General features: G+C 36.1%; 1 protein-coding gene across 1 annotated transcript; it reads left to right on the forward strand.

The window, feature by feature from the left end:
- The first annotated feature begins 12,230 nt into the window (after positions 1-12,230).
- On the forward strand, positions 12,231-28,585 carry LOC128247622 (uncharacterized). The gene is made up of 2 exons (XM_052967374.2): positions 12,231-12,519; positions 28,279-28,585. Exons 1-2 carry the CDS (start codon positions 12,246-12,248, stop codon positions 28,356-28,358), a joined length of 354 nt encoding a protein of 117 aa, XP_052823334.2. The 5' UTR covers positions 12,231-12,245; the 3' UTR covers positions 28,359-28,585.
- The last annotated feature ends 33,915 nt before the right edge of the window (positions 28,586-62,500 follow it).

Here is a 62,500-nt window from a genome sequence, read left to right on the forward strand (position 1 = left end):
TTTTGCATATATTTTCTAATGTTAGACTTAACTCATCACCCAATTTAATACCTCCATCATGGCTCTTGGCTGCCTTTAGTTGTGTCCACTTTGTAGCAAGCATCAAGACTAGATTTCCGGTTTCATGATAACCCATGTGTTACGCTTGGTTTTTTTTTCGCTCTTTCAGCAGCAAATATAGCTGTTTTGTATGATTTAATTTTTTATCAAATTTCATTATGGTTTTATAAAATGATGAAATAAATACTAATTCTCAAATGAAAAATATTTATTACTTCCAAATAAAATAAAATAAAATAAATTTCTCATTTCGATAATGCCCACACCCCGTAACTACTCTCCCATTTACCTCCTCCTCTCTTTATGATGATTTCTCTCTCCCTGTGTGCGTTGTAGCGTTCCTTTACTCAATGTCTGCCACTATACCTAGTATGTGCATTCATCGTGCGCCTGTTATCATAAATGTCTCTGTATCTCTCTTTTACTGTATCACCCCTCTCTCTATACGATGTAAATCACCCAACCAGTCAACATATATATCGGTTATCATTGTGTAGGTGTGGAGGCGCGTGGCTTAGTGGTTAGGATATCAGCATCATGATCGTAAGATTGTGGTTTCGATTCCTGGACCGGGCGACGCGTTGTGTTCTTGAGCAAAACACTTCATTTCAGGTTGCTCCAGTCCACTCAACTGGCAAAAATGAGTAACGCTGCGATGGACTGGCGTCCCGTCCAGCTGGGGCACACATACGCCATTGAAACCGGGAAACCGGGCCCATGAGCCTGGCTAGGCTTTAAAAGGGCGCATTTATTTTATTTTTTATCGTTATGTAGAGATGGCGACAGAATTGTCAGAAATTGTTCCGGCTCTTTATGTTCACATTTTGAGTTAAAAAATGTTTATGTCAATATGTCAATTTTGTCTTTAATCCTTTCAGGATCGATAACATAAAGTATCAATTAGGTAAAGGGGTAGTTGGCATGACTAACGCCCTCCCCTAAAATTTGCTTCTCTTGCGCCTAAAGCAGAAGGTTTATCTTATTAGCGTTAGAAAAATGAAGGGAAAATTGGAAAATTAGTGGAATCAGAAAAGGAAACCGTGAACCTCAAGCCAAATATTCGAATATAATTAGTTATTTTTTACTGGAATAGTCTTGCCATTACCCTCAGATAATTCCCAAGATTAGCACATAGTTACATATTTTAGCTACGCAAGGTGGTGATATAAATGATTATATCAACCTCAATATTTGATTGATATTTTTCTATCTTTTACTTGTTTTGGTCATTGCACTGAAGGGTTTGGTGGAACAAATCGACCCCAGTGCTTATTTACAAGTCTGATACTTACTGTATCGTGATATTTTGCCGAACCGTTGGTTTCCCACCACAGTTTGACCGGTTGTCAAAAGATGGTGGGACACAAACACAAACACACACACACACACACACACACACACACACAGACATTTATACACGACTGGCTTCTTTCAATTTCCATCTACCAAATCCACTCCCAAGGCTTTGGTCAGCCCGAGACTATAGTAGAAAACACCCAAGGTGCTACGCTGTGGGGCTGAATCTAAGACAACATGGTTGGGAAGCAAGCTTCTTAACCAAACATGCAAGTTTCAACTTCTAAAAGGAAGGATCGGTGACAAAGTCAATATCAGCGAGAGCTGAACTCAGAACATAAGGTGGAATAACTAAATCTAAGACATTTTGTTCGACGTACCATCAATACCGCCATGCACCACCCTTGCCATCTTATTCATGCCGCCATTTTGATATATATTCTTATAACACTTGTTTATGTTGTTGGTGAAGGTTTTGGTGATAGTCATTACAATTACTGGATTTATCTTGAATAGTGAGGACATTAATATTTTATTAGAAAAATCTGATTTATAACAATTTTTGCTTTTTGAAAAGAAAAAAAATGTTTGTTGCCCAGAATAAATTGATAAGTTGATGAAACAAGCACAAACAAATATAAAAAAAACCTAACTTATTGGCAACTGCTGAAAGTTAAACTATAAAATGTTTCAGTTTCATTTTTTGTTTCGTTTGATGCTTCCTCTATGTGTGTGTGTGTCTGTGTGTGTGTGTGTGTGTGATTGAATGTGTGTGTGTGTGTGTGAGAGAGATTGTATGTGTATGTGCATGTGTGTGCGCTGTGTATATATGTATGTTTATATAAATAATCGTCTAGAAGTGTGTGCATGTGTGCAGATGCTTCTTGGTATACCAGTATGTGTGTGCGCGCGCATGCATCTGTGTGTGTGTGCGCATGCATCTGTGTGAGTGCGTGCGTGCGTGCGTGTGCTTTATGTAAGTAATCATTTATGTGTGCGTTTATATGCGCGCATGTATTGCCCTAAATGTTTTTGTACATGTGTCTGTATAAATTTAAAAACCAGAACACAGGTGGGCACGACTTTTCGACAGTTAATCTGTCACCTTAATAATTCGGACAGGTGTTAATTTTATCGCAGGTGATTCTTTAGATCAGTGCTTTTCAAAGGAGGAGCTCAGTTAGGATTGTGAAAATGGAGGAGCACAAACGGAGATAATTTTTTCCTAGTTACCCCTGACTAGAAGGATCGATCTCAAGGTCACCAGTTTTAAGGGACCACAAAACCCAAGTACACAAGTACCTTGTCTGTACACCTGTGTATCTATGTCTGCGCGCGTATACCTGTCAGTATACTAGAGTGTATGTATGTATATATGTATGTATATTTGTATGTATGTATGTATGTATTTATGAGTGTATGTATGTATGTATGCTTGCATGTATGTATGTATTATGTATGCATGTATGTATGTGTGCGTGCGTATGTATGTATGTATTTATGTAGTATGTGTGTTTATGTATGCAATCATTATTATGTGTGTATGTGTATGAATGCATGTGTATATATTTGTGTGTGATTATGCACGCGTGTGCATACCTGATTATGTATGTCTGTGTGTATGTATATGTTCGTATTCCTGTGCATGTGCTTTTGTGCATATATTCCTCTGAGTGTGTTTGAGCATGTGTGTATACCCGAGTGCGTATGTGTGTGCATGCCTGTTTTTTGTGTATGTAATTGTTTATGTGTATGTATGTGCATTTTTCTCTGTGTGTTCGTGCTATATTCCTCTATATGTGTTTGTACATGTACTCCATTATGTGTTTGTGCATGTTTGAGTACACCTGAGTCTGTATGCATATGTTTGAGTGTATTCTAGTGTGTGTGTACGTACATGCATTTACGTATGTAACTGTCTATGAGTGTATATGTATGTATACGTGTGTATATGTATTCTGTATTTCTGTTTGTGCATGTATTCTTCTGTGCGCTTGTGCACGTATGGATATACCTGTATGTATATCTGTGTCCATATATCTATGAGTATATCTGTGTGTTTGTCTATGCATTCCTCTATGTGTATGTGTGGGGGAGGGGGATGGTTTCTGTCTTATTGGAAGCATTGAAACAATTCGTTTGTTATTTGCGACTGTTCAATAAACTGAAGGAAAATATAAAAAAGAAGAGAGAAAACATGAAGGTATTAACATTATATTTAACTCAATCACCACGAAACTTTCTATAGCCACATAAATTGAAAGCGAGAGAAAATACATAGGCAGGCATGGAGATGTTAATGATTTCGCTCTTAACATGTCGAGAGAAGTTTTATTCGTTTTGCTGCTAGTCTACTAAATTTATGAAACATATGAAGAGATTCGATAAGAGAAATAGCAAACATTAAATAAATAATTTTAAAATAAATGAATAAATGTATCCAGGTGACACAAATAGAATCAAATAAAAATTGCAATAATTTCTGATATTATTACGGGTCTTCTAAGGCGAGCTGGCAGAATCGTTAGCACGCCGGGCGAAATGCTTAGCGGTATTTCGTCTGCTTTTACGTTCTGAGTTCAAATGCCACAGAGCTCGACTTTGCCTTTCATCCTTTCGAGGGTCGATGAAATAAGTACCAGTTAAGCACTGGAGCCCATATACTCGACTTACTCCCTTTCTCGAAATTACTGGCCCTGTACCAAAATTTATAATCATTATTATTACGGTTTTCTTAAGCGGTGGACTGGCAGAATCGATAGCAAGCCGGGTAAAATGCTTAGCGGCATTTCTTCCGGCCTTACATTTTGAGTTCAAATGCCTCCAAATTCGACTTTACCTTTCATCCTTTCGGGGTCGATGAAATAAGTACTAGTTGAGCACTGGGGCTGATGTAATCGACTAACCACCTCCCTCCACCAAAATTTCAGTATTCGTGCTTATTGTAGAAGGAATTATTACGGTTTTTTCACGTACTGAGCTCATAGTCTGATGATGCCAAATTTGTCTTACCTCGTTAATAAAATAAAGTACAAGTCAAACGCTGGGGTCGATATAATCGACTTTCTCCCACCCCTAAAATTGCGGACCTTGTGTTAGGATTTGAAACTATTATGATTAACGTTCTGAGTTCAGATTCTGTTGATTTTGCCTGTCATCATTCGGAGTCAATAAAATCGTATCAGTATAGCACTGGGGTCAATGTAATCGACTAGCTCCCCGCCCCCGCAAATTTCAGGCCTTGTGCTTATAATAGTAAAGATTATTATTACTATTTTAGCAGCATTTCTTCCGGCTCTTTTCTGAATTTAAATCCTACAAGGGTCGACTTTAGCTTCCATCCTTTTAGGATGTCAATAAAAGAGGTACCAGTTCAACATTGGAGTGGGATTTTCGTAATTAACTAGCGTTCCTCTCAAAATTGCCGGCCTTGTACTAAAATTTAAATAGATTAGGGCGGCGAGCTGGCAGAAAGTTAACATGCTGGACAAAATGATTAGCGGCATTTCGTCTGTTTCTACGTTCTGAGTTGTAATTCCGTAGAGGTCGGCTTTGCCTTTCATGGTCGATGAAATAAGTACCAATTGAACTCTCGAGTTGATATAATTGATTTACCCTCTCCCACGAAATTGTTGACCTTGTGCCAAATTTTGAAACAATTATTATTATTATTATTATTATTATTATTATTATTATTATTATTCAGTAGTTTTATTTTTATAACGTGCTTTCACTTCACTACCGAGCGCAGCTCTGTGCGCCTTGGGTATGTGCTGTAGTTTGCTGTGATGCTCTTATGGTTACTGTATTGAAAGTGTTTTGCGTAGGATGTGTGCAGTGCCCAGTAGTGCAATTTTCTGTATGTTATATATATTTGTAAGTCCTGGTGTTTTTGTTATGTATTTGTCTGAATATTTTTTTTTATTATACCTAAGGCACCTACTATGATAGGAATTGTTTCTGTTTCTGTTATTATTATTATTATTATTATTGTTATTATTATAGACGTCGCACAGCATACAGTATCGTAAGGTTGTTGATTGAAGATATTGTGTCTACCGGGAGGTTGCACTGTTTGTCAAATCAGAACAAGGACCTATCGCTATCATCATCATCATTATTATTATTATTCATTACTCTTATTTTTATCACGTGCTTTCACTAGCTCTATGTACCTTGGGTATGTGCTGTGGTTTGTTGTGGTGCTCTTATTTTCACTGTATTGAAAGTGCTTTACGTAAGATGTGTGTGGTGCCTAGTAGTGCTATTTTCTGTGTGTTATATACATTTGTAAGTCCTGGTGTTTTTGTTATGTATTTGTCTGAATGCTTTCTTTTTTATCATACCTAATACACCTACTATTATAGGAATTGTTTCTATTTTTAGGCTCCACATTCGAATTACCTCTATTTCCAAATCTTTGTATTTTGAGAGTTTCTCTGTTTCTTTTAGGGACACATTGTCATCTGTTGGCATTCATATATCGATTTGAAGGAATTTTTTCTTAGCGACCTCTGACAACTATATCCGGTCTATTAGCCTAGATTTCTCTATCTGTGTGTATTGTCATATCCCAGAGTATGGTTGCTTTCTCGTTACCGGAGAATAACGCTCTGTCAGTGTACCAACGTACAACTAACCAGAACAACATGCCAAGAAGATCTCAGTATATCTAGTGGGATATTTTTCTACACTAAGCACCTGAAATTACACAGCCTGCATCAATTGATGCAACGCAACCAGATGCACAACATCCTATGAGACAGATGCAGGATGTCTCGAAATGATCGTCGTGCTGAACAAAGATTCGTACTCAATCCGTCTTCCGCTAAACTTGTGTAAATATGACTGAGACAACATATATATATATATATATATATATATATATATATATATATATATATATATATATATATATATATTTATATATATATATATATATATATATATATATATATTTATATATATATATATATATATATATATATATATATATATATATATATATATATATATATATATTTATATATATATATATATATATATATATATATATATATATATATATATAATTAATGTTTAGATAGGAGATTTAAAGTGTAGTATTCAAACTTTGTTTTGGGTGTGTCCCTAGTAGTATGCCTGCGGAGCACGCTCACCGCTTATGGTTACCAGGCGTCATCCGTGGTATTGCACTTTTGTCGCAGGATCTACGTAAGGAATTCCTCAGTACACGTTTAGTATATTTTAAATGATTGATACGGAACACTGTACTGGAAGTTCTATTAAGCACAACGATCGTTTCGACTAACTTCTGCACAACTCCTTAGTGAGTAGTGAACGGTATAATGGAATCGAATGTACTCCGTAGTGCAGAAGAAACCTCTCCAGGTTAGGTAATAGGTTCAGTGTTATAAGATGTACATTATATATATATATATATATATATCTGCGTAGTATATATATATATATATATATATCTGCGTAGTATATATATATATATATATATATATATATATATATATATATATATTTATTATGACTGACGCCCTATGGAAAAACGTTCCGGCACTGTATATCACAAAAATATACAGAAACAATTGTTTATTCAAACGTAATACAAGAAAAACTAAACACCTACGTGAAAACATTTAACTCCTGTGTAAGTTATAATAATGAGACCTGTTTAAATCAACATGTTCACATAAAAGCTGCAAATCTGTTAATTGAATTTTATAATATACGAATGTTTACTCACAAGACATTTTTCTATGTATTTATAACAGAGAAGCACATTGCCCAGATTGAGACATAGTTAACGATGCACTGTCTATTTCACGGCACCAAAACACAGTCTCTCATAGAATACAGCTGTGTATTTTGTAATTTACAAATAAGTAAATTAATTAACAATTAAGTGAATTAAAAGATCAAAGATTTTTGAATTAACACTTATAAGTATTGCTTTAGAAATCTTTCCTCGTTTAATTATGAACCTTCCACCGTCCGCAGATAACTTTAAGCGAACTGATAGATTGCTTCGTCATGTTGTGACTTGTGACACCTGAAACATAGCGTCTTTAGATGACGTGCTACCCACACTGACGCTCCTAAATATATATAGAAATACGAATACATATACTATATATATATATATATATATATATATATATATATATATATACAAATACGTATATATGCATGTATCTTTTACAAGTGTAAAATACATTAACGATGGCCAGAGGAAAATTTTTTACTCAATATTTTTCCCCTGTCAGCAAATTATATTTAAATAAATTTAAAAAATCACATTAAACTTGTGAGCCAGACATGGTGTCTTTCTAAGTCTTGTATGTGCGAAAGAAAATATTTTATGGAACACACCTTTATACACACACAGATTATATGTATTACATATATATATATATATACACACACGTATATATATATGTATATTTATGTGTGCATATACATAGATATATATATATACGTATATATATGTATATTTATGTGTGCATATACATAGATATTATATATATATATAATACGTATATACAAATATATATATACATATATATAATGTATATAATACGTGTACACACACACACATATATATATAACGGAATATATATGCACCTATTGCATATATGTGATATTAATATACGTATGTATATATATTATATACATACATACATACTGCTCTTTATCTCTCTCTATATCTATCTACCTCCCTCCCTCACCACCTATCAACCTCCCTTCCTCCCTACCTACATACATAACTTTGAATCTCTTTTTCTGTTTGTGTATTTGCGTATCCACCAATCAATTCATCTCTGCCTGTATACATCTATATTTTCATCTTATCAACTCACGTATTTATTTACTTTAATCCGTATGAAATGGTGTGTGCGGCAAATTTGTTAGTTTTCAGTAAAAATAATTAAATTAAGCCTTATTACGAAATTACTAAATCATTTATAAGTCAATCTTCAGTATGGTATCACCTGAACAATATGCATATCGGGGTGTGTGTGTGTGTGTGTGTGTGTGTGTGTGTGTGTGTGTGTGTGTGTGTGTGTGTGTGTGTGTGTGTGTGTGTGTGTGTATTTCGCTCATAGGTAAATTACTCCATAATTCATTGCCCTATTCACACGTACTTACGTATGCGCAAACACGCCAAATACACACACACACACACACACACTTACCTAATTGTGTGTGCACATATGAATGCGTATGTACGCATGAATATATGTATGAATGTATGTGTATACGCTTATGTAAGTATATGCCTGTATGTATGTGCATATGCACGAGTCTCTGTAAATGTAGCGTACTTACAGTAACCAATTACGTAAACCATTACGTTGCTAACCTTCTTCGGAGGTCACTTATTAGGATGAATACGAACGTTTAATATTTTGTGATATATCAGATATTCTTCATTTTTGTCACCAGTATCTTAATTTCAATGACGACATCTAATATATTCGATACATATATCATATATGTGCGCCCGCGCGCGTGTATGTGTGCGTGCGTGCCCACGCGTGTGTAGGCGAGTTGGCAGAATCATTAGCACATCGGAAAAAATGCTTAACGGCATTTTGTTCGGATCTAGGGATCCGTATTAGGGTTCTGTTATAGCATGTATATATTATATGAGAGGGAACGAGATCTCAAATCATTTAGAATAATTTAATTGGAGTAAAGTGAATCTGAAGTCTTACAACTGTTTCTGGGATAACCCAAGTGGTTGGTTAGCATATCGGTGCACTAGGTATTCCGTCATTGTCTCTGATGACAGAATACCCAGTGCACCGACATGCTAACCAACCATTTGGGTTATCCCAGAAACAGCTGTAAGACTTCAAATTCACCTTACCCTAATTAAATTATTCTAAATGACTTGAAATACTCGTTCTGCTTTGGTTTTGATTTTTCCTCTAATATGTGTATGTATGTATGCATGTGGTGCATGTGTGTGTGTATATATATATATTATATATATATATATATATATATATATATATGTGTGTGTGTGTGTGTGTGTACTGTTCCATGATTGTAAGATCAAGCATGCCAGACAATACTTTTTTAACACATCAGGAGTCCTAATGCAATTACTTTATTGTATATGGTGTGACGTTCTATTACTATACCATATACGATGAAATGGAAAATTGTCGAAAAATCCACACCATATGTTAACGGATAAAAAGATGTAAGCTATTCGTAGGTGAAAGAACTCGGATCCTTTTCAGATCTAAGATCACAAATACACTGCTGAATTCTTGATACGAAATTTTCAGCAGTTGTAAGGATATGGCTAAGTTCCTGTTGACGAATTGGAAAGTGCCACCATCTCCGGATTAAACAACTGTACCATAGACTCTAAGCCACTATCTTTCCAGCCTAATATCTTACGGTCTGAGGGGAAACAACTCTAATTCCTTTCTTTTGCTTCTTTCTGTTTTCTCTTTCGTTTTCTGGTTTTTCAACATTCAACCTTTATATTTATTTATTTCTCGCTATTTTTCGTTTTTTCTCTCATCCTATCGGCTCATTTTTAGTTAGTTATGCCATGTGAGCAGTGCCTGATGATTGTGCTAGAACACCAGGCATGTTAAAAAATACTGTCTTATATGCTCTCAACACATGAAACTAATAGTAGCACATAAAAACATGTACTGTATTTATGAAATAAAAATTATTTATATATTTATACAGAGTGCGTAAGATATTTGGGGACAGGTTTATGGTTATAAAAAAACATATATATAATAACTGATAATGACTATTTATCAAAAAATGCTATGAGGATAAACATAAACCTTCTTTTCTATAATGTTATTCAATAAAGCCACCTTCAACTTCAGCACTGATTCTATATAAGATCTAAATCATCTACATGCTCGAATCAAGTGGTCCTGGTTAATTTTGGACATTACTCTGATTATGGCAGCTTTCAAAGAATCTTTGGTGTTATGGACGTGTTCATTGACCTCTCTCTCAACAACACTCCACGTCTAATAGTCCAATGGATTGAGATCTGGAGAATTAGGAGGTCAAATGTTAGGGGTTATGTGATCATGGAAATTTTCAGCCATCCATTCCTGTGTTACTAGAGCCATGTATGATAGTACAGAGTCTTACTGAAATACATATGGCCTTCCATTGCATACACTGTCTATCCAGGCTTAACGGTTATTGCCAGGACCTCAATGTAGGCGACAGAGTTAATTCTAAGGCCTCGTGGAAAGAAGTAAGGAAGCATCACATGTCCTAAATTGCTGATAACCCCTATTTATTGTTGTTGTTGTAGTCCTTGTCGTTATTTTACTTCTCAGAGCGCTCGATCTTGTTTGCTCTGGTAGATTCTGTGAGAGTAGAGAGCAGCCTACGGTCAGAAGTCTCACAGGGTCTCTTTCTGCACATTTTAAGCTTTGGTACTTGGTTGTTAATTACCGTGGGAGACATTCAACATCCAAGTACCATTCTCAAAATCCTAGCTGTTTCCAGCAGCGCAGTCTTTTGGGATTGCTCTACTCTCATGTCAATTCCGATTTCTCTGACATATTTCTCGAACTTGGTTGTTAGTGATCCGATTGCCCTGACAATTACTAGAATGACAGACACTCTTCATAGTCCACATTCTTGCAATTTCGTCTTTTAGTAATCTGTACTTTTTAATCTTTTCCAGTTCTTTGTCATTTATGCGTGCATCCCCAGGTATTGCAATATCTATAAACTTAATATTATTGTTGTTGTTATAGTTGTTATTATTATTATTCGTCTAAGTGCCTACTTATCATTGTCATCTCGTCCGTCAATTCAGTGAAATATTAAAACTTAAATGAGTAATAAACTTCGCATTGTATGTTATATATATATATATATATATATATATATATATATTAAAAAAGATATTATATGTATATATATATATATATATATATATATATGTATATATATATATATATTTACACACATATATACATATATATTTGCTATCCCATCATTTAGTTAATATCAGTTTCTTGTATTGCTATAAGTCACATTTAACTACACCTCATATGTATATATATATATATATATATATATATATATATATATATATATATATATATATATATGTGTGTGTGTGTGTGTGTGTGTGCGTATGTTTTTCTGTCTGTGCACATATATATATATAGAGAGAGAGAGAGAGAAAGAGAGAGAGAGAAAGAGAGAAAGAAAGATAGAGAGAGAGAGAGAGAGAGAAAGTGATTGCTAATTTATTTCTTAAATAATTTAATTCCAGTCACATACATATATCGGTATCTCGTTATCGAGTACTGCACATAAAAGGACATATATATACACAACTAGTTAACCAGTATAAACATAGTTGCAGTCACTAGCACACACTCATAGACATAAATATATATACACATACATGATTTCTTATGTATTATTATCATTATCATCGTCATTGTTTTAACATTCACTTTCCCATGGTTGCGTAGATCAGACAGAATTCGTTGAGGCAGACTTACTTCATCTCTTCCCAAGCAGGCAAATAATCCCCTTGTCTATCGATTTCCTTTGGAATGATTTTACAAATAAGCAACAAAGTTTTGAAATGTATTCAATACACAAATCGAATATTGCTTTCTAAGGTCGACATGTAAGAGACTTTATGCAATGAACGCCTTAAGATTAAGCAAAAACAAAAACATAAAAGCATACAATGATTAAAACAAGATGCAACGCATAAATAACTTCCTTATATATACTAGCTTCTAACCAACCGAAGTTGATTTTTGATTTTGAACCTCTCGGGTCTCCATAAAATAGGCACTCCTCGAAACATTTGGCCGTGTGTCAATATTCATAATTTATATTTAATGCATTTTCTATTTTATTTTGTTTTTGTTTTTTCAGGTCGTTTCCAATATTATATGATTTTAGCATTTTTGCTGCTCTTGCTGAGCCAGCTTAACTATGCCCTCTATTACGCAAATGCCAAACCAAAGGGAAACTTTCCGAGACTGGGGAAACGAAATGAACGATTGTTCAAGGGACATTATAACGCCATTCTTTCCAGTGCGACGTTCAATGATAAGTTGTTACACCCGAAAGATATCTTCAGTAAGAAACAACAAGTATACAGCATTGTGGGTAAGTATGACAAATTTTATATATTTCTGCGATTGTATTGTTTGTTTGTATGTGTGTATATATATATATATATATATATATATATATATATATATATATATATATATATATACATACACATGCGTATACATACAAGCTGCTTTCATTTGTTTATTTGTATCATTATTTCCATATCTTTACCTCCGGACTTAGTCAAGGTTTCGGGGTGTAAGTTCAATTCATTTAACTGCTGCTAAGTGTTTCCTATAGTGTGAATCTCTGGATTCCATCTGTTGACTCTCTCTCTCTCTCTGTCTCTCTCTCTGTCTCTCTCTCTGTTTGTCTCTCTCTCTCGCTCTTAGAGTTTCCTTTTTTGTTCTCATAAAGCATAATGTGCCTTAAATGCTCTTCGGATACTTCCATGTTAGAAAGGGTTTTAATCAAAGAAATTTTAATTCTCTTATTCTGTAAAATAATATTTAATTAGTTTAAATGTACACAAATGCATAAAAATAATTTTTAATACCATTAGACATTCTAAAATACTATTAAATTTCATTCAATTTTAAAAAAGGTAAAATCGAACAGAACTTATGGGATGACCTGATATATATATATATATCATTGTCCTCGTATTCCTCCGAATGTGAAACTGAAATGAGTAACTATGTCCAGGTCGAAGTTTAAAATCTTATCTGTTTAAAATTTTACTTGATGATAGTCGATAATGCAATTACGTTATGACGTAATCTTTTATGACTGCATTAAATTAATTAAATTCTATCGAAACAAGCGTCGTAAATTTTAAACACTATTTGTTTTTATGTTATATATATATATATATATATATATATATATATATATATATCGGGGGCGTGCGATGATCTTTCTGGCTGGGGAAGCAATGACCAAAGTTTTCTGTCACATAGATATTTGCTCTTATATTATATTTTGTCTTTTGAAATTTATTAAAGGAAAAAAATTCATCTAACAAAATTAAGTTGCAAAGATCGTACGTCCTTGAACGTTCAGTAAGTATACTTAAACACAGTCTACTTCAAAACAAAGACAGAGCTAAGTCATGCCGGTACAAATTCATGAACATATAAGTTAACAAAATGTAGTAAGACAGGTACAAATTGTATTATAGGGTGAATTTGAAGGAACAGAACAAGATAAAAGAAAAATAGGGACAAAAAGCAGCAAACATGTTCTAACCTGTTCTAGAATACCGAAATATTAGAATATACTAAAATATTCACAATAAGGCGGTTCACAAAGATGGTTGGGGATCAGCAGGTAACGTCTGCAGGTGGGCTAGTATGCATCTATATGAGGACATCTTGTTAATATAATATTTCTACAGTTGAGTCAGGCGTAGACAAGGATATGTTATTTAAAATTTCACTTTGCAAACCTTGTAGTTTCGAGTTCGCACCATTGCACCCCACTTTGACCAAGTATCTTCCGGACCACCCAATGTATTGTGAATGAACTTGCAAAACAGAAACTATGTGGAAGTTTTTGTCGCATGTTTATACGTATGTGTGTGTACGTTTTTATGTTTGTGTTAGTCTTTTACCTCTAAACGATATTTTAGCTTGATTATGTTCCTAATACATAAAGCGATAAGATAGATACCAGTTATAAAATAAGTAGTGGTGTTCATATAATTGATTAAATATTTCAAGGTGGTACCCCAGTAAGATCAGTCTAATGACGGAAACAACTAAAATAAATAAAAGAAAAAAGGTGCTTGGATCTTTAAATCTTTGTGGAATTTGTGTTGTCTCAGAATCTGCATTTTCTGGCCTTTCGATTATTCTCTATTTGGTGTCATAGTTTTAATCTGTCTGTCCTTTATACAGATTATATATGGAGTGGCAATATTGTGGTTGTGTTTTTATCCCAATATTGGAAAGATGACAAATTATTATAAAATCTTTGCTTAAATCATCCTAGCGGCATACAAGTATAAAGGGGTTTTTTTTGTTCATTAAACTACCCAACCGCAGCTCTTTGGCCAAACCACTAAATTATGCGAACGTAAGCAAACGCCAGTTGTCAGTCGGTGGGAGACAAATACATAGATATGCACAACACAAGGATACACGCACACATATCATGCATAATACTCACATGTTCGCTTACGTATACGAACGTATATATATATATATATATATATATATATATACATATACATACAGACACACATATATAATATTATACATACATATATATATATAATAATATATATATATATCAATTGATATATATATACATACATATACATACAGACACACATATATAATATTATACATACATATATATATATAATAATATATATATATATCAATTGATATATATATACATACATATATATACAGACACACATATATAATATTATACATACATATATATATATATAATAATATATATATATATCAATTGATATATATATACATACATATATATACAGACACACATATATAATATTATACATACATATATATATATATAATATATATATATATATCAATTGATATATATATACATACATATATATACAGACACACATATATAATATTATACATACATATATATATATAATAATATATATATATATCAATTGATATATATATACATACATATATATACAGACACACATATATAATATTATACATACATATATATATATAATAATATATATATATATCAATTGATATATATATACATACATATATATATATATATATATACATATATATATATATATATATATTTATCAATTGATCCATAGCCTTTGTGACGTCTTTATGGATGGGCGTATCTATCTTATACACAACACTTGAATGGGATTATTACCACTGGGTAAAGCAAATACGTCAATGTATATTCAACTCCTGTACATAACAATCGCTGTGTTAAAGCACGATTTTTCCTGCTCTGTGTTTGTCTATTACGCACGTATGTTTCAAAAGCTCCTATATAAATCTTATAACACGTTACAGGACTAAGGTGTTATTTATGAACTAAATATTGACACGTTACTAGGTATGAGAGTTGCGTGTTTGTGGCTCTAGGAATATTTCTTATATCATTTAACTTTCCAAAACGGACAGAAAAGAAATGATATTCTTTCTAATAGTATGCTATTCGTGAATATTTATTTTACGTATTTATTAATTTTTTTTTTTTTACTATGTCTTGCGGTTTAAATAGTTTTATTTTCAGTGTTGTCCATTACAATGGTATTGCGTGTTCAAGTAAATGAATTAATCGTCAGGTTTCTAAAAAATACATTATTAAATTAAGCCCACATTTTAAACTAAATACTCTGAGTTTTTTTTTCTTGTACGTATATGTGTCCGTGTGTATATATATGTATACACGCACACACTTATTAATCCCATTAATGTATGTGGTAAAGAACCATTATGAATATTTCTTCTGTAACTTTCAGTGTCCTGTTCATGACTTCCGGTATGTTTGAAATAAATTCGTGGCCATTTTGAGAGTTCAGAAATAATTTGTCATTGTTAGTGCAACTGTTTTTGTCGATGTTGTTAAATTCCAGATAAGACTTAATTGAGCTGAACTATGGTCCTTGTTATTTCAACGTGACTATCTCATTTTATGTGTGTGTGTGTGTTATCCGAATATATACCCGATGTTATCTAAGATACCCTTTTCTTCTTTTAAAGTCATATATATAAATATATGCGTGTGTGTGAGAGAGAGAGAGAGAGAGAGAGAGAGAGAGAGAGAAAGAGAAAGAGAGAAAGAGAGAGAGAGACTTGTTGTTGACCTAACAGCTATGTTGAGTTCCTGCTCTTCAGGTGAAAATCACTGAGTCACTTTCTGAATGCTAGTCGCTACTTTATTTGATATTTCATTCTTCCGAGATCATTTCCTTTTCCCTTTAGGTCTATAAAATAAATAACAATTATATATTGATTCGAATATAAATATATATGCTGATCATGCCAAAAACCTCAGTTTGCCTCTCCAAAATGGCTTCAACATTATTTGTATCGTCAATATTACAGCTGTTAGTAATGCCCGTTGTTATGCTAGGATAAACGCCAGAAAGAGTTCATAGAGAATCGGATAAAACACATCGATATATCTTGTTATGCTTTCACTGCTAACAGTAGTGGGCTAAACGACCCTGTCCAGTCTACTTGCAGCTGAGAGTTATACATAAATGCAGCTATCACAAAAAATATTAGCTTAACGCAAAAACGCCTTATATTTTTTAAAGAATTTCGGTGATAAATACACCCAGAAACATTTAATTATCGTCTGTGTATGTGTACATGTGCCAAGACCGTTCGTATGTGTGTATGTAAGTGCGGGCACAGCTAGCAGCGTTCGTTTGAACCTCTGTCTGTCTGGCTCTCTATCTCTCCCTCTTTCTTTCCATACACACATTTTTTTTTGTATTTTACTATGGCCCTTTATATCCAGAGTTCAAATTTCTCCCAAACTAGAAACATATATTATTTTTCCTGCATCGGTACAATAAAGTATGAGTTAAGGATTTGTAGCAATTTAATCAATTATAACCTCTTAAAAATTCAAGGTCTTGTGTCTGCGTTAAAAGAATCTCATATGAACGTAACGCTTATGTTTCATTTTCGAGCTGCCAACAGAAATGATAGAGTTGTATAGATCACCGCTGTAAAGAGTGATAGCACTGTAAGACTGGAGAGTTATTTCTTGGCTCGTTCAATATAGATCACGGGAAAATTTTATCCGTGTGTGCAACGAAATAGCGGAAAGCTTCGATAGGCAAAGCTTACGACCCCGATTTCGATCCTCAATAACTCTAAGGAGAAATACATATATCAGAAAATATTCTTACTGTCGATTTTCACGTTATTTTGCCAACAAAATTTCGATGGTTCAATTTGCAAGCCGATTCCAGTTCATAAATGGAACAATTTAGTTCACAGCCGAAATGTTTTTCGATAAGGTATAACCTTACAATTATTCATTTCTTTCATCTTGGTTGGAAATATTGTCTAAAGAGCAAAAATATTTCGATTACAGCATATTAATAGATTATCATTCTACAAACCAACCTGGGAATCGCTACGAAGTTTATCCACAAGTTGGAAATTGCAGCAAAATCTCCTGCAAATGACACGCTACTATAAGTGCCGGATCAAAATTTGCTTATGAAATGAAAATCCAGGTTTTTCAGGAGTATGTTCAAAGCATTTTCCTCGCCCTACATAAATTTTAGAGGGTACGCTTGCACCTCAGTATCCCCTGTTCCCGAGCCTATGTCTTCTACCAACATAAAACAAAACTCGTTCGGTTAATGTAGTCAAGATACACTATGGCTAAATAAAGCTGAGGGTAATCACATCAATGTTTTTTGACTGCAGCTCAACTCAGTGAGGAACGAACTAAGGTTACAATAATCAGCAACGACAACATAGCATAAAACCGAAACGATGCATTTACGAATGAAATAATGTAATCATATATTATGCAGACATAAAAAAAAGACAGAGAAATGACGGTCAGAACAGCTTCAATAAGACGTCTGCTAAATCACGGTTGAACTGTGGCTGAAGAAATAACCATCTACGATCAACTTTCCGGTGTATGTGTGTGTGTGTGTGCATGCATGCATATGTGCGCGTGCGCGTGCGTGCGTGTGCGTGTGTGTGTGGACGTTATGAACTTTCGAGAAAATGTGAAATAATTCTTTTTTTTGGAACAGTGAATCTCCTAGCACATAAGCCTATGAATAATGGCGTGTATCCAAACGGCTTTTAACCCATTATTTAAACGTCATTATTTTTAACATTAGGTGCTTCGAGATCTACTCTCTCAAGAGTAATTTATATATATATATATATATATGTGTTTATTTAGGGCCGGTTTAACTTTTCCAGGCGTCCATCTCGACTCAACATCTCCCCAGCCGAACTCTCGGCCCTTCGATCCCTCCGACGCCGCACGGACATCATCATAAAACCGGCTGATAAGGGTGGAGCCGTGGTAGTATGGCGCGCGGACCTCTACGAGGCCGAAGCTCTCCGTCAACTTCGAGATACCTCATTCTACCGCCCTCTGCCCTCCGACCCCACGCCCAGCTACCAACAGACTGTGTCCTCCACTATCCATGACCTCATCCTCTCCTCCCATCTCCCCGCCACCGCCTCCAACCTTATTGTTCGCACCCCACGCACCCCCACCATTTACTTCCTCCCCAAGATCCATAAACCGAACAACCCTGGCCGCCCCATCGTCTCCGCCTGCAACTGCCCCACCGAGCTTATCTCAAAATACCTAGACCGGGTCCTCGCCCCCCTAGTGGCTTCTCTCCCTTCCCACATTCATGACACTAACCACGCGCTTCGTCTATTCAACTCTTTCTCTTTCCCTCCCGGCCCTTCTAAGCTTCTCTTCACTCTAGACATCCAGAGCCTCTATACAATGATCCCCCACGACGAGGGGCTGTGTGCCCTGAAGTTTTTTCTAGACCAACGCCCCAACCCACAACCCGACACCTCCACACTCATTCGTCTGGCCGAACTTGTCCTATCTCTCAACTGCTTCTCGTTCGCGGGAGATATCTACCAGCAAACCTCGGGAGTGGCCATGGGGACGAGAATGGGCCCCAACTACGCGAACCTCTTCGTTGGTTATGTTGAGGCCCAAATATTCTCCAGTTTCACTGGTCCCACTCCCGAACTATACGGTCGGTATATCGACGACTGTATCGGTGCCACCTCTCTCTCCCGCGAACATCTTGACTCGTTCCTCTCTTTCGTTCAATCTTTCCATCCTGCCCTCCACTTCTCCTGTACTGTCTCTGACACCTCTGTCCCCTTTCTCGACATTTCGGTCAGCATCCTCCACTCCGCCCTTAGCACCTCCATCCACTACAAACACACAGACTCACACTCCTATCTCAACTTCTCCTCCTCCCACCCTAGACACACAAAACTTTCCATCCCCTATTCCCAATTCCTCCGTCTACGCAGACTTTGTAGCGACAGCCATGACTTTGAGACTCAGTCTCAACTCATGGCTCACCACTTTAGCCTGCGTGGATATCCACCCACCACCATCCACACCGCCCTTGCCAGAGCACGTTCTGTGGACCGTGCATCTGCTCTCTCCCCCCGAACCCGCCCTGCCGTTTCCCGCCTCCCTTTTCCCCTCACCTACCATCCCACCACCCTACCCCTCCAACGCTCCATTCTCCGAGCTTTTCGGCGCCTCCAGTCCGACCCCTCCACCTCCCACATCTTCCCTAATCGACCCCTCCCCTCCTTCAAACGAGCCCACAACCTACGGGACCTCTTGGTCCACAGCTTCTTCCCCAACCCAACCTCCCAACCTGGCTCTTTCCCCTGCTCCCGTCCACGCTGCCGCACTTGCCCTTACCTCTCCAACACCACCCTCCTCACCAGCACCCATCACCGACCCTATCGCATCACCGACTCCTTCACCTGCACGTCTACCAACATCATATATTGCCTCTCCTGCTCTCTCTGCCAATCCCTGTACATCGGACAAACGGGGCGGCGCCTGGCCGACCGATTCGCGGAACACCTCCGGGATATCAACGTCGGCAATGACACCCCGGTGTCACGCCACTTCCGTTCTGCCGGCCACTCCTTGCGGCAACACCTGTCTGTGTTTGGATTGTCCATGCACAGGGGCCATCCGGACTCCCGTTTGCGCCGTGAACAGGGATTAATCTTCTATCTTCGCTCCTTTGCACCACATGGGCTCAACTCCCCTCCACTCTTCATCTAACCCCCTCCTCCTGTCTCTCTCCCCCACCCTCCCTCCTACCACCCATCTCTCCCCTCCCCCACCTCCTGCTCCGACTCCTACTTCTTTGTACCTCTCTTCATACTTCTCTCCACTCCCACTTCTCTTCACCCCTACTCTTTCTCTCCTCTCTCTTACTCTCTCTCACTCTCTTCTCTCGTACTCCCCCCTCCCCCCCTCTCCCGTACTCCCCCCTCTCTCACTCTTACTCTCTACACTCTTACTCTCCTACTCTCTACACTCTTACTCTCTTACTCTCTCACCCTCACTCTCTCACTCTCTTCCCCTCTCTCTCACTCTCTTTCTCTTCCTTTCTTCTTCCCCCCCATACCCCTCTTCCCTCTCTCTCACTCTCTTTCTCTTCCTCTCTTTCTCTTCCTCCCCCCATACCCACCTTCCCCCTCTCTCAATCCCCCTTCCCTCTCTTATACCCACCCTCTCTCCTCTCTTCCTCTCCCCTCCCATACCCATCTTCCCCCTCTCTTACATCCACCTTCCCCTTCTCCCTCCTCGTCAACACCCCCTCATAAGCTCATCCCACCACACCCCAACACACTCCTACTCTACCTTCCCACTCCACCCCATCCAACTCCTTACACCCACCACCCACCCCTACCCACATACCCCACCCTACCCACCCCTACCCACATACCCCACCCTACCCACATACCCCTACCTCTACCCCACACTCCACCCATGCCTTCCCCACCTCCCAACACCCTCACATCACACCACACCAATACCCTTGCATCACACCACGCACACCACACCAATACCCTCGCATCACACCACGCACACACTACAACTGACCAACTACTTTCTTACTTTCTCCCTTCCCCCATTTTCACACTACATACGTCAAGATCACCAGCAGTCTACCTCCCACACACAGGCCCTCGTTCCCGATCACCGTTTGTTATCTCCCTCTTTCTCAGCTCTCCTGAAATAAGAATTTCTAACTTCCGGTCAGTCATTGTTATGATCGGCCATTATTATGATTGACCGTTGACTGAACACTATTCAATTTTTTTTCTCCGTGTTTTTCTCCTTGTCTCCGTATTCTTTCTGTTGAAGAGCGTAGCTCGAAACGTCAAAGACTTTCCGTATTCCCGAGCGTCATACTAATATATACTTTTGTTATTTACACCATCTGTCCTCGTCTGTTGTTATTTTTTGTATATTCTCCCATATATATATATATACGACGAGCTTCTTTCAGTTTCCATCTACCAAATCCACTCACAAGGCTTTGGTCGGCCGAGGCTATAGTAGAAGACACTTGCCCAAGGTGCCACGCAGTAAGACTGAACCCAGAACCATGTGGTTCGTAAGCAAGCTACTCACCACACAGCCGCTCCTACGCCTATTATATATATATATATATATATATATATATATATATATATATATGATATACATTTTTTTCTACTTACCACTCTGTTGTCATATGTTTAGTAACGAACAGAATATATTCAAATTTCAAAAACAATGAAAAAAAGTTTTGAAGGGAAAATAGAGCTTCAGAAAACTAATAAATTATCGCGATAAATATTTTCTATTCAAACATTGAAATGGATTAAATAAGAAAAAAAAAAAAAAACGAACGAATTTATCTGCAGATACATACAGAGATATACAAATGTTCGCGCATACATACATACATACATGATAATTTTACGAAGTATCTTCGGACTACCAAACTAACAAATTGCCAAGACCAATATCCTCTTGACAATACTATTATATCTAGATTAGCAGAGACTCTTAGTAGTTCCGGTCTAGTTACGAACAGATTGATGTATTCTTGTTACCAGACGTGAATTAAATAGTTTAATTCGAGGTGATATATGAATATGAAAAGGATATCGGATCTTTGTGTTCTGTGAACAAATAAATACTGGACCAATCAATAAGTATTTCATCCCATATAACAGATATCGACTTTAGATATAAAAATGTTTATGAATATAATATGAGACGAATAAATCTATAAGTATATATATGTGCGAGTGTGTGCGTGCGCGTGCGTTTGTGTATGCATGCATGTATGTATTCATGCATGCATGTACGTATATATATATATATATATATATATATATATATATATATATATAGGGAGAATTTACAAAAAAAGAACAAAAGACGAAGACAGGTGGTGTAGAAAACAAACAGATGTATTAGTATAACGCCCGGGAAGTGAAAACGTCTTTAACGTTTTAGAGCCTACGCTCTTCCACAGAAAGAAACAAGGAGAGAACCAAACGAAGTTGTATGCGTGTCTGTATTTGCAACTATACAATCATATTTATCTGCTTGCGCGCCTGTACAAAAAATATATATAGTTATGTGTGCATACATATATATATATAGTTATGTGTGCATACATATATATATATAGTTATGTGTGCATACATATATATATATATAGTTATGTGTGCATACATATATATATATAGTTATGTGTGCATACATATATATATATAGTTATGTGTGCATACATATATATATATAGTTATGTGTGCATACATATATATATATAGTTATGTATGCATACATATATATATATAGTTATGTATGCATACATATATATATATAGTTATGTATGCATACATATATATATATAGTTATGTATGCATACATATATATATATAGTTATGTATGCATACATATATATATATAGTTATGTATGCATACATATATATATAGTTATGTATGCATACATATATATATATAGTTATGTATGCATACATATATATATAGTTATGTATGCATACATATATATATAGTTATGTATGCATACATATATATATATAGTTATGTATGCATACATATATATATATAGTTATGTATGCATACATATATATATATAGTTATGTATGCATACATATATATATATATAGTTATGTATGCATACATATATATATATAGTTATGTATGCATACATATATATATATAGTTATGTATGCATACATATATATATATAGTTATGTATGCATACATATATATATAGTTATGTATGCATACATATATATATAGTTATGTATGCATACATATATATATAGTTATGTATGCATACATATATATATAGTTATGTATGCATACATATATATATAGTTATGTATGCATACATATATATATAGTTATGTATGCATACATATATATATAGTTATGTATGCATACATATATATATATAGTTATGTATGCATACATATATATATATAGTTATGTATGCATACATATATATATATAGTTATGTATGCATACATATATATATATAGTTATGTATGCATACATATATGTATTATGCATGTGCGTGTCTCTCCACACACACACACACACAGAGTTTTACAAAAAAAAGATTGATAAAGAGTGCGAAGTTCCGGCTTGCCATCCTCTACTGCGCCATGTTTAATGAGCCCGAACAATGACAATCTTTCCGGTGTAAAAATTTATTAATATGTGTGTGTGTGAGAGAGAGAGAGAGAGAGAGAGGAAGAGTGATAGAGAGAGAGAAAGAGAGAGAGAAAGAGAGAATCCGTATTATAAAGTAACCATGCATGATCATGATTCAAAAGTATGTCTTCTGCAACAGAATGTTATTTTTCGAGAATTGAATCTTGGATCTGATCAGACGGTGTAAAATTCTGTTACTAGCAATCACACGGGATGAAGAAATGAATTCTAAAAACGGGCAAAGAAGTCGAAATCAGAAACCTTTGTGCCGAACTTGGTATACTATCTCAACAAAATCTACGTCAAAGTGTTCAACTTACATTCTATGAATATACAAGAATATTTCAACACATCTGTACAGCACGTATACAATCAAGTAAATTCGCAGAAATAGCTATAAGTATGGGCATCTATGTATGGGTATTGTTTGTGTGTGTGTGTGTAAGTATGTGTATGTGTGTATAGATATGTGCATGCACGAGCATTTGTGTATATGTGAATGTGTGCATGTGTTTGCGTGTATAAATATGTGAGCATTTTTGCGCATAGACATATGTGTATATATGCGTACGCATTGGTCCATATGCGTAGATATTGGTTTCAAGTGTTTAGCTCAAGGCTAAAGGAGGGAATAAGTCGATTACATCGACCTCAGCCGGTACTCATTTTATCCGCCCAGAAATGATGAAAGACAAAGTCGACCCCGCGCCATTTAAACTCAGAACACAACTGGAGCTTCTTTTATCGACTCCGAAGGGATGAATGGTAAACTGGACCTCGGCGGAATTTGAACTCAGACCGCAAAGACCGACGAAATTCCGCTTAGCACTTTTTCCCGGCGCGGTAATGATTCTGCCAGCTCATTGCCTTGCATATGAGCAGATATTGCCGAGTGGTTAAGAAGTTCGCTTTCTGATCACGAGGACACGAATTCGATTCTACAATAGGAATCTTTAGGAGCGTCTTTTATCAAAGCCATGAGATATTCCAAGCCTAAGGTAAAAAAAAACACTCAATGATAGCCCTTCGAATGGATCCAATATGTGATTCAAAGAACAAACCTTGTTACACACTGTCGTACTTACGTTGCATGATCATTATGTCAAAGGTACACGTGACTGTGGAATGCTCTACTACTTTAGTTCATTCAATTTGCCATAAAGGCAGTACATAGAGAGTAGCTACGGGCTGGACAAACACATTAATGAGATGAGATGAATAATAGGGTATTAATGGGAGAAGACAGGAGCCGCCCGCCGAATTCTGCTTCTCTAAACCATTGTTCTTTTATAAATTTATACATAAATTTACAATTTGAGGTTATAAATCTCTTATTTTACAATTTCAATCTATCATGTCTTTGAAATGAGGCACTTGCCTCTTACACTTTTCTTTTTATGGGCCACAAGCCCTTTCAATATGATGCACTGGTCCTCTTACATTTTACCGCCCGACCAGACTCCGAATGCTCTACTACTTACTCGCAAATGAAATGTGTTAGAACTTTCTTTGATCGAACAATGCATAACAAATCATCAAATATGCAGGGTCTATTTTTATTATTAATTTGTTCTGGAAGGAGGCACTACGTCTATGGTCTCTGTAAATCGTCTCAGGCACATGAAATTGATTCTGTTGAAATTCTGCTTCAACCATTGAAAGTCGACGTTTGTGTGTATTGATATGCATATACGAACGTATAGGTGAATGTGAAAGAGTGCATGTGTGTGTGTGTGTGTGTGTGCGTGCGTATATGTGTACGAATGGATGTACACATAGACGGATGTAAAAGTGTGCATGCATGTACGTATGCATGCGTCCGTGCGTGCGGATAAAAATGTGTGCATACACACATATATATGCATACATACATATATACATACATATACATGCATATATACATACATACATACAATGTATATATATATATAATACATATACATTTATATATATATATGCATACACGTGCACACGCCCATAAGCACACACACACACACAGAGACACACACACGCATACATACACACGCATACAGACACACACATATGTATATATATATGTATATATATATATATTTATGTATTATGCATAGGAGTGGATGTACAATAGAATATAAAAGTTGTCTCTGTGTGTGTGTGTGTGTGTATTATATACATATATTCATGTGTGCACGAATGTGTATATATGAAACGTCAAAGACTTTCCGTATTCCCGAGCGTCATACTAATATATACTTTTGTTATTTACACCACCTGTCCTCGTCTGTTGTTATTTTTTGTATATTCTCCCATATATAGATGTGTGGATATACGTGTATATGTGTACACAGGCATGTATGTGTGTGTTATATACGTGTGTGTGTGTGCGCGCGAGTTTGTGTTGTATCGAACTAAATAAAGAATTCAATAGTATGAAAGCGGAGTTTTTTTCATTGCTTTATATGTTTGTTTACAAATTTATAAATTCAGAACTGAACTATACAAGGCTGAATTAGACAAATTTGAAAGTTTATAAATTCACATAGGCGTGTGCAGGTGCGGTCGTATGTATGTATATGTGTTCTTGTGCACGCGTATACGTATATGTGTATGCGTGAACAAGCATACGTGTGTATATATATGTGCACGTTTAATTTTTTTTTCGCAATGTTAAATCTGATGGCCATGTAATAGCATTGATTATAAACAGCCATAGACAAGCTGCTTCGATTTTGTATGACTTCTTTTTTGTGGTGCTGTCCTTGCCTCGTATTTTCTCTTCTGCTCATTTAAGCTTTGGGGGAGAAGTGAAAGATAGTGGAAGAGCGGCGAAATCTATCATTACAGTGCAGAAACTGATGCCGATATATTTGTAAAATAATGTTTCTGAATTTCGTTTTTGGATTTGGTTCGCAAGATTCTTTCTGTGAGTTCGTGTGTTGAAGCATATTTTTTTGTGTCTGGAGAGAGTCATTCTCTTTTAGTGCTTTATTATTTTACGCACTCGCCGGTAAAGTTTCCACTCATTTATTTATTTTTCCTAAAATTTTCGTTGCGTCTTGCAACCTTTCCAATAGTCGTTGACTCTCAATTTATTCAAGTCAAACTTATCCATAAACAGGTATCTCAAATTAAGAACATTTTCCTTTAATAATTAATTATTAACTAGTAGTACCCATCCATCCATCCATCCTTACCTTCTATTTCCGGGATGGTCGTGGGGTTAGAGTCCTTAGGTACCTCTCCATATAGGGGCTTATCAGAAGCAATTGTCATCAGACTTTCCGGCCGGATTCCTACCAGTGACAAGCTGAGACTATGGATTTTATCCAACGATCATGTTCTTGGTCTGCCCCTAAGTCTGTTACCAGTTGACTCGGCTTGAAGAATCTGCCTTGCGGTTCTTTCTACAATATTCTAGTAATACTCATGGAAATTTCACAGGCCATTTTGCGGTATAATGACATTCGGTAATAATATCCTGTCATTTCTTTCATAATCCTTTGGTTAATCTCTGTATATTCTTTTCGGTAATGTTTTTCTCTTATAGCCTATTTTATTTTTCTGGCTTGTGCAAAATATTGTTGCCTACCATCATTATTCATATTTTGCCTTCTTTCTTCATTAATAATTCTCATTCTTTCTCTATTAGTTTCAGCTTCATTGATCATCATTCTACACGTTCTAGTTCTATTTCTTACATTAATTTCATTATTTTCTTCCTGAAGAAAAGTTTCTAGTTATTCCTGATTTTTCTCTCTTTATTCCTAATTCTTAGTTCTGTTTGCCGTTTTCCCATTTGCTGTTTTCTGCTCTGTATGTAGAATATCCTAAGATAACATTATCTCACCTATTGTTTTTCATAACATTGGTGTCACGAAATTATTTAATTTCTTAACTCTATTTTCTCTCCTACAAGTGTATTTCCACCACTTTTTTGTCTAGTACAGTGAAGGCTATATTTCGCTGATTAGGTCAGAAAAATACTGAAATATGTCCACTTTTGCCTTCTGTGTTGGCAAAGCAATATACAATTATTTTTCGTGTCCACATCAAATATTTGCATTATTTCTCAAATAAACAACTAAAGGTTTGAAAACTTGGAATTGCTGTCTATGAGACTAGAAACTCTAGTTTGTAAGATTGAAAATAGTATCAGTACAATTTGCAGAACATTTGTTGCAGGAGTTGCATCAAAAACGCTTTTTCTATGGTTCTAAAACAAGAAAAAAATATTTCTCTTTGACAAATATTGTTTTTTAACTCACCGCATATTCATTTTTTAGATTTTTAATTCTCTCTGCATTTGTTCACACTTGTATGTATAATTTCCTTATATTCGTGTTTAAACAATGGTTAATCTTCAACAAGCAGTCTATATGGCCTTTGTGATGCATTATACTTGCATACAAAACGTTTCTTTCGTAAGAGACAGCAGCTTCGATTTTTATCATTGGACTTGCTATTTTTCAGTCACGGTTTTTGTTACTGTTAAATATTTAGTAATATTTATATTGAAATATTCTTTATTTTTGTATATTCCAGAAAATCTCGATGCTCATCTTAGATCTCGTCTGCTTCAGTCAATCAGGAACCGTTTCCTTGGAAAGATAAAATTGGATTGAATGACAAGACAGTAATGTTACCAATCAGGATGAGAATCAAACCTCGCCCGAGTTCGACCTTCAATTGCAGCTGGCATAACTGCCAAGTCTGCTTGCATTATCCCACTTCTTTGGAGATGACCTAAATCAAATGTTAACCATTTGGAATATTTTGAACTATAATAAACACGATGGAATAATAAATAAATAAAAATATAAAATAAATAAATAAATATATAGCCATGATATCCTGACTTCTGTTTTATGTTCAGTGTACACTTTTGTTATTTTTAGCGACCTTTAAATATTTCATTAAGTCAAGGAGTAGGGAGGAAAGTGACAATGTGAGAAAACTGGCGATGGCTATCGGCAACGGAGGAATTAGTTCACATGAGAGACTTCGAGGATTAAAATGCATATGAAGTTAAAATTTTAACGTTTCGGGACCTTGCCCTTCGTATGAGAACGGGGGAGAATGAGAAAGCTGTGTTGTTTCTTTGGTTTTCACTTCTTGCCGCAAATAATATTATCGAACCCTGGCACGAACCTTCAAACAATATAAGAAAAGAAAGGGCTCGTAGTCTTCAATTTAGCTTCTCTACTTTCTGAGTTTAAACCTCGTCAGGGTCAGAAATTCATTTCATTGTTCTGAGTGGTGAATTTAAATATCAATCAAACGATAGGAAGGTTTCAATAAACTTTATCTCTTCAATACATGTGCGGCCTTCCTGGCGTATCAGAATTTCTACACTAATAACATTCTGTTCATTGATCAGGTGATAAATTTGGAGCGAGAAAAATCTGTACGTCGATTTCAATTCTTATTGGAAGATATTTTCATACATCTAAATCCCAAATTCAAATTACCCGTAAGAAAATGCATGAATATCACTTCATCTCATCTAATCAAACTGAAATAAAAAGAAACAAATCAATATTTCAAAAGTGTTTGTTCGACATTTCTAAATTACAAAAGTTCAACCTAGTGGCCGGAACCTAATTTCAGTTTCCATAGTGTTAAGTATAAAAGAAAAAAAAAATGATACGCTAATCTATAGAAGATGGCCTTTCATTTATGAGAAACTAAACGATTCGAAGAATCCTTGCTATGAAGATTCCAGAGAGAGTTTTTGGGGCCATTTTCAAGTGTTGAGAGAAGACAAATGCAATAACAATGACTGAAGGAATTAAAAACCAAAGAGGAGTTGAAGCTCATATTGAGTGCCATCCTTTCTGGTTGCAGCAGGAAATTACAAATCTTTATCCTAGATTATAGGTTGCGGTGAAAAAGATTTTAATTGCGTTTCCATCGCCAAATGTATATGTGTGTATGTATGTGTATATATATATATATACATAAATGTATATATATATATACAAATGTATCTATATGTATATATATATGAATGTATATACATGTATATATATATATATATAAACGAATGTATATACGTGTATATATATATATATATAAATGAATGTATATACATGTATATATATAAATGTGTATATATAAATGTATGTGTGTATATATATAAATGTGTATATATAAATGTATGTGTGTATATATATAAATGTACATATACATATGTATATATATATATGCATATATATATATGCATATATACATATGCATATATATACATATGTATATATACATATGCATATATATACATATGTATATATATACATATGTATATATATACATATGTATATATATACATATGTATATATATACATATGTATATATATACATATGTATATATATACATATGTATATATATATATACATATGTATATATATACATACATATGTATATATATACATACATATGTATATATATACATATGTATATATATATATACATATGTATATATATATATACATATGTATATATATATATACATATGTATATATATATATGCATATATATATATGCATATATATATATGCATATATATATATGCATATATATATATGCATATATATATACATATATACACATATATGCATATATATACATATATACACAAGCATATGCATACACATATATATATATATACGTCCAAACATATATGTACACACATAAATAAGTATATGTGTTTGTGTGCATGTGTGTATATATGCATGTATACATATGTATATGTGCATATATCTATTCATATATATGTATGTGTGTACCTTCCCTCCTATTTATCCCCTTCCTGATTCTGTCTATCTATATCCCATTAGCTATACAATTATCTGTCTTACGTAAATGACTTAAATTAATTAGGAATCTAAATGTTAATATATGTATTTGAATTTTTGTACTATCAGCAGATATGTGTTAAAGAAGTTTAGTGTAAATATGTTAGTTTTCAGTATTGTACTACGATGTACGATCAAATTAATAATGAAATTAGATAATAATTTAATTAATTAAATAATTAATTGTGAAATTAATTAATAAACTAATTTATTATTCCCACTTTATACAAATTATGTAATTTTCGTTCCGTAATTCATAATATTAAATTTTTACATCTGCATAAGGTCACAAATTTTTACAGACGGGGTAGAATTAATTCAATCAATTCCAATATGTTATTAATGGCTATTTTATGTACCTTGGAGGTACACAAAATGATCACAGGACTTAAAGAACGATAAATAAATATCTATTGCAAAGTTTGGTATAAGGCCAGCAATTCGGTGGGATGGGATAAGTCGATTACATTCGCCCCAGTGCTCGGTTGGTACTTATTTTAACGGACCCGAAAAGATGGAAGGAAAATTCGACCTCGGCAAAACTCAGAGCTTCGTGACGGACGAAATGCTACTAAGCATCTTGCCCGGCATGCTAACGATTCTGTCAGATCGCTGCCTTCCGATAACCAAATATCGATTTGAAAGTTCAGATGAGTGGTCAAATCGATTACATCGGCTCCAGGGTTCAACTTTTACTTATTTTATCGACCCTGGAAGGACGAAAAGCAAAGTCAACCTCGGCTGAATTTGAACTCGGAACGTGAAGACGGACGAAATGCCGCTAAGCAGTTTGCCCGGCGTGCTAACGATTCAACCGGTACGCCGCCTTTTGATAACTAAATATCACTATGTATTTAATTCGGTACATTACTCACCAGGCTACAAAATCTCATATTATATGGCGTTCGTATTTCAGGTCTGTGAGGATGACCAGATTAGAAGCTTTACACTTTGTGGGTCCTGAGGTGATTTATTAGGACCATATTGGCATAAAATCCACGGTTACAGTTGGGACACATAATGACAGAGTCATGACACGGTGGGATTCTTGCTTTCCGTGCAACCCTCCTCTTTTTATTTTCTCTCATCAATGCATATATTATATGTATTGTATTATATAATATCATGATATAATATATGAGAGATAACTAAATAGCACAGCGTAATTAGTTCGGCATCCTTACCCTCGTTTAAAAGTTATAAAATATTATACATTATATCTCTAATTTAGCTAACAGATGAGATCAAGAGATTCTCAGTATGGAAAAAAAAACTAAGTAACGCCCAAATGATTCGAACTTAGACTCCGAGGTGTTTACGAGGGACCAATTCGATGGGGTAAAGAGTGGTTATAAGAGAAATCAAGGTGAGCAGATATGGAGGCAATCATGCCGATAAACAAATTTAATTTAACAGATTGGGTCTGATATACAAGACGCGCGCGCGTGCGTGCGTGCGTGCGTGCGTGCGTGCGTGCGTGTATATATACATGCAAACAGAAAGAAAGCAAAGATTGAAGACCTTCAGACGATGAATATTTATGAATATATAAGTATATATATATTTATAGATCAAACTTACACAGAGTACAAACAACAAAGAAAATTAAAGGGAAATAGATAAGGTGGTATAAGTCCGACAGCTGTTTCTGGATGCTCGGAGATCCATTATAATATTGGTAGATGTAGTTCATCACAATATGCAGGCCGTAATGGAAGCAAATAAATAATCAATATGTTATTAATTTTGATTGACTGGTAAGTTGGTTGGAGAGGGTAAAAGAGAGATACAGAGAGAGTTAGCATAGGAGGTGCAGGATGAGAGCACATACTTGGCTTGGTGGCAGCAATGAACATATCACCGCTACACAGACACATAGTGAGAGAAAAAGTATCATAGAGACAGAGGAGGAAATGATGTAGTCGTTTATGACGGTAGTATCGTAAAAAATAAGACACTTATAGAAAAGATAAAAGCAAAAATAATTGCATAGTGAGAATTTATTTCTTTCGAATTATATTTTCGAAATGAGTTGTAAATCTGCAAATTACTTTTACGTCTCTCCTTATATATATAATGAGAGAGGAGGAGGGGTGGGGCGATAGAAAGAGGCGAAGGTGTAACTCCATTTTGTTCAGCCATCAGCCTATTTTGATGCTTATAAAAACCCCTTCGGTCATGAATGACCCTAGGATTGCACTTAGAAAGTTCACCCCCAAGGTACGAGTCCGGGCAAGGTTGTTTGTAGAAAGCCAGCAGTCGCCCATTTATACACACCACCGATGTTGCTCAAGGCAAAGGCTGATATACAGCTTGGCACCAGTGACGTAACTTATTTCTACAAATGAATGAGAGCTGGAGTAATATGAAATGAAATGTTTTACTCAAGAATACAACACACAACCTGGTCCGGGAATCGAGCTCACAACCTCACGATTGTAAGGCCGACGCTCTCACCAGTCAGTCATGCGCCTTCACATGATTCTTATAACTTTCTGAAAGATACATATTTTTAATGGAATTTCACTGAGATATGTTTTCCATGGCGTAGATTGCAATCACGCTGATAAAATTTGGCAAATTGATAACATGTATTTAGTGCAAATATACACATGAGAAATGTGTTTCATTTAATTTTATTTTAAGTTTATAATAATTTTACTTTTGAAGATTAGTATTCTTTACACCATTTTGTACTAGCACCAAGAAATTTTATAAAAGTTAAATTATAACTATTGTATATATGTATGCAATATTAACTGATATTCCCCATGAGAGCAACAGTATGATTCCACAATTATCTACCGTAAGATGGGTGACACTATAGTTTCATTATATATGTTATAATATATAATGCATAAAATAATAAGAACATAAGAAATCGTTAGAGCGTTGTATAAACGCTTTGCTATATTTGTTTTAACTATCTATGTTGTGAATTCGAATCCTGCTGAGGTCAATTTACCTTTCATCTCTTCGGTCTCGATAAATAAAGTACCAGTCAGCTATTTTATTTACACCCACTCAAAGTCAATTCTCTCTCTCATATATATATATATATATATATATATATATATATATATATATATATATATATATGTGTGTGTGTGTGCGCGTGTGTGTATATATATATATTCATATATATACTTCGTCTAGCGTGTAAAAACTGCCTGTTGTGTTTAAATGTACACAAACAATTTCAAGAAATAAACATTATAAAGTATCTAAAGTATCTAAACATTATAAAGTATCTATAACTGGCCTCAGTATGATTATTTCAAGGGACGGACGGTCGATCTGTGACATGGCGACGAGATGGAATTTGGTTTGACAAAGTCGAGAGAAAATTGCACAATATTCAAAAATGATACCATGAAACGAAATGTAAAGAATAAATGCTCTTGGAATGATAAAGAACATGTAAATCAATTTACTGTATACTTAAAGGTGAAAGTTGACAGAGAAGATTAAAATGTTGGTGAATGAAAAATATTTAAAGAAGAGAAAATGGACGGTTAGTGCTATCAGTACACGACCAGTAATTGAGAAGTAGGTTTTGAAAATAAATGACTAGAAAAAGAGCGAAAAAGACAGAGAAATCGAAGAAGAAGAAGATAGTGAAGACAGAGAAATGAATGAGTGAATAAATAAATAAGATTCAGAGATCATTGAAGCCTTGAACGTGTAACAGTAAACTAAACATTGAAATTGTGAAGTAATCATTAAACAAGCAGGCAAGCGAACAAACAAACAAACAAGCCAATAAATAGATAGATAAATAAATAAATGATGATTTCTAACGTAGACAAAAGGCCAAGCATTTTCGCAGTGGGAGAGGATTAGTTGCTTTTATCAACACTTATACTTGACTGATGACACGGGAAAGACGGCGAACTGGCAGCATCTTAGTGCGCTGGACAAAATAATTGGCGGCATTTCATCTGATTTTAAATTCTGAGTTTAAATACCACCGGGGTCGATAAAACTAGCACCAGTTGAACACTGGATCGACGTAATCGATTTGTTCTCGGCTCCAGAATTGTCGGCTTTGTGCCACAGTTTGAAACCAATTATTCGACACAGGTGAGTGTAAGAAAAGTGAAACCCGGCGGAATTTGAGCTTAATAATAATAATAATGCTAATAATAATCCTTTCTACTAAAGACACAAGACCTAAAATTTGGGGGAAGTAGACTAGACGATTACATCGACGCCAGTGTTTCACTGATACTTAATCTATCGACCCCGAAAGGATGAAAGGTAAAGTCGAACTCGGCGAAATTTGAACTCAGAACGTAGCGACAGACGAAATACCACTGAACATTTTGCTCGGCATGCTAAAGATTCTACAGGAAGCACAAGGCCTCAAATTTGTGGGGAGGGGACTAGTCGATAACATCGACCTCCGTGTTTCCCCAGTACTTAATTTAACAAACCCGAAAGGATGAAAGGCAAAGCCGACCTCGGCGGAATTTGAACTCAGAACGTAGCGGCAGACGAAATCTTGCTCTGAATTTCGCCCGGCGTGCTAACGATTCTGCCCGCTCGCCGCTTTAATAGTGATAATAATAATGGTAATAATATTTTTTTCAAATTTTGGCACATGGCCAGCAAGTTAGGGGGAGGAGGTAAGTCGATTACATCGGTCCCAGTACTTATTTTAGCGACCCCGAAAGAATGAAAAGTGAAGTCGACCTTGGCAGAATTTGAACTTAGAAGCATTTTGCCCGGTCAGCTAACGATTCTGCTAGCTGGCCACCTTAGTAGTAGTAGTAGTAGTAAAATGTAGAAGTCAGGAAGAAGGAGAGCGTGAAGGAGAAAATGTAGTTGAACAAGATATTCTTTTCTATTCTTGGCACAAGGCCCGAAATTTTTGGAGACGTGCGGGGGGGGGGGGGGGGCAGTACGCAACCCAGTACGCAACCGGTACTTAATTTATCGACCACGAAAAGGGTGAAAGGCAAAGTCGACCTCGGCGGAATTTGAACTCAGAACGTTGAACAAGAAGATATTGAGATAAAAATTTCATAGGGCTCGTTTTTGTTTGTTTGTTTGTTTGTTTTCATTCATATTAAACTCAGTAAGCAGACATCTTGTTTCTTGTCAATCCAATAAGTTATCTGAAGAAAAGTTCTAAATTAAGTAAAAAGAAAAAAGGAAAATATGAAAAAATGAAAACAAAATTCTCTTTCTCCTCTTTTGCATATCTTTCCTTCTTTCCTGTCATTGTTCTTCATTCTCTCCATCCATCTCTTTCTCCCTGTCTGTCTGTCTGTCTGTCATTTTCCAGTATTTTTTGTACAACTGTGTTTTGCCCGTGCTGAAGTTATTGCCCCTTAAAATGATTGGTCTTTACATAGGCGATCATTTTTGGCAATAATATCCTCTTTTTTCCTTAAAATAATATCCATTTAGAACCACTTCTTTCACGGATACAATTTGTGAAACAGAAATGAGAGCATGAAAGAGAGAGAGAGAGAGAGCGTGTGTGTGTGTGTGTGCGCGCACATTAGAGAGAGAGAAAGACTGAGATAACATAACAGGTTAACCACTTGATCTGTACGATAGCCCTGAACACAATGTTTACAATATGTCCACTGCATAGAAACTAATAACGTATCAGTGAGTGAATCTTTCACAAAGATCTTGCACAATGAAACTACGTCTAAATTTGTTCATAATGATTTTCAGTAAAATAGAGAAAGAAGAAAACCCGTAAATTTACAAACAGATAAATATTTTCTTTTATATTTTCGACAATATACGAAATTAATTATAGCAGCGTATTCAACAGGAATTGAGAAATTTTAGGTTGGCTAACATCTGCAATTTTATTATTTTGCAGCATTCTGAAGCGTAAGGAAATGTGATAGAAAAGGTGTGGTCGGTTGCAGAGGTAATAAACATTGTGTATTCTTTAAAGATTACTGAATTTGGCATGTAGCCTCAGAATATCACACGCATTTATAAGAAAAGACGCTTCAGAAATAAATACAAGAGACGGATTTCCTTTTTTTTTTTTTACTATTCTGAAAACGAAGAAAATGTAGTTTATATATCTTTTAGGTTTCTGATAATATCTATGTAAGCCAAAATTTATTGTGATGTTGTTGTCTTGCAGTTTTTATTATATATTCAAACTAATTTTGTTTTCTGCTTTTGGATTTTAGATTGTGTGCTTTAGTTAAGACAAAAAAAAATATTGATGTTTAACCTTTGGCTTTAATGAAAAACAATTCAGAAAATAACAAAGCAATTTTCAAAACTCTCTAGATATAATTTCAACCACAAGAAACTGTACTTCAGCCTAGTTTACATTAATATAGGATAAAGCATTTCAAGTGTTACTCAGTTGATACTATGTATGTACGAATGCATGTTATTACACATACACACACATATATGTATATATATATATATATACATATATATATATATATATATATATACACATATATCTACACACACACACATGTATATGTATTCAACAACATGCTTCTGAGTTCAATCCCACTGCATGGCACCTTGAGTTCTCTATAGCCTTGTGCTGACAACCAGGAGTCGGATCTACTGTTCATATTGGACTTGGTACTTATATGTCTGTATGTATGTGTATGTGTATATATATATATATATATATACTTACCTGCAGTACGCTACCAACATATTACAACTCATGCGATTTAAAGGTTTGTGTAAAGTCCTCATTAAAGGCTTGTGAAATGCGGGAGGCTAACTGGGAGAGCAATACTTATCATCACCACGGATGGAGGAAACTGGTAAAGGAGGGGAAGTCGATACCTTTGAAAGAGCACGCATTTATCATGAAGAACTTAGGCGTGCTGCTCGAAAACTCACTGCTAGTGTAATGAAAGTGTAAGTAATATGTAATAGATGTATGTGGCCAAAAGTTTGGAACATAGGTCTGAAAATTAGAATTTTTATATTAAATGACCAAAGTTATATTTAGTCGGAGTGTATATTGGGCATAACAATTTTAAGTTTTCAAAAAATGTTCCAAACTTTTGGGAACGACTGTATATAATTGTTATGTATACCTACAATATAATGAAGGGAGAGATCTTACCCTATTTTTCGAAGGTGGCAAGATAAACGTTTGTCAACGACCTTTTGGCGGACTTGAAGTAACGTTGGTCTGCATAACCAGTAAATATACAGGAAGTGAGCATGACGAGATAGGTAACGAGCGAGGAAGTGTATCTCATGGACTTCCTGTTAAAAAGACGGAGCTGTATACGGGTCGGACCGTTCACTACCCACCTTTAAACAATTGAGGACTGGACATAATCTCAATCTATGAACATTAATTTCCCTGTTTGGACACTTTCTGTTGTTGCGATCAGAAGTTTACCCCTTTTTCTTGCATTAGAATTTGTCTGATCGCAACAGTATGTATAACATATGATATAGGTTTCATTGCTAATGGAAATCATGCGACAGGCTTGTAGGTTTGCATCTAGTACAGCCGATCTTTTTCTGCCCAGGATTTTGTTTTTGTTTTTTGTATGTAACGACAATAGGTTTACAGGTGTGTCTACGGAGAGAGTTGGCTAAAATCTATAGATTCAAATGTGAGTATATGTGTGTGTGTGTGCAAATAACGAAATAACTTTAAAATATTTAATAAATTTTAATCATGTACATATATATATGTGCACACACACACACAGAAATATAAAAACGATAGTTAGAAGATAGTGAAAATGAAAGTATTTTGATGTGTGAAAACCATATTCTTTGTTTCTTTAAATTGAAAATTTTGTTAGCCTGGTAGACGGAAGAGATTAAAAAAATGAATTTATGTTTGTAGACGAAGACAGGATGCTGGAGAGGAGGTGACTATATGGAGAGCAAGCAGTGGTGTTGAAGATGTTCAATACATACATACATATATACACGTACACACACATACATATATACATACATGTACACACACATACATACATTCATACGTACATACATATATACATACGTATATACATACATATATATCTGTGTGCGGGTGTCTGTATATGTATGCATGATGAATGTATGTATGTATGTTTGTATGTATGCATGCATGTATGTGTGTATACATGTATGCATGTATGTTATGCACACATACATGCGTGCTTACATACATACATACATATGTACGTACATACATACATACATATGTACGTACATACATACGTACCCACATAGACATCTGCACACATATATATTGTATGTTGTATATGTATATTTAACATATATATATATATATATATATATATATATATATATATATATATTGAGAGAAAACCAGATTCAGAAAAAAAAGTCATTGACGAACTGTAATAATAAAATATTGTTAACATCATTCAAGCTGGCAGAATCGTTAGCACGCCTGGCAAAGAGTTTAACAACATGTTCGTCCGTCTTTACGTTCTGAGTTCAAATTCCGCTGCAGTCGACTTACCTTTCATCCTTTCGGGCTCGATAAAATAAGCATCAGTTGAGTACAGGGGTCGGTGCAATCGTCTATCCCCTCCCACAAAATTTCAAGTATTGTGTCCATAATAGAAAGAATCATTCATAAAATAAGATGAATTAGTGTACATGAGACCGCGCCTGTGTTTAATATTTCGATCGGGTTCTTCTTCGAAGAAATGAGAAGCAGTCTTCTCGAAACGTTTTTTTTTTTATTGTTACATTTTCAGGAGTGATTTCTTATATTTTGAAACCAAACGTGCCAAAGTATTAGATCGATATCTACCAATTATATAAAAGAAAATTTCTTCCCTTGGATACTGTAAATTATTATTATTATTAGTAGTAGTAGTAGTAGTGGTAGTTGCTGTTTTTGTTGTTGTTGTTGTTGTTGCTGTGGTGGTAGCAAATCGATATGCTTCGAAAGAGATTGTAATAGAATGAATATATTGATTGTCAGTTTTTATGTGACAATTTGACGAGTCAAACCCAAAATAGAAAACAATTAGCGATCTCAAAGTTTAAGGATAACAAAACCGAATTCTAGACCCAGTTATTTGTGAGGTGGCTGAATCAATATTCTCGTGTCTTTATAGTGTGTGTGTGTGTGTTTCAAAATGCATACACACACTGATAGATTATAAAGTCGATGTTTATTAAAATACATTTCATTTTCAAAATTTAATAGAATCTACAGACAGAATATAATTTCTTATAAATGCCTGTTTTCAAACTGATGACAGTTCTTGTTCAAGCACTTCTGATAACACAAAACAACGGAATGTTAAACACCAAGAAACATTTTGTTCAGTATTTGCATTCTCTTCCAATGGCTGCTATTAATTCATCGACTATACATAGCTGGCCAGTTGAGTTGAGTTGATTCAATGAACGGAACAGCCACCTCGTGAAATTAACGTGCAAGTGACTGAGCTCTCTAGAGACATGCGTACACTTAACGTTGTTGTTAGGGAGATTCAATGGGCCATACTGAATGCGACAAGGCTGACTCGTTGAGCTGCAGGTACAACTCATTTTGTAAGCTCGGTGGACTGGATCAATGTGAAGTAAAGTATCTTTCTCAAGAACACAACGCAACTTCGGAAGTCGAACTCACGACCTAACGGTCTTGAGCCGAAAACATTAACCACTAAGCAACGTGCCTTCACGAACACACACACACGTACACACTCACGCACATACTCTACTCACACGTTTGTATGTATGTATGTATGTCATTGTTCAGTTTTATTTCAAGATTTCTTGCCAATGGAGAAAGAGAGGGTTTTTAACCAAGATTCAAAGTTACTTCATTGGAATTTCAACAGCAACGACAGGGTATTTTTGTATGTATGTAATTATGTATGTATGTATGTAGACTTGTATGTTTTGCTTTATGTATTCTCATGCATATAGTTGCATATCTATACATGCTCATATATATTTAAATGATAAACTTGGGAAAGTTTTACAGATTTTTACAGTTCCAGTGATGGATTGGATCTGTAGTCTTCGAATTAGCTTTCTCCTTTCTGGTTTTGAGTAGCCTAATTTCTCAAGATTATGTATGTATGTAAGTATGTATGTATTAAGGTATAACTGTGAAGAACAATAACAATTATTTCAATAATATATGCCACTACAGATTTGCTTCAAATTTTGGCACCAGGTCAGCAAGTTCGGGATGGCGGGGGGGAGTCGATTACGTAAACTCCAGTGTTCGACTGGTACTAATTTTATTTATTCGAAGGATAAAAGGCAAGGTCGACCTGAGCGGAATTTGAACTCAGAACGTAAAAACGAACGAATTGCCACTAAGCACTTTGCCCGGCGTGCAAACGATTCTGCCAGCTCACCGCCTTTTAATAGGACTAAGGTGCCATACTGAAACCCAAAATTGAACCAAGGATCTTTAGATTTAAAGCCTAACGCTCTCCCAGCTTAACTATTTCGACGGTGCAGAATACCGTTATATATTGATATATATTGTTATATATATAAAAGTGGACGCGTGCATATACATTAAAGTATTTTTCGATGGTAAGTTATATAAGTAAATGGTAAAACAGATATTTAAAGAATTGAACTAAATAACTTGAAGCATAATAATATGTAATATTTTTGAAGTGAAGTCTACAAGATGTAAATTTTGACAATTTTGTTGTAGACATAATAAATATTTATGAACATCGCATCGTATATGACCATCGTATCCCATGTTTATCAGTTTCTCATTACAGAATGCTTCTAGATACATTTTACACGAATCCAGATAATTCAAGGTAACTCAATTGCTTATATTATTCAATTCGTCATAATGTCCATAAAATAACAAAATTAAAAAAAGCCAACACTGAATATTTGTACATACAAAATAATTCAACTAACAAGCAGCAGGAAACAACGCCGGAAAATGCAGACAAAATTGAGATTGGCGGAAAGTTTAAGAAGCCGCTACTTCCAATATTGAATTATGATGTTTTTCAGTCGGCCTTCGAACCTCGATAAACATGGCAGCTTTGTATATTAGTTTACAAAATAACAAGAAAAACTATTTTGTTGTTAAAAATAATAAAACTAGGTGTTTTATTTACAACTTTGTTTTTTGGTATGTTCGATGAGAGGGGGTGAAAACGCCTGACTATTGTTTTGGCAGTAGTACTCGTGATCGCTAGGTCGTGGGTTCGATTCCCAGACTAGGTGGCGCGTTGTGTTCTTCAGCAAACACTTCATTTCACGTTTCTCCAGTACCCTCTTTCGATCAGGGATGGGAAATATTGGCCTGATCGCCTAACCAGCAAGGAAGAGTCATTCGAAGGCTAAAACGGTGAGAAGCAGATTGTGATCAGCGATTTGTAACATCTGATAGTCAAGTTGGTCACGTGATCACGTTATATATGTATGTGTATACACATACACACACACATACTTGTGACAAGAGACTAGGTTTGAACACGGAACATACAGAATAGAAGCACATACTACGAGACATCTCCTTCGACGCTGGAATAAATCTGTCAATCTGCTGGCCTGAACTGGTACTTTATATATTTATTTCTTTATTGCCCACGGGGGAGGGGCTAAGAAAAGAAGGGACAGACAAAGGGATTAAGTCGATTACATCGACCCAGTGCATAACTGGTACTTATTTAATCGACCTCGAAAGGATGAAAGGCAAAGTCCACCTCGGCGGAATTTGAACTCAGAACGTAACGGCAGACGAAATACCGATTTCTTTATTACCCATAAAGGGCTATACAAAGAATTTTTAAGACATCACAAAACATAAAGACAGTACAAAACGCAAACATAAAATCGGGGTAATTAAAATAAAATGATAATGTGCAAGAATGAAAAAAATGAGGCGCAATGTCCACTCGATCCCCGAAGTCGGGTGGTTACATTTATCCAGTTTTTCACTTTTACGTTCAACGTCATGTAAACATTTTAACGGTTTTATAACTCAAAAAAATTGAAACACTCGCGTTACTTTTCTTCCATTAATCATTGTTACGTCCGTCCTTAACAACTGCAAATAATCAGTTCTAGTGGGTGGTGTCTCCACCAACCATATCCGTTTCGTTATTATATTTTCATCAAGTTCTTTTATGCACTCGAAGCATCTTTCCTCACGTATCAAAATTTATTTTTCAGCACATTTCTCTGGCATTTTCACTCTTATTATTTCTTCTAACCTCTCGACTTTTCTCTCCATCTGCTCGAAATTCTCGTACTTTATCAAAAGCCCCTTGTATTTCACATCTTTATCCGTTCTCTCCTCCTCTTCTTGTACATTATTAGTTTCTGGCTTTTTTATCTCTTTTTTGTTTTCTGTTGACCGTTCCTTTGACTTATTTTTCCTTCGCTTTCTAGGGTTAGTAGCTCCATTTTTGTTCTTCTTTGTTTTCTCTGATTCACACTTCTGTCTCTCCTTTATTTCCTCAGTGTGGTCTACAATTCTTTCCTCCTCTGTTTGTGCTTTCTCTTGCTGTGGCTGTGTGAACTCATATAGAGGGCATTTGGTCTTCATATGACCTCTCTCCCCGCATATATAACAATTTGGTTTTCTTCCCTCGACTACGACATTTAACGTCCAGTGTCGTTGGACACTGGACAGATGGTCCTGTTAAGTTGCTTGGAGTCTGGTTCGGTTCAGACTCACAGACGGAGAAGAATTGGAGCGAGGTAGTAAACAAGGTGGAGGCCATAATCCGGAAGTGGTCCGGGCGGTCTCTGTCCTTGAAGGGTAGAGCGGAGGTGGTGCAGATGTTTATAGCATCTGTAATCACCTACCGCCTGTCCGTTGTGCCTTGCCCCGATTTTTGGCTAAACAAGCTGGTACGACTCCTCTTCCGCTTTTTGTGGAGGGGGGGAAAGTTCAAATTCCGCCGAGGTGGACTTTGCCTTTCATCCTTTCGAGGTCGATTAAATAAGTACCAGTTATGCACTGGGTCGATGTAATCGACTTAATCCCTTTGTCTGTCCCTTCTTTTCTTAGCCCCTCCCCCGTGGGCAATAAAGAAATAAATATATAAAGTACCAGTTCAGGCCAGCAGATTGCCAGGAACCGCTAAAGGGTGGTTTGGGGATGCCCTGGCTAATGATGCGCAGACATGCGTTGAGGCTGAGACATCTCTGGTGTCACCTGGAGGGTGATAAGGTGTGGAGTCCGTTGGCGGAGGAGTTCTTGCCGCGACCGGCCTCGCTGGAACGATTTAAACCCGGTCTCATTAGAAGATGTAATCTGACTTTATGGCAGAAGGAGTGCCGTCAGGCACTCTGGTCTATCCACAAGACGGGCAAGGCTGGCTGCGGGAATACCACCTCGGTATTCTACAGACGGCTAGTGGAGGAGGGAAACGATGACGTCTTAGGAGGGGCTCTGGGGTTCGACGAGAACCAACTCGCCAACCTGTTTCGTAAGACCTTCAAGCCCTCTGGATAATTTCCAAAAATCTCTGACTTGGCAGAGTTACAGGAATGCTCTACCTGTTCGCGAAAAGTTATCCAGGTACGGTTTAGCAGTGCCACCGACATGTCCAAGATGCGAGCAGGACAGTGAAACTGTCCAGCACGCTCTCGTACATTGTCGGAAGCTCTCCGGCTTGATGATTTACGTGGAACACGTGTTGTCGCATCTGGGACGAGTACAGCTGTCGGCTGAGTCTATGATAAAGATGATACCGCCAACTGGACTATCAAAGGAAGGTGAGGCTTGTTTTCTCTGTACGGTAGCAGTATTGAAAGAGTGTATATGGAGGACGAGAATGGAAGGCATCGTGACAGGGTCCTACATATCCGGCCCTGGATTGCTGTTCTACTTCAGATATCACCTGAAGAGCAAGATAGGGCTGGAAAAGAGAACCCTGTCAGAGAAAGTATATGAACGAAGATGGAAGGAAGTAGTGAAAAAGGTGGGTGTAAGTCACCCAAACTAATCATTGAGAAAATAAAAGGCAAACTGCTGGGCCTTATAGGCTGCCGGGTTGAAAAACCCAATCTCCCCTTCTTTTTATAGACATACATGTGTGTAGGTGTATGTATGGGTATGTGTGTGTGTGTGTGCATGTATGTATGTATGTATGTATGTATGTATATATATATATATATTTATATAGATGTGTGTGGGTATGCATGCATATGTATGTCTGAATATTCAAAGTCATCGTTTTTTAAATTTATAAAAACATCGTAAAAAATTTTTAAAAAGAACTCATACATTTTGTACATCTGTTTGTATTTGTCCTTGTATCATCTATGTAAATTAGATCCATAGTGATCATAATAAAAATTTTACGACATTTAACGTTTTCTCGTCCTTCACTTCTATCTGGTAGGGAATTCTTTCCATGTCCTCAAATGTGGCAAAACGCCACATTTCGAGTCCAAATCCCCACCATTTGCACACTTTTGTTTTCGCCATTGGTCCCAATTCCGGCTCCTCCTTGGTTGCAGCCAGCACTGTTGCAACCAACCACTCTGGTTTAATATCTGGTGTAACTCTGGGAATTTGTATTTTCACACTTCTTCTTCCTCTATAGCTTGGTAGCAATGCTATTTTCTCACTTCTTAATATGTTGGTTGCATGCTTGGTTGCCTCTTCTATAGTGGCGAACCTCACCTCAACCGTACCGAACTTTCTTCCTCTGTTGATGTACGTGGCTTCATTGACAATTTCACCCAGGCGCTCCTCGATTTCCTCTTCCGTCACCATTTCAATTTTACAGGTTTCGACAGCCTGTGTACCATACACTACTGTCCTCAGAATTTTATTTTCTTTAGTCTCTTTTGGGGGACACAATTTATCCGAGTCTCCCTCAACTTCTATCAAATTCCTGCTTCTGGTCACCTCCTCCATATCCAACTTGATTAACTTGGTTTCTAGCGGTACTGGCTTCCTCACCGCAGTGGTCTTGGCGTAGCTCTCCATACTGGAGACACTACCACTTGCCATAGCTGGGGAAAATGCAGTAGCTCACGTGAAATGCAACCGTAATAATTCCACAAAAGTCACAATTATTCACCGAGACAGTTTTCACAAAGTAACACAACTGTATTCACAATAATTCACAGAGCCGTTATACCACGAAGCATTTCGACCGGCGTGCTAACGATTCTGCCAGCTAACTGCCCTACTTTATATATTGACCCCAAAAGGATGAAAAACATATTTGACTTAATCGGGATTTGAACGCCCAACGCCTGGGACTGGAACAAATAAAACAATGCCTTATAACTGATACTTTAACAACTCTATATATAGCGATATACACAACAAAATACCTAGGAGCAATACGGGTGTATATGCTACATTTATAGAGAACACAAAAAGCAAACTAAGGTATAATACAATAAGTATATATCGTAAATGTTATCTCTTTCTGCATTCCAGTATCTGTTTTATATATGTATTTGTGATAAGTAAGCATATGGAATTACGACTAGTAATTTTCTTTTACGACCTTATTTATATATAGATAGATTGATGTATGTATATAATATAGAGAGCGATACAGTCATGCATGCTTTCATATATACATACACAGTCATACACACACATATATATATATATATATATATATATATATATATATACACATAGGTATACATAAGTGTGCGTGTATATATATGTATGTATATATATATATATATATATATATATATATATATATATATATATATATATATATATATACACACACACAATCATATATATGTGGGTATGTATGTGTATATGTATGTAGGTATGTATATGTTTATGTGTATACGTTTATATGTATATCTGCATGTTTTATATACGTATGCCTGTATATATGCTAGTATATGTATGTACATACGTATGTATGTATGTATGTATGTGTGTATATATATATATATATATATATGCGTATGTACATACTCCTGCGCTTTCGCTTTCTCTCTCTCTCTCTCTCTCTCTCTCTCTCTCTCACGCGCACGCACGCACGCACACACACACACACTAACTAAAATAGGTCTCTGTAATAAGATTTTTCGATTTCCGAAGAATGAAAAATGTTTGTCTAGACAGTCATTACGTTGAGTATTTTTCTGTGGAATTTTATGATACACCATACATATCACTTTAGTTCTGAAGGAAGCTTCTATAATTTTAACTGTAACTCTCCTGCTATTAAAGTTAAAATAAAATTTGAAATATAAGACTTCTCATCTGCCATACACCAAAATAACGTATATCGATTTGCGAAGCCTTTTTTTTTTTTTTTTCTGTTTTCCTATTTCTTACTTCCAGACTGAAGTCATCATTAAACTTCTTCAGATGTTCTTAAAGTTTTTTTTTTTTCAATTTCACTGAGAAAAAAAAAAAATTATTTCTATCTTAGGCACAAGGCCTGAAATTCTGGGAGGTGGGGGTTTGCCGTTTAGATCAACCTCAGTGTTTGACTGATATTTATTTTGCCGACCTCGAAGGTATGAAAGGCAAAGTCGACCTCGGCGGAATTCGAACTCGGAACGTAAAGCTGGAAGAAATTCCGCTAAGCATTTTGTCCAGCGTGCTAACGATTCCGCCACTCGCCGCCTTTAAATATGATATTAAGAAAAACGAAAGGGAAAACTCATCCAGGAATGTGCGTTGTATAAAAACTAAATTGGAAAATGAACACCAGCATACTTAATGTTGGGAGCCAAGGTATTTCAACAAGTTAAAATCACGCCCTTAATGATGAGAACAATCCTGACGATAAAAAGTAGTAGTAGTAGTAGTCCTTTATCACAGGTATTTTCTCTGAAAGGAAGTTTCAGGTATAATTTGAGAATAGGTGAGAAACCCGATGTTGCCCAAATGCAGGGAATTGTTAACGTTACAATATAATTTGCTTAAATTATAGTAGAGCTTTTGGACATACAATTGGCCAAATATCTCACATGTCTTATTATTATTATTTTCCTTTTGAAAGTTTTTTTATTTTTTTAATTTTTGTTGAAAAGAGCAGATTACAATTCTGTAAAAATAAATACATAAATAAAAACTACTAATGCTGCTACTACTATACTGCTACTGCTGCTGCTGCTATTACTACTAACAACAACAACAACAACAACAACAACAACAACAACAACAACAACAACAACAACAACAATAATAACAATAATAACAATAATAATAATAATAATAATGAGGAGGAGGAGGATAATAATGCCGTGATGCAGAACCAGGGAGTGGCTCTCGTGGCTTAACTGTTTGGAAGTGTTATCATGTATATGTCTTATCTTGGTGTAAAAGATGAGTTACAGAAGATATTCTACTCAATACCACAGATTTGGTTCTCAGTTGCCTGGCCTTAACTAGCTGACCATGTTTCTTGGTAGATGATGATATGTGTATCTCTGATCACGAGCAAGAGTATTTGGGGAGCATCATAGCCGTGTGTTGAGAGGAATTCTGTGGAGCTTGAATAATTCACCTCTGAAAACATAGGTATTTTATTCATCATCCTTAAACAACCCTTATTCAGGGACCTTACTCAGATGGGCTACTCGATCTGAAGAAAATTCTGACAGGGCCCCACCTACAATATCATGCGCTGGTTATCTTGATATGAGGTTACCATGCCGTGCACTTATGGTTGTGATGCATGTGAATGATGTTCCCTTATAAGACGAGTAGTTATGATGGTATATTGGCCTTTGTATATTTGTGCCCCAGTGTCAGTCTGTTGGCATGCGCTGTTCTCTCACGCAATAATGATAATAATAATAATAATGATGATGATAATTGAAAACTGTAACGGTTGTGCCTGCAATAATTGGTGCATTAGTTACTATGAATGATGATATAAACAAATACCTGAAGGAAATTGATATGGAATGTCCTGTAGAGCTTCTACAGAAAGTTTGCGTCTTAGGAAAAGGAGAGATTACCACATGTGGTTTGAGCATTTGAAAGATTACTGAAAGCTTGTGGATATCTAAGGTTACAAGTAGTAACCCGCCATCTACATAAATTCTACCAGGAATAAGTCCAAACCTGAATCAAGTCGAATAATAATAATAATATCGGAGACCCCCTTCGGTCACGAATGACCATGGGATTGCACCTAGAAAGTTAACCTCCGAGGTACAAGTTCGGGCAAGGCTGTTTATGGAAGACCAGCAATCGCCCATGCATACTGGCCTCCCCTCTCCATGCCACCAGTGTTATCCAAGGGAAAGGCAAAGACTGATACAGGTTGGCACCAGTGACGTTGCAACTCATTTCTACAGCTGAGTGAACTGGAGCAACGTAAAATAAAGTGTCTTGCTCAAGAACACAACACGCAGCCCGGTCCGAGATTCGAACTCACAACCTCACGGTCATAAGTTCGACGCTCTAACCACTGGGCCATGCGCCTTCACTAATAATAATAATTATAATAATAATAATGATTTAAAATTTTGCTCAATGGTAGCAATTTTGGGGGAGGGGATGAGTCGATTACATCGACCCCAGTCTTCAACTGGTACTTATTTTATCGACCTCGAAAGGATGAAAAGTAAAGTCGACTTCGGTGGAATTTGAACTCAAACGGGCATGATGGGTCCATAAGTAAGCAGCTTCACTTATCCTTATATAAATCGTTATGTCCTAGACCATTATTTCTTGTCTGCTTAAATAGGAAAGTCCCACAAAATCTTTCTCCAACTCCAGTACACTTTCGACTCGATAATTGTACCATGTGTTTTCAGCTTCAAATCCCCATTTTTCTTGCAATAAAATTTGAAATAGGAAGAATTTGGAGCATGCGAACATTAAAGGTCGTGCCTATAATAATTGGTGCGTTGGGAACAGTAAGCCAAGATATAGACAAATGGCTGAAACGGATTGAAATAGAATGCTCGGTAGGGCTCCTACAGAAAACTTGTCTCTTAGGGACAACAACGATTATCAGGAGAGTTCTAAGCATTTGAAAGCTTGCTGAAAACGTGGATACCAAAAGTTACTGGTAGTAACCCGCTATCTACATATTTCCAAGTGGAGGCGCAATGGCCCAGTGGTTAAGGCAGCGGACTCGCGGTCATAGGATCGCGGTTTCGATTCCAAGACCGGGTGTTGTGAGTGTTTATTGAGCGAAAACACTTAAAGCTCCACGAGGCTCCGGCGGGGGATGGTGGCGAACCCTACTGTACTCTTTCACCACAGCTTTCTCTCACTCTTACTTTCTGTTTTTGTTGTACCTGTAATTCAAAGGGTCAGCCTTGTCACACTGTGTCACGCTGAATATCCCCGAGAACTACGTTAAGGGTACACGTGTCTGTGGAGTGCTCAGCCACTTGCACGTTAATTTCACGAGCAGGCTGTTCCGTTGATCGGATCAACTGGAACCCTCGACGTCGTAAGCGACGGAGTGCCAAAAACAACAACAAACATATTTCCTACCAGGAATAAGACCGAAACAAAATGATAATAATAACTTTTGTTTTTAATTTAGGGACAAAATCAACAATTTTGAGGAGAGACTGAACAGTCGATATCATCGACTCCAGTCCTAGGCAGGTAGTATATATCATCTTCACCGAATGCTTGAAAGGGCAAAATTGAACTCGGCGGAATTTCAACTCAGTATGTAAAGATCTGAAAGAAATGTCACAAAGCATTTTGTTCTACACACTCAGGTGAAAAACGGTCATTCCCCTTGCTCCTCTATTAGCTACGTCACTGCTCACACATATATACAAGTGCTATGTGCTTCTACAGCTTCCATCTGCTGAGGCTACTCACAAGGTATTGGTTGATTCATTACTGTAGTATAAGTAGCTAGAATTGAACGAGCAGCTGGCTTTCTGAGTGTCATTTATAGATGTATTCTAACTACGCACATCTCTACTATCGTTTGTACTTTTCTGTCAATGGTAAAAAAAAACAAAAAAACAATGTTACAAATAAATAGTTGATTAAATATAATTACTTCGGTATTTTTTTTTAATGATGTTTATGTATCTTCGCAGCTGTCAAGTGTGCTGCAAAATTGATTACCTTTGTAGGAGTACAACAGAAAACATTCAACGTCGTAGTTGTATTAAAATACAGACATATTCTCACCATTGTTTTGAGATGCTCTTATGTTGATATCAAATGATAAGGCTTAAAAGTGTAATTGTTTGACAACACACTTGATTGATGTATGAAGTATTTATTGTTTTTCATCTGTTCAATAATTAGTTTAACCTATTTGGTATTGTAACATATGGTTCCTATTTCTGTTATTGACAATATTTACGAAAACACACACACGTACATCACACACACACACACACACACACACCTATGTATATATATAATATATACACACACACACACACACATTAAGCACACACCAAATATCTATTTGATCTTACACACTTTCACAGATGTTGCAATTCGTAGATTTTCAGAATGGTTGATTTATGCTTGTAGGATATAAATGGATAAATTGCCAAGTGCTAAACTTGTACATCACACACACGCGCACACACATACACACGCACACACGCACATACACACATACACACAGAGAAATTCACACGCATATTTATATGTATGCATACGTACTTATACTTATGAATGTGGTGGTGGTGGTGGCGGTGGTGATGTGTGTGGGTGTGTATATTTTTGCTTGCGTATATGTATATGTATGTGTGTGTATATTTGTGTGTGTATATTTGTGTGTGTATGTGTGTGTGCGTGCGCGCATGGACCGATCATTCTCTCAAATCAATTGTAAATATTAAAGGTCGATATATTCGAAACGAAAAGTTTTCCTATTCTCGTTTATGTTTACGCTATCATCGACGACTAGGAAGACATTTAATCATTATTTCCAAGAAGACGTTCTTGAAAACAATCCAAGAAAAATAACAGATTAATAGAACATTCGCGAATAATACCAGCAGGTATTATTTATTCCAATTCGGAGACATCGTAAATGACAGGAATTCTTCCTTGAATCAACTAATGTTTTCCTTTAATAATGGAAAGGTCGAAAGAGAATACCCAGCAGCTATTGATAACGATTAACAAGTGACCAATAATGAGTGGACTGGTTGATTGATATTTACAATAGAAATTACACACGTCATGAGATGACCAAACGGAAATTATTACTGAACATTTTCAAGAATGATTCATTGAAACAAGTTTACTATATAAACTATTCGGCTTTGGAAAATATCTCAAGAATCTCGTTTGCATGAAGGACGTGTAGGTAAATGTAGGTTACGATGCTTGACGTGGTCAGCCGTTGATATTTCTTAATTAACTGAAATTATTATGATTATTATTATTATTTTATCCTAGGTCCCTGCGCAAGGCAGACACGCAAATTCGTGAAACGTTCCATATTTTACTCTCGGCGCATATGTGGATGCGAGGTAAAAATTTTGCTTCCCAGCCACGTAGTTCCGGGTTCAATTCCACTGTATGGCCCCTTAGGTGAGTGTTTTCTACTATAGCCTCTCACTCACCAGAGACTTGTAAGTAGATTTGGTAGATGGAAACTGAAAGAAGCCCGTCGTATATATATATATGTGTGTGTGTGTGTGTGTGTGTATGTGTGTGTGTGTGTGCGTATGTATGTGTGTGTGTGTATGTGTCTGTGTGTGTGTGTATCTTTGTGTCTGTGTTTGTCCCCCACCACTGCTTGATGACTGGTGTTGGTGTGTTTACAGATGTAACTTAGCGAATCGCCAAAGGGAACGGTAGAATAAGTACCAGTACCAGGCTTTAAAAGAAAGGACTCAGTCGATTCGTTCTTCAAGGTGGTGCCCTAGCATGGCCGCAGTCTAATAACTGAAACTTGTAAAAAGATTTTAAAAAGCGGGAAAAAAGATAAAGACTCTTTACAAGGCTTCGTGAGGTGTGGGAAGAAGGAATCCTTAACTGGAAATCTACCCCGAATGCTAGCAACAGCGTAGGTTCCTTTAAAGGTACGCAAGGTACGAGGTAGTAGTCTTAAAATAGGCGACTAATTAACTCTACTATTGTTATTAATCAACAATTTTCAAGAAGGGTTTATTAGACCACGTTATTACATAAACTAATGACATTGGCAAATATTCTAAGAACTTCTTCTGCTTGAAAAGTATATAGTTAAGTGCAGTTAATGATACTTGACCTAACGAGCAAAAATATTTTTTAATTAACTCAAATTATTGCCGTGATATGAAAGAAATTCATTAGCGCTAATGAAAATTAGTTGACTATGCTTTGCTGAGGAAGTGCAATAAGACCAAAACATGTCCGGAATTATCACCTTATAGCTACCAACAATCAGACTCACACGCCCCCTTCATTCTTTTCGTAATTTAGCTAATTGATTAGGTTATTAATTTGTTCAACAGAACGAAATACACTACCAAAAATGTATTTAGCTCGACGCCTCCAACATTTCTAGCAATTCACAATCAATATAAAAGTTATAATAGGTGTTACATCAAAGAGAGCGGGAGCTCAAGTTTTTTCGAGATCTTCCACATGTCGACGCACAGAAATAAACTGCGAACACCTGCACAAAAGGACTTACACATATATACATACATGTCAGAACCAACAGGTATTCACACCTTTAAAAACAAAGAATACTGGCGGAATACTCCAATAAAAATTCAATTCGGTGCAAACATAACATACCTGATTTTGTTCTATGGGATTGAGAACAAAATTCATGTACTGCTGTGAGGTCAGCTGCCCAACAGATGTGAATGTCCATTCAAAGGTCCAGGAAAAAAACAGGAACATTTATGGCAAATTAATGCGGAACTTACAACTCTCTTACCCTGACTATGAATTCTCATTTCTACCTATCGACATAGTTGCATTATGTTTTGTACGAACAATTTTGCACAAAAACCTAGAAATACTCAGTTTTACGGAAAAAGAGCGAAAGAAACTAAAGCGGATTCCCTAAATCCAATTTATTAGTGGCACAGCGAAGGTTTATAAGACATTCCAAAATTTCTCCACTTGAAATTCTTATGTGAATAGATGCACACACTTATATGTATGCATCGACAGTTCAACCAACACACCAACTCAACCACATATTTACAAACACCGGGAACTCTCTTAACTCAAAATGTCATGTTGCTTCGTTAGCAACCGTCTTGAAATCTCTCAAGAACTTGAAATTAAACTCAAAGAAAAATGAAGCGATAAATGATTCTATGCGTATACTAGCGTCTTCTCTCCCAAATATAACAAATCGTTGCTAGAGAATTCGCATTAAATGGAGTCAAGACCAGCTAGTTTGTACAGTCATTGAGTCGAATTAATTGTAAAATTGAAGTTGACTACTAAGTAAGAAGGATATGCTCAGGTACTGCTTTGCCATGTTTAAACGTTACTGGATGTGTGTTCTGTTTGTTCACCCAAGGGGAGTATAGTTATTTTGTGTTACGCCAAGAAGCAGTGCAGGGTAGGTTTGACTTCAATATTACAAAACGACAAAGGCGGCACGCTAGCAGAATCGTTAGCACGCCGGGCGAGATGCTTAGCGGTATTTCGTCTGCCGCTACGTTCCGAGTTTAAATTCCGCTGAGGTCGACTTTGCTTTTCATCCTTTCGGCGTCGATAAATTAAGTACCAGTTGAGTACTGAGGTCGATGTAATCGACTATCCTCCTCCCCCACTTTCACGCCTGGTGCCTATAGTAGAAAAGATTATTACAATACGACTGAGTGCTAGAACAAACTATCCGCTCTTGACTCCACTTATGCGGATACTCTAACAACGATTTGGAATAATATTTTGTATTTGACTCGAGTCGAAAATTCTGGTACCGTGCACCGTTTCTTAGCGTAACACGAAATAACTACTATATTCCCATTGGGTGCGTAAACATTATGTACATCTTGTGATGGTTAAATATAGAAAAGCAGTACCTCGACATACCCTCCTTAATTAGTAGCCGACTTACTACTCTAATTTGGTCTGGTTTCATCATAACAATTACGCGTAGAGGCGGCGAGCTGGCAAAATCGTGAGCACGCCGAACAAAATGCTTAGCAGCATTTCGTCCGTCCGTCTTTACGCTCTGAGTTCAAATTCCGCCAAGGTCGCATTTGCCTTTCGTCTTTCTAGGGTCGATAAAACAAGTACCAGTTGAACACTGGGTTCAAATACAGCGGAGTCGACTCGCCTTTCATCTTTTCGGGAATACTGGAGTCGATGTAATCGACTCACCCTACCCCGAACTTACTGGCCTTGTGCCAAAATTTGAAACCATTGTTATGATTATTACTATCGGTATTTTTCACATCGAATTCATTTTACGGTTGACGTTTTAACAAACCACTGAAGTTTGCCTGTTACTTCTCAGACCGAGTTTTTGTTAAATATTTTTGTCTCACTTATAAATCAAGTCTTCCATAAAATATAAATGATAATTGTTTCCAGCATTGGCACAAATTCTGAAAGTTCATAGGAGGAGAAATTCACTGGCAGTTTATTTCATCGACCCGAAAAGATGAAATGCCAAGTTGACCTCGGCGGGATTTCAACTCTGTATGTAAAGAGAGGGAACTACTAATCTCGTAACGATTTTACAAACTCACTACCTTTATTTACTTAAAGATAATGGCTTTTGATTCAGACACGAGATCAGTAATTTTGAGAGGATGATCAGTCGATACTTTCGACACCATTACTTGGCTTGTGCTCTATTTTATCGGCCCTGAAAGAAGAAAAGGCAAAGTTTATATCAGCGGTTTATAAAAGTTTATAAAAGGCAAAGTTTATATCAGGTCGTAAAGAACCGAGAGAACTAGCACGAGACACTTTTTTCCAGTGCACTAACGATTCAGCCAATCCAGAGTCTTTCACAATTTCTATTCGGTGTTTGTAAATTAGGCACAAGGCCAGAAATCTGAGGTATGGGTGAATTCATTAAAGCGACCCCAGTACTTGAATGGTACTTTATTTCATCGACACTCAGGGATGAAAGATAAAAATTGACCTCGACAGGATTTGAACCCGGAACGTAGAGAACTGGAACAGTGAATTGATAAGTAAGGGGTTAATATGGATCTGAGCAGACGTTCATTTTAACACCTCTCAGTTTTTCCAAATGAATTCCAAAGTTATGAGAAAATGTTTGTGATGCAAAACGTATTTTACATAAGTGTACTAATACCCACTTTTTCTTTTGTCGGCTCAGGTGTGGCTGTGTGGTAAGAAGTTTGCTTCCTAGCCACATAGTTGCCGGGTTCAGTCTCACTACGTGGCACCTTGGGCAAGTGTCATCTACTATAGCCTCGGGCCGACCAAAACCTTGTGAGTTGATTTGGTAGACGGAAACTGAAAGAAGCCCGTCGTATGTGCGTATATATACTTATATATATATATATATATGTGTGTGTGTGTGTGTGTGTGTGTGTGTGATTTGTATCTATGTTTGTCCTCAACCACCGCTTGACAACCAGTGTTGGAGTGTTCACGTCCTCGTAACTTAGCGGTTCGACATCAGAGACCGATATAATGAGTACAAGGCTTACAAAGAATAAGTCCTGGGATCGATTTGTTCGACTAAACACTTCAGGGCGGTGCCCCAGCATGGCCGTGGTCAAATAACTGAAACAGGTAAAAGATAAAAGATACCAAACGTTAAAGTTTAACGAATGTTTAACCGTTAAACATTCGTTCTGTCTATCTAAATATTGTTCATGATTACAAATTATCACTGGTTGTCAAGCGGTGGTGGAAGACAAACAAAGACACACACACACACACACATATATATGTATATATATATATATATACATATATATACACACACGCGACGGGCTTCTTTCAGTTTCCGTCTACCAAATCAACTCACAACGTTTTGGTCGGCCCGAGGCTATAGTAGATGACACTTGCTCAAGTGTCTATTACTAAAACAAAATGGTTTTGTCCATAAATTAAAAGATCACAGTGTGTTATCAAAGTGTTGCATAAGACACAATATTTATCTTTCTTTTCTACACCTTAAGATCTTTTTCCAATACCAGTAGTATTTGAATTCGTAATCGTCAGCAAAAAATTCCGACAGTTTGCATCTTAGCTTCATATACAGAATTAGCATTTGCACTGAGATTCATTTCAGAGCTTTTGCCAATCACCTTTTATCAAATCTAAACTACTGGATGAATAATAAGAGATATCAAAAAATAATTATATAAAACTAAAAAACATAGCTCTACAAAGTATATAAATATACATATATATATATTATACATAAGCAGACATTCATACATACGTACACACACACAGTATACGCAACACTCGTAAATTATACGATGTTATCACCGTTTATCGTAAGCTGTACTTCTGAACCTTTTTTTTTTCAGTTACTGCAATTTGTTTACGACAAGTAAACAGATCGACTACAGCTTAAGTGTACCTATTTACAGCTAAGCAAACTGGGCTACTGCAGATTTCCACCACGTATGCGTTTCTGTACCCTGATGACGAGACAGTTTTCGTTATTAAATGACGAGTCGCTCCACACATTTTCAAGTCGGCAGCCTGAAATCCTTCTTTTAGAAAGTTACTATGCAGCTATTAAAAAAAAAATTACAATTGATTTGCATCTTCAGACACGCTTGTCTTTGTAAACAATCATTCCCCAGAACGATAAAAAATTTTAAAAAGTAGGAATTTCAAAACAAATTCTCCCAAAATTGATTAATGATCACTTGTAAGATTCCCTTGAAGATTTCTACTTCCAATTTGACACCAAATATTTGATAAACATCAAAAAGCAGTCGCATTATTCTCATTTAAAGAACTATGTTGAAATTTAGTGTAATCTGTAAATCGTAATTCTCGTTATATTCCTAAATTGTTTAGTTGAAATTCTGACATTTATTTTTTCTGTTTTGTTTTTATGATCTGTTTAGCTGGCATTTACTTGCAGATATTTACTAAAATGAAATAAAATAAGCAGCAACCAAAACAAAATTACTTGAATCAATGGACTAGCGTTAGGAGAGTCGATTAGATTCAGTGTTATCTGAATGCTTTAACACTACGGAAAACCAATGTTAAAGATCAATTTTCAGAGTGCGTTTATCCAAGTCGATAGGGCGCTCGACAACCGGTCGTCATGTCGGCAGTTCGTATCTTTTCACCGTGCTTTATTCGTAGTCAGAACTCCATTTACTCGATGAATAAATAAGGTGTGTTCGTATGTATAATATATTTTGCCGTTGTAAGCAGTGACGGCCCAGTAAAACTGAATAGTGTTTCGTTGAATTGCATCGCTGAAGTCCTTCTACGAATAAGAGACATCCATTTGGCAGCAAGTTCAGTGTATTTCTTCTTTGAATCATTACATTAAGTTAGATTTACTGAACTAATAAGTGAAAGTAGTAACCAATGTTCTTTGTAATTTTTAACAGACCATGTGCACTAAATACGTGGATTATATAGAAAGTAATACAAAAGAGGGCATAGCTTTTATATTAAGTGACTTAGGTCATTCCAATTACACATGTTGACAAAGTAATTCTTCTGCTATACAAAAGTACTACTCAGCATACTCTCCATCATAAGTGTCGGTGTGTGTGTGTGTGTGCGATTACACTATTTCACTATTTCCGTTAGTCAAATCCTCTCACAAGGCTTTGGTCGGTCCGGGACAGTAGTGAAAGACACTTGTCCAAAGTGTCGCACAATGGGACTGAACTTGAAACCATATGGTTGCGAAGCGAACTCCTTTACGACACAGCCATTTACGTTTTTTTAGTTGAATCTATTTTAAAATTATTTATTTTAAGAAGTTACTTTACTTCTGTAATTCAATTTGGTACATTACAAATGCTGCTTGATTAAAGTTACCGGAGACATGTATATATATATATATATATATATATATAATACAAATGATATGTGAGCATATGCATATATACATACATATATGTACATACCTACATCTACATACATACATATATATATATATATATATATATATATATATATATAGTTGAAATTTACAGAAAAACAAAGGACGAAGACAGGTGTATAAACAACAAACAGGTGTATTAGTTTGACGCTCGGGAAGGTGAGAAAGTCTTTTACGTTTCGAGCCTACGCTCTTCAACAGAATGGAACACGTGGAAATAAACGGAGAGAGAATAAAAAAAACTTTTGGAGTTAGCGGTCAATATATATGTGTGCGTGTGTGTGTGTGTGTGTGGAGGCGCAACGACCCATTGGTTACGGCAGCGGATTCGCAGTCGTAGGATCGCAGTTTCGATTCCCAGACTGGGCGTTGTGAGTGTTTACTGAGCGAAAACACCTAAAGCTACACGAGGCTCCGGCATGAGGGGATGGCGAATTCTGGTGTATTCTTTTACCATAACTTTCTCTCACACTTTCTTCCTGTTTTTGTTGTACTAGTATTTCGGAGGCCAGCCTTGTCACACTCTGTGTCACGTTGAATCTCCCCGAGAACTACGTTAAAGGCACATGTGTCTGTGGAGTGCTCAGCCACTTGCACGTTAATTTCACTAGCAAGCTGTTCCGTTGATCGGATCAACTGGAACACTCGTCGTCTTAATCGACAGAGTGCCACGATATATATGTGTGTGTGTGTGTATGTATATGTGTATGTATGTATAAGCATATATATATATATATATATATATGTTATACGCTTATACAAATACAAATATACGTGTGTGTGTGTGTGTGTGTGTGTGTGTGTGTGTGTGTGTGTGTGTGTGTGTGTGTGTGTGTAAGTAGACATAATCTTGTTTATTTTTAATTAAAGAAATCACGAAAGAACAAGACTTGGCCGAAGGCTAAGAATTTATTTATGCACATGTTGAAGTATATATACAATTGTTTATATATATATATATATATATATATATATATATATACATATATATTGTTTTTGCTACCTCATAAATGACTAAAGTAACTTGCATGTGTTTCTCTCAATTTCAAATTTAAAATAATACATCACTCTTGTTCAAAAGTGTCTAGAATTATGATAATGTAGTGAATACACGGAGAATTCGCAACCAGAAGTCGAAAACTCAATTTCAATGCTTCTGAATGTTACTTCTTATTTTTCTCAGAGTTTGCACCTAGAATTTTTGTCATCTGCAAAATTCACAACAATCTTCGATCAAGAAAACTCATCCAATTTCCATTTTTATTGGCCTACATCAAGTCTGGCACAGGAATAAATCCAAGACATTGTAACAGAATATCATCTCTTTCCTCAGCAATGTCAGAGCGGCAATATCTGCCTTATTGTCAAGGCGGTGAGCTGGCCGAAATGTCTAGCGATATTTCGTTTGTCTTTTCGTCCTGAGTTCAAACTCCACCGAGGTCGACTTTGCCTTTCATCCTTTCGGGACAGATAAATCAAGTACCAGTTGCGTACTGGAACTTGTGCCAAGAGTAGAAAAGAATATCTGGCTTATTGTCTTCATTTAGACAGTTAAAATGATAACACTTTTCCCATTAGACAGTTAAAATGATAACTTTTAGACAGTTAAAATGATAACACTTTTCCCATTAACAACTTTCAGATAATTTCTTTCTTTCTTACTCTCTTTCTCAGTAGTAAACTTATTACAAGAGATCCTCTAACAAATTCATTTATTTCAACTCGTAGTAGTTCTGATAAACCCCGTAACGGTTAACTAAAAGTTACGATGAACACAAATCATTTACTAATTTATTTCAAGTTTACTGAAATTATCATCTATACAATACTTAGCCAATCTCAGCCTTTTCGAAACCAGCCAACCTTCAAAAGCAGCTTCCATCAAACTTAATTCCAAATACTGAATCAATTTCATACCAAAAACCAATTACGTTGTTACATTTGACGTCCTCTACGAACAACATATAACCATATGGTTCCCGCCTGTCTAACTGTTCCTCTAACCTGGAAAATTAAACACTTCAGTTCGAAATAAGCCATCCTATAAAACGTTTCAAATTATAATTTTGTTTGTAATGTATGTAATTATATATTTTGAAATCAATCCTAGGTATAAAATGGTTTGAGAATGTAAATATTTATACTACGAAACTGATGCCCGTCCTACGGGAAAAGAAAATGTAACGTAAGCAGAAACTCTCATTGTAAGCCTTAATTGAATGTTCAAATGACTAAATAGTTTAACTGCACACAGCTACCTTGTAATTAAAATAACGAAACATTTTCAGTGTGATCTGTATATATATTTTTTTTATAACGACATTATATGTAAGAAAAGAAACTGTATGAGGAAATGTCATTATACAGTTTTCTTATCCAACTTACAATTCAACAGCACGTCTGTAGATACAGTATTATCTCTAGAAAATTCATTTTCCTTCTTCGCTTTTTTTTTTTTTTCTTTTTTGCTATAATGCTAATTCCTCTTGCATTTCCTAATCTAGACATAATTTAAAATAAAAACTTATGCAAAGCAGGAAATTATTGCATTCTTACGATTGCTAGAGTTTAATTTTTAATTCAAGCGAAAAATACACAGCCTCCATTTTATTTAAAAACCTGATAGCCAGGATTAGTAACAGATTATTTAACCTCTCTTCCTCTAAAAACGTTTCCGAGATGGCAATCCCCTACTATGTTAATAGTGGCTTTGAGGATGAATTAATATATAACTTCTCTAAGCCGGCGAGCTGGCAGAAACGTTAGCACGCCGGGTGAAATGCTTAGCGGTATTTCGTCTGCCGCTATGGTTCTGAGTTCAAATTCCGCCGAGGTCGGCTTTGCTTTCATCCTTTCAGGGTCGATTAAATAAGTACCGGTTACGCACTGGGGTCGATATAATCTACTTAATCCGTTTGTATGTCCTTGTTTGTCACCTCTGTGTGTAGCCCCTTGTGGGGAGTAAAAGAAATAAGAAACGTTAGCACACCGGGCAAAATGCTTAGCGATATTTCGTCTGCTATTACGTTCTGAGTTCAAATTCCACAGAGGTCGAATTTCAACTTTTGGGGTCGATAAATGAAGTACCAGTTGCGTACTGGGGTCGATCTAATCGACTGGCCCCCTCTCCAAAAGTTTCGAGCCTTGTGCCTAGAGTAGAAAAGAATATTTATAACCCCTCTAATAATACGAATAATAAAAATAGACCTAGGAGAATAATTTGGTTCGCCCCACCCCCTTTTTCTCTTAATGTTAAACCCAACATAAGTAAAAGATTCCTGTCTCTCTTAGACAAACATTTTCCAGAAAATCACAGATACAGAAAAATATTCAACAGGCGCTCAGTTAAATTATCATATAGCTGCTGTACCAATACGAAGAGCATCATTCCGCCAAACACCATCAAGAGCATACTTCCAGTTGTAACTGTCGAAACCCAGGAACCTGTCCATTCGACCAGAGATGCATGATTAAATCAGTCATATATGAGCCAGGAGTTACAGCAACGCTAGATGATAACATAACCGAAAAGAAGAGCTACATTGGATGATATGAAAGTGACTTCGAAAATCGCTATGCTAACTACATATCTTCCTTCCAACACAGTAAAACCACTTAGTCGGTTAGCCACATATAGGGTTTGAAGTCTAATGCTACACCACATACAATAAAGTAGAAAATAGCTGAAAAGTTTACACCATTTGTCAACAGATTAAAAAATGTAAGCTATGCGTAGCTGAAAGAACACTTACCGCACTGCTGAATTCCAGATCTGAAATTTTAAGCGGTTGTAAATATATCGCTAAGTACCTGTTGGCGAATTGGAAAGTACCACTCTCTCTGGATTGAGCAGTTGTACCGCAAACTCTAGGTCACTATCCTTTCAGCCTTATAACTTTACGGACATAGCTCTAATTATCCTCCTCTTGCTTTTTCCGTTTTCTTTTTCGTTTTCCGATTTTTCAACCTTCTATTTTTTTATTTTTTATATCTACTTCCTTCTCGCCTTTTCTCGTTTATTCTCTCGTCCTATCATCCTATTTTTACCTTGCTGTTCCATGTGA

This window comes from Octopus bimaculoides, chromosome 4 (assembly GCF_046866305.1).
Source record: "Octopus bimaculoides isolate indiv1 chromosome 4, ASM4686630v1, whole genome shotgun sequence".
In the NCBI taxonomy this organism is placed as follows: domain Eukaryota; kingdom Metazoa; phylum Mollusca; class Cephalopoda; order Octopoda; family Octopodidae; genus Octopus; species Octopus bimaculoides.

Bases quoted from the DNA above. Each gene is read 5' to 3' on its own strand.
- LOC128247622 (XM_052967374.2), top strand. From the start codon at position 12,246: ATGCATTTTCTATTTTATTTTGTTTTTGTTTTTTCAGGTCGTTTCCAA. The intron at 12,520-28,278 runs GTAAGTATGACA...TGTATATTCCAG, and splicing joins ACAAGTATACAGCATTGTGG to AAAATCTCGATGCTCATCTT.